Below are 72,089 nucleotides of genomic sequence, written 5' to 3' on the forward strand. Positions count from 1 at the left end.
GTATTTTGGTAATTTTACAAACTAGGGGTATTTTGGTAATTTTACAAACCAAGGGTATTTTAGTAATTTTGTAAATCGAGGGTAAAACAGTAATTCTGTAAATCAAGGGTAAAACAGTAATTCTATAAATCGAGGGTAAAAGCAGTAATTTCGTAAATCGAGGGTAAAACGGTAATTCTGTAAGTCGAGGGTAAAACGATAATCATGTAAATCAGGGGTAAAACGATAATTATGTAAATTAGGGGTAAAACGGTAATTCTGTAAATCGGGGGTACTTTGGTAATTTTACAAGTCGAAGGTATTTCGGTAAATTTACAAATCGAGGGTATTTTAGTATTTTTTTATAAACTAAGGGTATTTTGGTAATTTTAGTAAACTAAAGTATTCTAAACAAGGACAACAATACGAATGGGCCTAAAGCCTATTCTCGGCCCAAATGGGCCCACACGCTCGTGTGGCCCTTTTAGCCTAAATCTAGCCACAAATATGAGATTCACCTAGCCTAGCCCAATATTTACTACACAATCAAACAACATATGCAATTGGGCCTGTAGGCCCATTAGGCCCACATGACCCCTTTCGACCCATCGCGGCCCGAAGTAGCCATCCTACAGCTAGAGTAGTAAGAAATACACACGATAGGAGACTGAGTTAATCCACACTCCGAGCACTCTTAGCCGACGCCCAACCCAAACGAGCACGCCATACAAATGAAAGGGATCACCAAGAAAGGTGCCTTTACTCTCCTCATGGTTCCTCTATTTAAAGCCACTTTGTATCCACTCTTATGTTAGCTTCCGATGTGGGATCCTCCAACATCGAGTTTAAATTCAACACCAACTCTTGCCGCCCCTTTTAGCAAAATAAATGCTCTTTGCTTGCCATGGATTTGAACCCATGCCTCCCCTCGAGATGCTCCACACGCTACTTGCCACTAAGCCACAAGGCTTTTAGTGTCATATTTTATCCCCAATTAATTATAAGGTCTAAAGGCCAAAGTCCGTGTTCCTTTAAAAAAAAAACAAAATAAATTGCAAGAGCCAAGGCTTGAACCCGTGCTCCCATACAACCTTAATGCCGCCACAACCACTAGACTACAAGCTTCCTTGTGTCATTTATTTAACACAATAATTTAAAACCCTCATCCAAGAATCCGGTTTTTTTCACTTAATACCAAAATTTTGCTAAAGCCCAAGTTTGAACCCAAGATTTCTCCAACACTTCTCAAAGCCATTAACCACTAAAGCAAACATTTAATTGTGTCATTTCATTGCACAATTAAATACCTATATAAAACCTCCTTACGAACCCACACTCAAGGCCCAATACTTCTAGGCCCAAATTCGGGGTGTTACATAAATTGAATGAGTAAATGAATAAATAAGTTAATTTTGAATTCATATAGATCAAGAAAGAAAGAATTCAGATTTGGATTAGGGAAAAAGTAAAGTTATCGAGTAGTCAATCCGATCAGTCAATTCCGAAAACGATGTAAGTTCGTATAATTGAACTTAAATGTGTATACATTTATTGATTGGATGAAATTGAGATAGTAACTATTCTATTGGATAAATGTTGAGATATTACATGAAATGTACGAGTTGAGTAAGGCAAGTTGCCAAATAAGACCATGGCTGGGCTATGGTAAATTGAATAAAAAGGCCATAACCGAGTTATGGCATGTGAACAAAAGACCAGGGCAAGGCCCTGGAAATGTATGTGTAAGACCATAGTTGGACTATGGCATTGAAATATCGATGAATTTGTATCGTGAGCACTTATAAACCTGAGAGTTTTGATAAGAGTATTGATGAGAAATAGAAAAGTATTTGTATCGGTATGTACGGAAAACTATTCAAGTATCGAGTTAGATGAAGTTGAGAACTCATGAATGATTATATGAATTAAGTTGATGTTAGCTAATAAATTGATGCTTTAAATGTTAATGATATTATCTATTTTGACTTGCTAATGAATGTTGAGATTATTTCATGTTCATGTATGAACTTACTAAGCTTTATAGCTTACTCTATTTAATTTTCAATGTTCTATAGATTTATGAAGCTATCTTGGATCCGGGAATCGTCAGAGACCTCATCACACTATCGATCATCTATTTGGTACTTTTGAAGCTATGTATATATGGTATATAGCATGTATAGGCTTGAGTCATTTTGGTATGTTTTATGAATATGTATTTTGGCCATTTGAGTTGACATAAGATAATGAACTTAATGATACTTATGAATGTGCAATTAGTTCTACTTTTAATGTTGGTAATTGATCTATAATGAATTAATGGGATTGAAGTGGTTATGTATGTTTGGACTGGTTTTGCTAAATGAATTATATGTGTGCATTATGCTTAGTAAAGCAAGTTAAATTGTTTGGGATTTGAATAGGTGAATGGTATGGGTTTGAGTATTGAATTTAGTTGAAATGGATATGGTATGATTATGTATTGGTTGGTGAAATTTGGTTGCATATTTGAGACTTAAAATGATACCAATTGAGCTTGTGTAGGTATGTACAAAAAGGGATGCAATTTGGCTTTACAAATGGCCTATTTTTTTCCACATGGGCAGAGACACGAGTGTGTGTCTTAGCTGTGTGTAACACACGGTTATATGGCCATGTGTCCCCTGGTGTTGAAATTGAAATTGAAGTCAGTATGCTCCACACAGTCTCACACACGAGCGTGTGACTGGCCATGTGGTATAAGTCAGTATACCCCCTAAAGGGTACACAGGCTAGACACACGGGCGTGTGGTTGGCCATGTAACCCAAGTCAATATACTCTTTTGTTTTTACAAGGCCTGGCACACAAGCGTGTCCTCGGCCGTGTGATGCAAGTTAGTATGTATGCCCTGTTTCCACACGACCTAAGGCACGAGCGTGTCTACTAGCCATGTGAGGCACATGGCCTGTTCACACAGGCGTGTAACCTCTGTTTATAAGAAAAATTTCTAAGTTTTTCGAAATTTTTGTATGTTATCATTTAATCTCGAACCACTTCTAAAGCATGATTAAGGCCTCGTAGCCCCTTATAAGGGACAATATGGTTGTATTGAATGATGTATGAGAATGAATGCTCTATGTTGTGTATTGATCGGTAATACCTCGTAACCTTATTCCGGTGATGGATACTGTGACACCCTTAACCCGTATCCGTCACCAGAATAGAGTTACGAGGCATTACTAGATAACACACCTCCTTCACATACATTTATACATTCATACTCAAAATCCACTCAAAACATTCGCAATGTCTCTTCTAAGACTCCACGAGACCGTAAAATAGGCTTAAAAGTGGTTCGAGACTAAACCGATAACATTTTCAAACTTTGGGAAATTTAGAAAATTTTCAAACATATAAGGGCCACGCCTATCTGACAGGTTGTGTGCCTCACACGGTCACCAGACACGCTCGTGTCATAGGCCATGTGAAAGCAGGGTATACATACTGACTTGTACCACATGGTCAAGGACAAGCTCGTGTGCCATCAACGTGGGAAAACTGGAGGGTTTACTGACTTGTGCCACACGGCCGGCCACACGCCCATGTGCCAGCCCGTGTGTCACACACGGCCAGTAGACACGCCCATATGTCTAGGCCGTGCCAAACCTATAGGGTATACTGACTTTAATTTGATGGGTACCCCAGGGGACATACGGCCGTGCAGCATGACCGTATGTCACACACGGCTATTAAATGCATTTACTCATCAAATTATCATCTATATCATGACACAAATTGCACCATATCATCATCTCATAATCAAACCACAATGTACCAATCTTCTAAGCATTAATACATCAACTACTAATTAACCAAATAAACAACCATTTAGCTATATCAACAACTATGGCAAACATACCAAAACAAACCAACTTATATGGCCATATACACCAACATTTACAAGCCAAATATTATTGCTAAAATCATGACTCATAATATACGAAGATGACACTAGCCTATACATGCCACATACCATACATACAAAGCTTCAAAATTACCAACAAAATGATCGATAGTGTGATGACGCTTCCTAAAAATCCCCGAGTCCAAGTTAGGTTTGATTCTCTATAAAACATAAACAAATAACATACAGTAAGCTTCATAGCTTAGTAAGTTCGTACTAAATATACTCAACAGTTCATAATATATAGATCATCAATTCATGCTAATTAATATTTAAATCATGGTGACTAACAAACTTTCCTCATACTTACTCACGTGTTTATGAACAAGTTCATAAATTCTTCTATTTGGATTTCATGCTTTATATGTACATACCTGTACAATTTCATATCGAACTCATACCTTTACGTAATACTATCGAATACTCAATATCTCGCACACTAAGTGCCAAAGCATAGCTGAAGCTATTATAATCTCGCACACTAAGTGCCTTTCATAGCCGAAGCTATCTCAGTCTCACACTAAGTTCCATATATTTCCGAAGCTACTTCGATTTGTAGACTAAGTGCTTTATATAGTCGAAACTATCTGTATACACACACTAACTGCCAAACATAATCAATTTGTCATCGTACACAACCATCATCTCATATATATAACTTATGCAATATTAAAGCATTAAAAACATAATTGTAACAATGTTTATCACATACGAACTTACCTTGGACGTAAAAATGACGAAACTAGTCGATTAGTCAAGTACTTTGTTCTTGCCTCGATCTAAGTTTGAGTTTCTCTTTTCTTGATCTGAAACAAGCTTAATGTTGGTCGAATAACACAAGCCCTAAATGGCTTTCTTCTTCCTCTAATTTTCGACTATAACAAAGATGATAACTCAAAATTATGGCTTTTATTTTATTTATGTTATGTTAATTAACATTTTACTAATTTACCCTTAATGAAACCATTATGAAATCACCTAATACAAGCCCATTTATTACAATTTCCACTTTCAATGGTCAATGGTCTAACAAAAACATAAAGACCTTTCATTTAATAAGCCATAGCAATTAGACATCTTTATCAAATAGAATGCAACTTTTGCATTTTACGAGATTAAGTCCTTTTTCTCAAATTAAGCTATTAAACGATAATATTAGCTCAAGAAATTTTTACACATATATATTCACAAAATACAATAAAATTTACGACCTCGGATTTGTGGTTCCAAAACCACTGTTCCAATTTAGCTAAAACCGAGTTGTTACAACTCTCCCCCTTAGGTATTTTCGTCTCCAAAAATCTTACCGGTGAATAGGTTTGGATATTGCTTTCTCATAGCATCCTTGGGTTCCCATGTAGCTTCTTCAACCCCGTGTCGATGCCATAGTACTTTCACTAACGCTATTCTTTTATTTCTCAACTCTTTAATCTCACGGGCTAGAATTCGGATCGGTTCTTCACGGTACGATAAATTTGACTAAATCTCAACTTTGGTTGGGGAAATAATATTTGAAGGATCAGATCTGTATCTTCTTAGCATTGATACATAGAATACATTGTGAATCCTTATTAGCTCAGATGGCAATGCTAGCCGATAAGCCACTAGTCCAACTCGCTTAATAATCTCATGCGACCCGATGAATCTTGGACTCAATTTACCTTTACGACTAAATCGAAGTATTTTATTCCATGGAGAAACTTTCAAAAACACTCTATCCCCGATTTGAAACTTAATATCTTTCTGTTTCAAATCTGCATATGATTTCTGATGATCTGATGCTCCTTTCAAACTATTACGGATCACTTTCACTTTTTATTCTGTTTTTCTAATCAAATTGACCCCGTGAATCTTATTCTCGCTAAGTTTAGTCCAGTACAATAGTGTTTGACACTTCCGACTATATAAAGCTTCACAAGGTGCCCTTTTAATACTTGATTGAAAACTATATACGCATTCATTGTTGTACACAACCATCGTCTCATATATAAAACTTATGCAATATTAAAGCATTAAAAACATAATTGTAACAATGTTTATCACATATGAACTTACCTCCGACGTAAAAACAACGAAACTAGCCGATTAGTCGAGTAATTTGTTCTTGCCTTGATCTAAGTCCGATTAACATTTTACTAATTTGCCCTTAATGAAACTATTATGAAATCACCTAATACAAGCCCTTTTATGAAAATTTACCCTTTCAATGATCTAATAACAACATAAGGACCTTTCATTTAATAAGCCATAGCAATTAGACACCTTTATCAAATAGAATGCAACTTTTGCATTTTACGCGATTAAGTTCTTTTTCTCAAATTGAGCTATTAAACGATAAAATTAGCTCACGAAATTTTTGCACATATATATTCACATGATGTAAACACCATAAATAATATTAAATAAATTTTTACACATATATATTCATGAAATTTTTACACATATATATATTTACATGCTGTAAATAAATTTTTACACATATATTCACATGCTGTAAATAGCCTGGTTTAGATCCTAGTCAGAATAGTGATTTTGGGACCACAAATCTGAGTCAAAAAATATTTTAATATTATTTTCTATGCTTATAATATGTGAATTGATGTCTGTGAAAATTCTGTATGAAAATTTGATCGTTTGTGTGCTTAATTTGTGAAAAGAACTAAATTGCAGAAAATGTAATAGTGGCTTGCTAATTGTTAAAGTGCTTAATTGCTATGTCTCTTTAAAAGAGAGGTCCTTATGTGGTTAATAGATCATTGAACTTATGAGTGGACATTAATGGCCTTAATTAATATTAATTATATGTTAATTAATAAAGGGCAAATTAGTAAATGATGAATTATTATGTAATAAAATAAAATAAAACATTATAATGGATGATTAATTCATCCTTATTACCGAAAATCAAAAAGAAAAAGGAAGAAAAAGAGATTTTAGGGCTTGGCTAAGAAATTTGGTGATTAATGGATGATTTTTGATCGGTTTTTGATAATTTCTATGTTTTTGCAATCGTTGCTTAGTAATCTTTCAAGACCATGCCTCAATTTCTGAATTTGGTGATGATTTTGTTGATAATGTGAGTTTTATGAAGTTATATGATAGAAAATGAAAGATATGTGTTAGATTACTATGTTTTGTATTGGGATTTTTGATGAATTTGAGTACTTTGGACTAAATTGTGAAAATGACAAATTGAGGGGTTACAATTTGAAATAAATGAAATATATGGACTTGTTGTGCTAGAGGAAAATTCTACTAGGCTTGTGTAAAAGGAAATTATGCATATTTTGTGATTTTATGAAATAGGGACTAAAGTGCTAGAATGTGAAAATGTGAGGGCTAATTTTTAAAATGCCCTAAATATGTGTATATGGTTTGAATGGAATGATTTTTTGAATAAAAGAGTTAAATTTGAATTTATATAGATCAAGAACCAAAGAAAACAGAATTAGACTGAGGAAAGTTGAAAGTCGTCTAGTCAATTCTGTTCGTTCGAATCCGTATGAGATAAGTCAATATACAAATAAATGTGTTTTGATTTGAATTATTATTGCTTATATGCTATTGAAAAATGATGAATGGCTATACCAGTTGAATATGAGAAATCCAAAAAAAGTTTTGATAATGTGACAACGTTCGAAAAGCCCCATATGAACGATAGGAATAGTTAGGATACATATGTCATGACATATGATTTCTGATATTTGATTTTGTGTAAGACTATGTCTGGGACGTTGGCATCGATTTGAGATTATGTGTAAGCCCATGTCCGGGACATTGGCATTGTATTTGATTACGTGTAAGACCTTGTCTAGGAGATCGGCATCGTATTTGATTTCGTGTTAGGCCCTGTCTGGGATAGTGGCATCGATATTTAATTACATGTAAGACCACGTCTGCGACATTGGCACTGTATGCACTTTTCGAGTTATCCGCGTATCCTATTTGATTTCGTACGGTTTAAGGGGCACTCCTAGAAATGGATAAATATATGAATGTATATCTACTTCAGGTACGTATGAACTGTATATGGAATTTGGTAATAAAAGGTGAGTATGAATATGTAACACCCCAAATTTTGGGCCTAGATGAAATGGGTTTTGGGTCTCATAAAATTTTTAAATGAGCAAGAAAATGACAAATGGCATGTTGGCTTTAAGGGTTAAGGAATTTGAAGTGTCGAGGTATGTTGGAGAAGTTTTGGGTTCGAGTTTTGTGGTGGAGGAATTTTAATTTAATTATTAAAGGAATCAGGGTTGGGAGTAGTTGGGCTTTTAAATAAAGATAGGGAAAATGGCATCAAAAAGCATTATGGAGGAGTGGCTAAGTGACGCCACTTAGGGTGTAGAGAGGTGGCGTCACTAAATAGCAAGGGGATCCGGGGTTCGAATCCTAGCTTAGTATTTTTAGGAGTTTAATTTTGGCCTTCTAGAAGGTTGGAAGTGGCGTGAAGATGGACTCCAAGGGGAGTGTTCAAAAGAGAAAATTAGGAAATAGATTAAGGAGTTATCAGGGAGAAAAATGAGAAGATGAGAATGGGGAAGTGATAGAGCCGAATGGGGAATTGAGGGTCAGGCAATTTGGTTATAGGGGCTACAAATAAGTGCCGAATGGGGGGTGTTCAGGCTAATGTCGAATTCCCTTCACCTTGTTGCCAGAAACCCTTTTTCCTAAAAGTCGAAAACCATTTGTTTTACTTTCTTTCTTTGTACCGATTGTCCCTCTTTTCCAATACACAATTTTCTTTGTTCGACTTTTGGGTTAGTCGATTCCTTCTTCTACTCTTCTTCTTTAATTTGTGCCAAATAAACCTTATTCACCATGCTAGTTTGAAAGCTGAAAAGTCGAATCTCCCTTGGGCCGATTACTCTTTTGGTGTAAGTACCTTATCTCTTTTTCGGCTAGTATTGTTAATACTGATTACTTCCCTCCCTCACTCTTTCTAATCAACTTTGGTAGGGAATTAGTATCGGATCTCGGGTTTTAGCTATCTGCCGAATTGCTCCTTAGGTGTTTTACGGTTTGGTAAGTATTTCTCTCTAATTGACTAAGGTTGGCCGAATGATCTTAAGTGAGATAAGGGGGTGAATTATGTTGGATGCTAGTCCCCTAGTATTTGGCTTTAATGAGTAAGATTAATGCAGATCTAAGGAGTACGTAATCAAGGAAAAACTATTAGGGATTGGTGTTCAAGGTAAGGTTAAGGTGAGGTTTCGATTTTTTTAGGTAAAACATGTGTTAAGCATACGATTAATGGAAGGGTGATATCGTTTTTAGGTTGATGACTAAGGGAATCGCAGCACGCTTGCTTACCAGGTGTGTACTTACAGTGCACACACAAGTAGATCGGCAAAAGCCGAAATGCTGAAAAGCCGAAAGTTTGGATACGGTAGTCTTGCGAGTGCGCGAACACTCGTAAGGGAGAGACCGATAGGTTTCCTTAGGCCCATGGGCGATTCCATGGACTTGGGTTGTGAATAGGCCAAATAGGCCGGAAGAGGCTAAATAGGCCCAATAGGCTGTTGGGCCCATATTAGGCAAAATTTGATAAGTGATGCTATGTGATAGAAAATTTGTATGTGAGCATGAATATAATGTGATTTGGGCCGGATGGGCCATATAAATGAGATTGGGTCTAATGGGCCATATGAATGTGAATTGGGCCTGATGGGCCAAATGAACGTGAATTGGCCCGGATGGGCCATATAAATGAGATTGGGCCTAGTGGGCCATATGCATGTATGTAGGGGTTTTGGGCTTAGTATATGATGACTACATAAAACTTAATTAAATTGTTGAGACCATGGACAAGTCATGAGGGTAAGGTGTGGCAACGGGTATATGCATGTCAAGGATTGGATCTAGGGAGAGCTTGGTACTTAAGCGGTCTTAATGACCCACCTCCTCTTCTCTGGAATCCTACCTGGTGCATAGTATTCATTGATCTTAGCTCATAGGATTTGTTAACGGGCCAAGGTAAGAAACCGTAATTAAGGGAAAATTATCGAAATACCCCTAAGGGCAAAAATGACCAAAATACCCCTATGTGTTGAATGTAAGTTTAATGGATGTGACATGCATATCTGTTGCATCCAAATGATATTCTGCTTAGGTTGCATATGGGTTGAGAATTATGAAACGGAGGAAGTATATAAGGATCTCATGGTTGCCTGGAAATCGTGGATCCACCGACGGCTTTTAAGCCCAATATGTAAATAAAGGTAGTTCTACAACCGGGCTACCCTGGATGTGTATCTATTGGGTGGGTCGATATTTATATCCCCACATGATGTGTATCGGAGGACGAAGTTGGTGTGTAGCGGATGGATTATTGGGATGGGATTGCACTGCATTGCATTACACGTATGATGTATGGTGGTTGATGTATGCATAATGTTTGTTCGAGGTATGTACACAATGAGTTTACGAAAACTCACCCTCTCTTTTATTTTTCTTAGGTGATGCTAAATAGGAGGTTAGATGTCTGGAGGGACTCTGTGTGGCCAGCTAGCGAGATAGCTTGGACTTGTTCGTTCTACTAAAAAACAGAGCATTTAGTTTCTGATTTATTAAGTGATTTTAGACTGGATTGTAATAAGGCCTCCCCTTTTTGTTATTATTTGGATTTTTATTTTTATGCGATATAATTATGAGAGGTTGAACATGGTTTCTTGAATTATAGCATGTTTACTATGTTTTTGTAACCAAATTCTTAAATGATAAGTTCTCTTAAATCAAATGTTTTAAACAAATCTTTCGCAACTAAAAAGAGTGTTTTCATAAGTTAACTAAGGTTTCATATCTTAAGGAAGGGTTTTCAATGAAAACAAGGTTTTCGCTAAAACACTTCAATGTGATACGCTAGATCCAGCCATAGCGTTTCGGTCGGGTTTGGGGTGTTACATTTAGTGGTATTAGAGCCCAGGTTGCAAAACACGAGCTATGAAGTGGGCCTTATTATTTGGTTTCTTTTTGTTTTTTTTAAATATATATAATTTTTATAATGTCTTGGAAAATAGAAAGTCTTGCTGAGCAGCACACCGAGTCTCCGACATCGAACCAAGAAAGTTCTTTGGATCTTAAGCCTGTTTAATTTGTTATACAGTAGATAGTTAGAGGGCTACTTTAGATGATTATGTTAGAATGGAACTGAAGCCCGTAGGATCCCGAAACTGTAGAGGATTTTCGAAAACAATCTTATCCTAATTTACTTCCATAAAACATCGGGTTAATTATTGAACTAACTAAAACTTCATAAAAGTTTTAATCCAGAAAATATGTGAATCGAAAATGAGTGTTAGAAGAGGTGCGAGAGGCCGTGGCCAAGGATGCGAAAGTATTAGGGCTGAATCGTCGGCATCGGGCCATGTGCCCAATGTTGGAGTAGAAGAGGCTCCGGCCTCACCCGTGGCTGAGAATGGATAGTACAATCGAGCCACGGGGGATGATGTATTGTCGCAAGCAATGCTAAGGATTTTGGAGAGGGTCGTTGGGCCCAATAATGGCACAGGAAATTTAGGGTCCATTCCGGAGAGACTTCGATCAAATGGAGCTGAGATTTTTAAGGACATGGCTGGTGTGGCTCCTAACATGGCTGAATATTGGTTGGATGCCACAGAAAGGATAATAGCGGATCTGGGCTCTTCACCTGAACAAAAGCTGAAAGGGGTAGTGTTACTGCTAAGGGAAGAAGCTTACCAGTGGTGGCTGACAGTGAAAGAGGGCACTCAACCTGAGCAGGTCACTTGGGAGTTCTTCAAAGCTGCATTCCAAGGGAAGTATGTGGGTGTAAGCTTTGTGGATGCTAGAAGGAAGGAGTTCCTGAACTTGACCTAGGGAAACAGATCAGTGGCGGAGTATGAGGCGGAATTCCTGCGTTTTAGTAGGTATGCAAGAGTTATGGTGGCTACAGACTATGAGCGTTGTTTTAGGTTTGAGGATGTACTAAGAGATAACCTCAGGGTATTGATAGCTCCACAAAGGGAACGAGTTTTCTTGAAGTTAGTGGAGAAAGGAAAGATAGCAGAGGAGGTAAAACACACAGAGTGCCTGAATCGAGAAAAGGAAAGAGGTAAGAATAAAAGAGAGGCTGAGACTCCTAGGGTTGGACAGAGGCTTAAGGCTAGAGTTAATGGGCCAGTTAGAGCAGGGCCCTTGCTATTAATCCAGGGGTGCCACCTTGTGCTGATTGTGGGAGAAGCCATAGAGGCGAGTGTTGGAAGAGGACGAGAGCTTGTTTAGCTTGTGGGTCTATGGAGCATAGGATCAGGAATTGCCCTAAAACGCTAGGGCGAGTGCCAGTCGTAGGCCAAGGTGGTGCTCAGCCACTAAAGGCTGGTCAGCTGCCGCCAAGGGGTTGTGGGTAAGCCAGAGGCGGTAACGGCAATGGACGTGGACGTGGAGCACTAGGCGGAAATGCAGGCCATGCTGAGGCAAGACAGCCAGCTTTGGTTTATGCTGCTCGTCACCAAGAAGACGGGGATGCCTCAAATGTGATAACGGGTATGTTCTTTATATATAAGTTACCTTACATAGCATTAATTGATATTAGATCGCCGCGTTCATATGTTGCATGCAATATGACTAAACATTTGGGTGATATGTTTAAGATTACTATGAATGGGATGACTGTGATAAGTCTGTTAGGTCAGTCAGTGGGAGTGAATAAGTTGTTTAGGGAGGTGCCCTTAGTAGTCCAAGGGGTTACCTTTTTAGCGAATTTGATGGAGTTGTCGTTTAGTGAGTTTGACTTAATCTTAGGTATGGATTGGTTGGTGAAGCACCGAGCCACCTTGGATTGCGCTGCAAAGTGAATGGTGTTAATAACGGAAGAGGATAAGGAAGTACTGGTGATTGGTAAACGCCAGAATTATCTAACTAATGTAATTTTGGCATTAAGGGCGGAGAGGTTGGTTCGAAAGGGATGCGAAGCCTATTTGGCTTACATTAGCAATATAGAGGTTAAGAGCCCTACTGTTAAGGAGTTGAGAACAGTTAAGGAATTTCTTGATGTCTTTCCCGAGGAGCTGTCTGGGTTGCCACCCAGTAGGGAAGTAGAATTTGGAATCGAATTATTACCTGGTACGACTCCGGTGTCCATCGCTCCTTATCGGATTGCACCAAAGGAGTTGGTGGAACTTAAGGCATAGATTCAGGAATTGTTGGATCGAGGATTCATTTGGCCAAGTGTGTCTCCATGGGGAGCCCCGGTATTATTTGTTAAGAAGAAAGATGGGATGTTGTGAATGTGCATCGACTACTGGAAATTGAACAAGTTAACTGTTAAAAACAAGTACCCTCTACCGGCAATTAAACAAGATTGACTTGTATTCGGGGTATCACCAATTGAGGGTTAAGGAGGCGGATGTTCATAAGACAACTTTCAGAACTCGTTATGGGCACTACGAGTTCTCGGTGATGCTATTCGGGTCGACGAACTCACCGGCCGCTTTCATGGATCTCATGAATCGAGTTTTCCAACCCTACTTGGATCAGTTTGTGGCAGTCTTTATAGATGACATTTTAGTGTACTCAAGAGATGAGGATGAGCATGATGCCCACTTAAGGACTGTGTTGCAGACTTTGAGGGAGAAACAGCTGTATGCCAAATTCAGTAAGTGCGAATTTTTGCTAAGGGAGGTTACTTTTCTAGGACATGTGGTGTCAGCTGAGGGGATTAAGGTGGATCCCTAAAAAATCGAGGCAGTGTTAGAATGGAAAACACCCAAGTCAATGTGGAAAATATGAAGTTTTCTGGGCTTGGCAGGATACTATAGGCGATTTGTTAAGGGCTTTTTAGTAATTGCTGCACCGTTAACTAAGTTGTTAAGGAAGGGGGTGTCGTTTGTTTGGACGGATAGGCAGCAAGAGGGTTTTGAAAAATTTAATAAAGTTTTAACTGAGGCCCTTGTGTTGATTCAGTTAGTGCTTGGGAAGGAGTTTACAGTTTATAGTGACGCATCGTATGTGGGCTTAAGATGTGTATTGATGCAAGAAGGAAAGGTGGTTGCGTATGCATCATGGTAACTTAAGACTCACGAGGTGAATTACCCAACCCATGATTTGGAGCTAGCTGCGGTGGTTTTTACACTAAAGATATGGAGGCATTACTTATACAGGGAGAAGTGTATAATTTATTTGGACCATAAGAGCTTGAAGTACCTCCTTACCCAAAAGAAGCTCAACCTTAGGCAGCTTAGGTGGATGGAATTATTGAAGGATTATGATTGCACGATTGAATACCACCCTGGCAAAGCAAATGTGGTAGCCGACGCGTTGAGTCGTAGGGTTAAGTCAGACTTAAGAGCTATGCTGGATGACAGTAGCTTGTTAGCTGAGCTTCAAGTAAAATCGGTGTGGTTCGAGCAGATAAGGAGTAAGCAGTTAGTGGACGAGACTTTGGGTGCTCGTTTTAAACAAGTAAAGAGTGTGGAGACATCGGACTTTGGGATAAATAGTGAAGGAGTATTGTGTTTCCGTGGGAGAATATGTATACCAAAGGACGATGATCTAAGGCAGTCCATTCTACGGGAAGCACATAGCTATCTCTACACAATGCATCCTGGTGGAAACAAGATGTATCGAAATTTGCGTGAGCTTTATTGGTGGCCTGGACTTAAGCACGAGGTTATGGAGTTCGTAAGCAAATGTTTAGTTTGTCAAAAAGTGAAAGCGGAACATCAGTTGCCTTCAGGGTTACTTCAGCCAATAAAGATTCCACTCTGGAACTGGGAAAGGATCACTATGGACTTTGTTAGTGGGCTACCCTTGATGCCTACTAGGAAAGACTCGATATTGGTTAGAGTGGATCGGTTAACCAAGTCTGCCCATTTTGTGCCGGTTCGCACTGATTACTCATTGCAAAAGCTAGCGAGGTTGTATGTGGTGGAGATTGTAAGATTGCATGGAGTGCTAGTCTCCATAATATCTAATAGGGACCTACGTTTCACTCCACAATTTTGGAAGAAGCTACACGAGGCATTGGGTACTAGATTGAACTTTAGTACGGCGTTCCACCTTCAAACTGATGGACAGTCGAAAAGGGTGATCCAAGTATTGGAGGATATGTTGAGGTGATGTGTAGTTGAGTTCCGAGGTAGCTGGGAGGACTATTTGCCGTTGGCAGTATTTGCATACAATAATAGCTATCAAGCAAGTATTGGGATGGCTCCATAAGAGGCACTGTATGGAGGAAGGTGTCGAACTCCAACATGTTGGGCGGAGTTAGGCGAACGAAGAGTTTTGGGCCCTAAGTTGGTAGCAGGTACTGAAGATAAGGTGAAGTTTATTCGGGATCGGTTGAAGGAGGCCTCGGATAGACAGAAATCATATGCTGACTTTAAGCATCATGAGATAGAGTATGCAGTAGGGGACTTAGTTTTCCTTAAGGTCTCTCCGTGGAAAAAAATGTTAAGGTTTGGACGAAAGGGTAAGCTAAGCCCAAGGTTCATTGGGCCATATCGAGTTGTAAGACAAATTGGGCCAGTCACCTACCAGCTGGAGTTACCTCCTGACCTGAGCTAGATCCATGCTAAGGCGGTATCGCTCGGATCCATCACATATTGTGGCGGTGGAAGAAATTGAGGTTAGGCCAGACCTAACTTTCGAGGAAGAGCCCATACAAATAATTGATCGTGATGTTAAGATACTAAGAAGGAAGTCCATTCCATTAGTCAAAGTACTTTAGCGGAATCACAAAGCTAAGGAGGCTACTTGGGAATTTGAGGAAGCGATACGGCATCAATATCCTCAACTGTTTGAATCAGGTAAAATTTCGAAGACGAAATTTCTTTTAGGGGGTAGAGTTGTAATGCCCCGAATTTTGGGCCTAGATGAAATGGGCTTTGGGTCTCATAAAATTTTTAAGTTAGCAAGAAAATGACAAATGACATGTTGGCCTTAAGGGTTTAAGGAATTTGAAGTGTCGAGGTATGTTGGAGAAGTTCTGGGTTCGAGTTTTGTGGTGGAGGAATTTTAATTTAATTATTAAAGGAATCAGGGTTGGGAGTAGTTAGGATTTTAAATAAAGATAGGGGAAAGATAGGGGGAATGGCATCAAAAAGCCTTGTGGAGGAGTGGCTAAACGATGCCACTTAGGGTGTAGGGAGGTGGCGTTAGTAGATAGCAAGATCTGAGGTTCGAATCCTAGCTTAGTATTTTTAGGAGTTTAATTTTGGCCTTCTAGAAGGTTGGAAGTGGCGTGAAGATGGACTCCAAGGGGAGTGTTCAGAAGAGAAAATTAAGAAATAGATTGGGGAGTTATCAGGGAGAAAAATGAGGAGATGAGAATGGGGAAGTGATGGAGCCGAGTGGGGAATTGAGGGTTAGGCAATTCGGCTATAGGGGCTACAAATAAGTGTCAAATGGGGGGTGGCCAGGCTAATGTCGAATTCTCTTCACCTTGTTGCCAGAAACCCTTTTTCCTAAAAGTCAAAAACCCTTTGTTTTACTTTCTTTCTTTGTACCGATCGTCCCTCTTTTCCAATACACAATTTTCTTTGTTTGACTTTTGGGTTAGCCGATTCCTTCTTCTACTCTTTTTCTTTAATTTGTGCCAAATAAACCTTATTCAACGTACTAGTTTGAAATCCGAAAAACCGAATCTCCCTTGGGCCGATTACTCTTTTGGTGTAAGTACCTTATCTCTTTTTTGGCTAGTATTGTTAATACCGAATCAACTTTGGTAGGGAATTAGTATCGGATATCGGGTTTTAGCTCAATGCCGAATTGCTCCTTATGTGTTTTACGATTTGGTAAGTATTTCTCTCTTATTTACTAAGGTTGAATTATGTTGGATGCTAGTCCCCTAGTATTTGTTTTTAATGAGTAAGATTAATACAGATCTAAGGAGTACATGATCAAGGAAAAACTATTAGGGATTGGTGCTCAAGGTAAGGTTAAGGTGAGGTTTCGATTTTTTGGGGTAAAATATGTGTTAAGCATACGATTAATGGAAGGGTGATATCGTTTGTAGGTTGGTGACTAAGGGAATCGCAGCACGCTTGCTTACCAGGTGTGTACTTACAGTGCACATACAAGTAGATCGGCAAAACCTAAAATGCCGAAAAGCTGAAAGTTTGGCTACGGTAGTCTTACGAGTGCGTGAACACTCGTAACGAGGAGACCGATAGGTTGTCTGAGGACCATGGGTGATTCCATGGACTTGGGTTGTGAATAGGCCAAATGGGTCAGAATGGGCTAAATGGGCCTGAGGGGCTGTTGGGCCCATATTAGGCAAAATTTGATAAGTGATGCTACATGATAGAAAATTTGTATGTGAGCATGAATATGATGTGATTTGGGCTGGGTGGGCCATATAAATGAGATTGGACCTAATAGGCCATATGAATGTGAATTGGGCCTGATGGGCCATAGAAACGTGAATTGGCCTGAATGGGCCATATAAATGAGATTGGGCCTAGTGGGCCATATGTAGGTATGTAGGGGTTTTGGGCTTAGTATATGATGACTACATAAAACTTAATTAAATTGTTGAGACCGTGGACAAGTCATAGGAGTAAAGTGTGGCAATGGGTATATGCATGTCTAGGATTGGATCTAAGGAGAGGTTGGTACTTAAGCGGTCTTAATGACCCACCTCCTCTTCTCTGGAATCCTACCTGGTGCATAGTATTCATTCATCATAGCTCACGGGACTTGTTAAAGGGCCAAGGTAAGTGAAAACCGTAATTAAGGAAAAATTACCGAAATGCCCTTAAGGGCAAAAATGACCAAAATACCCCTATGTGTTGAATGTAAGTTTAATGGATGTGACATGCATATCTGCTGCATACAAATGATATTCTGCTTAGGTTGCATATGGGTTGGGAATTATGGAACGGATGAAGTTTATGAGGATCGCATGGTTGCCTGACAATCGTGGATCCCTCGACGACTTTTAAGCCCAATATGTAAATGAAGGTAGTTCTGCAACCGGCCTACCCTGGATGTGTATCGGTTGGGTGGGTCGATATTTATATCCCCACATGATGTGTATCGAGGGACGGAGTTGGTGTGTAGCGGATGGATTATTGGGATGGGATTGCACTGTATTGCATTACACGTATGATGTATGGTGGTTGATGAATGCTTAATGTTTGTTCGAGGGATGTACACACTGAGTTTGCAAAAACTCACCCCCTCTTTTATTTTTCTCAGGTGATGCTCAATAGGAGGTTCAATGTCTGGAGGGACTCTAGGTGGCCAGCTAGCGAGACAGCTTAGACTTGTTCGTTCTACTAAAGAAAAAAAAGAGCATTTAGTTTCTAATTTGTTAATTGATTTTAGACTGGATTGTAATAAGGCCTCCCCTTTTTGTTATTATTTGGATTATTATTTTTATGTGATATAATTATGAGATGTTGAACATGGTTTCTTGAATTATAGCATGTTTACTACATTTCCGTAACTAAATTCTTAAATGATAAGTTTTCTTAAATCAAATGTTTTAAACAAAGCTTTCGCAACTGAAAAGAGTGTTTTCATAAGTTAACTAAGGTTTCATATCTTAAGGAAGGGTTTTCAATGAAAACAAGGTTTTCGCTAAAACACTTCAACGTGATGTGCCAGATTCGACCATAGCGTCTAAGCCGGGTTTGAGGTGTTACAGAATATGATCCATTGATATGTAAACTACATGGAAATGTAAATATTTACTAGCAAAGGGTTATGAAAATTAGAGCTAAATGAGAAAATATGAACTTGCTATTGAGTTATGTCATGATTCATATAAATGAAATAGTTTATTTTTGTTATATATGATAAATTTATTTGTATATGGCTAACTAAGCTTTTGAAAGCTTACTTTGTGTGTGTTTTCAACTGTTTTATAGATTATCGAAGCTACCGGGAGCTTGCGGATCATCGAGGATCATCACCACACTATTGAACTTAATTTTAGTACCTTTTGAAAATGTATATATCAAAGTATGGCAGGTATAGCTAGAGAACTTTGAATGTGTTTTGAGATGTGTATATCTAGCCATGTTATATGGCTTGGTTATGGATGAAATTATGAATGAATTTTGGTATATGTTTTGTGTTAAAAAATGATATGTTTTGATGCACTCTTGATTGTCCAAATGAAATGGTTAATTTTGGTAAGTTTCATGATTGATTTGGGAAGTTAATATCATGTGAGATGCTATGAATTGAAATAGATTAATATGATCTATGAATCATGTGCTTTTGATATAAAATTTGTACTTTGAATTAGTATGTTTGAGTTGGATTTTTATATGGGAATGAATGATGATATCATGGGTCAATTTGTGCAAAATTTAGTATGTTTTTGGCTGCCTTTGGGACATGAAATGTGCTTTGTTTCATGCTTGTAGGGATGGTTTAAAATGGGTGGCAATTTGGCTTTGCAAATAGCCTATTTTTGTCCACACGGGCAGAGACACAGGCGTGTGTCTCAATTGTGTGCGACACACGACTATGTTATACGGCCGTGTGTCCCTTGGGTACCCTACGATTTAAAGTAGTATACCCTACAATTTTGACACGGCCTAGACACATGAGCGTGTCTATCGGTCGTGTGTGGCACACGGGTTGGCACATGGGCGTGTGGTCGGCCATGTGACCCAAGTCAGTAGCCTCCATAATTTTCACACGGCGTGTCTTGTGGCCTTGTGGATAAGTCAGTATGTATGCTCTGTTTTGCCACGGCCTAGACACACATCCGTGTCTAATGCCATGTAAGGCACATGGCTTGTTAACACGGTCGTGTGACCTTTGTTACTTAGAAAAATTGTTTAGTTTTTAAAAATTTTGTATGTGTTCGGTTTAGTCCCGACCTCTTTCTAATGCATGTTTAGGGTCTCATTGACCTATGTAAGGGACGCTGTGATGTTGATTGACTATGATGCTTTGATGTTTGTGAAATAAATCGTATATTGTTTTGATATGTCTGGTAATGCCTTATAATCTTAGTCCAGTGATGGATATGGGTTAGGGGTGTTACAGTTAGCCAATCCATACCCAGAATTATATCAAATTCATTAAATGGTAACAACATCAGATCAACCGCAAAAAAATTATCTCGAATCATCAATGGACAGTTCTTGCACAGTTGATCAACCAACACACACTTGCCTAAGGGGTTCGATACTCTAATTACAAATTCAGTAGACTCTACAGGCGAAGTCTTACTGGATGCTAAATTCACATGTATATACGATTGAGTTGATTCTGGATCTATCAATGTAATAACTTTAGTATCATAGAAAGTAAAAGTACTAGTGATAACATCTGGAGATGACGCTTCTTTGCGAGCGCGAATAGCGTAGACTTGTGCAGGTGCTCTGGCCTTAGATCTCGTTATAGAATCTCTCATTGTACCACAGTTGCTGCTTACATTTCCCATATTTCTTGACGGCCTCCCTCGAGTAGCTATGTTGTTCGATTTTACATTCTGAGATTTATCTTTTTCAATTAACTTAGAACAATCTCTAATTAAATGATCTCGTGAACCAGAACTGTAAAAAGTTTTATAATTATTTTTCACCCAGTAATCTCCAAAATGTTGTCTTCTAAAATGGCGTGTCTAAGGCCGTGTAAGGCACACGTCTTGTTCACACGGGCGTGTACCTTTGTAACTTAGAAAAAATTGTTTAGCTTCGAAAAATTTTGTATATGTTCAGTTTAGTCTCGACCTCTTTCTAATGCATGTTTAGGGTCTCGTTGACCTAAGTAAGGGACTCTGTGATGTTGATTGACTATGATGCTTCTATGTTTGTGATATAAATCATAAAATGTTCCGATATGTTTGGTAATGCCTCATAGCCTTAGTCCAGTGATGGATACGAGTTAGGGATGTTACATTTGGTTGGTATTAGAGCTACGGTTTAGTCAATTTTAGGACTAACGTAGTGTATGTGAGTCTAGCTATACATGCCATATATATGAACTGCGTTAGTGTGATGATTCCTGATAATGAAAATGTCTTTTTATATAGTAATGTGTAACACCCCTTACCCGTATTCCGAGCCAGGAACAGGGTACGAGGCATTACCAGACTCAATTCGATAAATCATGTAAAAACCAGCCATAAATTTTCATCTAAATTAAAAACTTTCATACATATGCTTAACGTCCCTTATATGGGCCTACGGGGTCCCAAAACATACATTCGTAGTGGTTCGGGACCAAACCGTAAACATATGAAACTTTTGCAACACTTAGAAAATTTTCACACTTTGAAGAGTCACACGTACGTGTGAGTTGGCCGTGTGGGTTCACACGTCCGTGTGGCATGGACATGCCCATGTCTTCAGCCCGTGTAACTCTTTGTTTATAACTTCATCACCAAAGCAAGGGCACATGGCCTATGCACACGCCCATGTCTCCAGGCCATGTCCTTCACACGACTGAGACACGTAGCCGTGTGTCAACTCGTATGATCAATTCAAAGCTAAAATACATGACGCAGGGGACACACGGCTGAATTACACGCCCATGTGGGCAGACAGTGTGTCACACACGGTCTAGACACACACCCGTGTGTCTACCCGTGCAAACAATTTTGAGGCTATTTTCCAAGCGATTGGTCACCCCCAATTTCATACACACATGCTTACTTTCATTGGCCATTAACGTGGCACATTAGAGAACTTAATCAAACACAATTAAGACATGATCAAGGCAACTTCATATCCACTCATGCAACTCAACACTATGCTTTAACAAGATTAAGCATCTAAGACATCTTTATAATTCGTCCACATCAACAACATGATCACATCCCATGAAACATTTAACCATGCATACACATGCTTAGGCTTACAAGCCAATAACCAATATAAGCCACATCTCTTGGCCAAATACAAATAATTTAATAAGGGCCAATACATTTGGCTAATCATATTAACACATATCATAAAATCCTAGCCCCTATACATGCCACTGACTTGAACACGCATAACATATATTCATATTCCAAAGGCAATGGTTTGATAGTGTGATGCTGCCTCTGATGATCTCCAACCCCGAGCTAACCTGAAAAGCTAAGAGAAATGGAAAGGAGGGAGTAAGCTTCATGCTTAGTAAGTCCATATGAAAATAATAAGAAATTTATCAATAAGCTTTCACCAATTCTTACAACATGATCTAAAGGAAATATTATCATTATTGCCTTTTTACCTCTGTTTAGTCAAGCTATTTTCTCGAGTGACAGTCACTAAATTATTTATATCTAGAGTTACGAACTCCAAAGATCTGCTAATTTTTCCTGAAACTAGACTCACATATCTTCTTGCCATAATATTTTCAAAATTTTTGGTTTATCAAGTTAGTACAGTTTATTCTGTAAAGTCACCCCTGATTCGCTGCCCAATAGCTTCGGCTAGTCTTTACTAAAAATTAATTATCTCCTCATATGAAACTCGAATTATGTTCCCATTTATTTTTCTTAAAATTATACTAATCAAAGAATCTAGAAATATAAATTATAACCCATAATTATCTTTTTACAATTTTTGATGATTTTCCTAAATCAGAACAGGGGATTTCGAAATTGTTCTTACTATGTCTCACACAATTTCAAATATCTCATAATATGAAATTCTTTTGCTTGCACCGTTTCTTCTATGTGCAACTAGACTCAATAAGATTAAATTTCATATTTTGTTCAATCTCTAACCCACTTTCTGCTATTTTTGGCGTATTTTCAAAGTCGGACTACTGCTGCTGTCTGAAACTATTTTATTACTATATTTCACTCTTTCATGATCATTTTTAAATGGGCATTTATGCCAATCCATTTCTCCTTTCATTTTCATTAGGCCACCAAGTAAAGGACTATCCATTTCCTGTCTCAATTTAATGTGGCCTCAAAGTCTCACATATAGTCATCAATCACATTTCAACCATCATCGTAAGAATACATATATGTACATCATAAACATAAAACCACAATCACAAGGTCACCACAATTTCATTTTCATAGGCATAACTTATTTGTATCCTTACCAAAGGTGCATTGTTTCATGCTCGCAATATCATTTAAGCTTTGAATACATACTTGATGCTCATATATTTACCTTCTCGCTTTCATCGCAAGTTTTGAACTATCCATTGAACCACTTGGAATATCGAAGGATAATCAGGAAATCTTACACATATCGATGCCGATGCCATATCCCAGATATGGTCTTACACTGGCTCTCACATATTCATACCGATGCATGTCCTAGACATGTCTTACACTAGCACATCTCGTAGCTGATGCATTTCCCAGACATGTCTTACACTGGCTTACATCTTGAGGCCGATGCATGTCCCAGACATGTCTTACACTAGCATTTCATAATGTGGCCAATGCATGTCCCAGACATGTCTTACACTGGCTCACGTAGCAGCAATGTCTCGATGCCTGTATCCTAGGTATTTCCAAAGGTCCAACTGGGATTTCTCAAAGGTCACATCGTAGCCAAGCTCATTCATTGATCATACAATTAACAAGGTTCGTCACCATAAGAACTTTCAGTTCATTTCATCATTCTATAATTTTCTCATATCAACAAGATATCATATTTCATCAATTTCTAATATTTCATAAATACACAAAGTAAAATTGACATATTAAGCTTTCGATTATTTCATAGGGTATAATATTTTCTCATACACCCTAGCACTAACACATAATCCAATACAATAATAACAAGGAGTTTTCAAGTATAACAATAATAACATTAATAACGTGCTTATTAAATCACACGGACTTACCTTGAATGCAATTTCGGCTAATTACGTCATTTTAGTCCATAACCTTGTACTTTCCAATTTAAGCCCAAATCTCGATTTTCTTGATCTATCATGATGAAATTCACTCATTTAATCATTACATTAATTACAACATTCTATAATTCACAATTTGGCAAAATGATCATTTTGCCCTTAGACTTTACAAAAACTATGATTTTGCCCTTAGGCTCGTAAATCATTTTTTATCAAATTTCCTCCTTTACCAAGCCTAGCCAAATTCTCATACTTATAGCTACTCAAAATTTCAATTACTACACACATTTACACCCTATTTTACAAACTTTACAAAATGGTCTACTTTAGGTGTTTTTCATGAACACTCCTTCACAAAATTTGTTTATTTAACAACCAAGATTCATTTTTTTCCATAAAAATTCAGCAAAAAACATAAATATTCACATGAAAAAACCCTAGACTTTCAACCATTTTGCAAAATAATCCCCCCATTAGGTAGCTCATGTTACAAGGATTTCAAAGATACAAAAATTATCAAGAATGACTAAGAAAATTACTTACTTACAAAGGATTTAAGTTGCTGAAAATTTGAGCATCAAAACCCCATTTTTGCTTGTGTTTTTCGGTGGGGAAAAGATGGAGAAAAAAGATGATATACTTTCTCTTTATTTTATTCTATTTTTGGTCAAATAAGTCACCAAACTCACCTAACAATTTTGACTTTTTAATTTCCTTGTCTCATGGCCGGCCATCACTTATTTAATGGCCTATTTGCACTTTAAAAACCCCTAATTTTAATTCTCTAAATATTTAACACATTTGGGTATTAAAACAAAACTTTTACCCTTTATGCAATTTCGTCTTTTTTCGCAATTAAGCATACAATCGCTAAAATTATTTCACCAAAATTTTCATGCACTCATATAATCATGCCATAAAATTGTAACACCCCAAACCCGAGACCATCGCCGGTGTCGGACCCGAGGGGTTAACAAGCCAAGTTCACATGTTTTTGCCCACCAATTTGACATTTCCGGTCAAGTGGAAAACTGCGTCCTTGTCGCCTTTAAAATCATATCTCGAGTTCCAAAACTCGGAAACTGGTTTCGTAAATTTTCCCTGAATTTAGACTCATATATACATCCATGGTTTTATTTCTAGGATTTTTGGTCGGGCCAATTGGTACAGTTTATTAGTTAAAGTTACCCATGTTACGAGGATCGATTGCTTTCGACCTTCGCGGTATAACTTGAATATCTCTCTGTACAGGGCTTTAATGCTGGTGTCGTTTGTTTCTAATGAAACTAGACTCAAAATGGAATCTGTACATATAAGGTATGTCTCCTATGACCATTTCGTTTCTTCCATATGAAAATAGACTCATCAAGGTTCATTTACATAGCTTATTCACTATTTAATTCCATTCCTATGAATTTTGGTGATTTTTCACATTCACGCCATCGCACTGGCAAGATCTGCTTTTAAGGTAGGACTTACCTATTTGGTAGTCTCCATGATTCAACTAGTCTTGCCATACATAGGTTCCTATATGATCATTTTAACCATGCCAATGGCTGATCATATGACCAACATTCCCATTTCCAAGCCATAGCCACATCATGACACCAAATATATACATACAACCCACAATTAGTCTAAGTTCATGCTTCCTTTTCGAGCCATTTTCGCATGGCCGTACATACTTACATTACAACATATTTAACAAACAAGGGTAGTCCTATACATGCCATCTCAAGTTCAACCAAAAATTTATACCAAAATGGAGGCTTGATAGTGTGGATGACTTGACTTCAACGATCCCAAATCCGATTGCCTCGAGCGAAATCTAGAAAACCGAGAGCCAAAGAAACGGGTAAGCATTTTTATGCTTAGTAAGTCTCAAGGAATATAATCAACTCTAATTACAGCAATACATTCACATAGCCAAATGCATCATTTCATTTGTACACATTCCTACTTCACACTTCATCATTATATAATTTCACAAAGTATCAATCAATTCAATAACTGAAATTCATTAGTCGATTGAGCTAATGTTGCTCAAACATGTCGACTTTCCAATGCACATATAACGTACCTTATCCTTTGGGCTTTTCGAGTGTGCTAATTGAATTCATTACAGCAACCAACACTCACCTCCAGCCTAAGATTCTTCGAATATAACCGGATATAATCACGTGCACAAATGCCTTTGGTCTTAGCCCGGATAAAATGTCTCGCACGAATGCCTTGGTCTTAGCCGGATGTAGCCACTAGCGCAATTGCCTTCGGGTCTTAACCGGATATAATTTCCAGCATAATTGTCTTGGATTTAGCTCGGATATCATTCAATTTCCCATGAACACATACATCAATTATCATTGGACATACATAATTCATTTTCGTTACTAAGGCTCAAACGCAATTATAGTCACAAGCATATTCGTCTTGGGACTTAGCCGGGTAGAATTCAAATACTCATGCATACACAATCAATAATCAATACACATCCATACTTTATTTCACACAATTCAAGTACGGTCACTTCTTGAGGACTTACCTCGGATGTTGTCGAACGGCTTTTTTGGCTATTCGATCACCTTTTCCTTCCCCTTGTCCAATTGTGGTCTTCTAAGCTCTTGAGCTAATTCAAACAAATTCAATTTATTAAAACCTCATTGTGCTAGTTTTTGGCCGAATATGACAAGGAGTTTAAATGGTCATATGGCCACCCTTTAGCTTGAATACACAATGGTCATGCACATTTTATACTACATCAAGCAATTCAATACAATTTATTCGAGCATCAAGGAAATGCTAAGGCCTTCAATAGGCTACCCAAGGCCGAATATTCATGTACATGTTGAGGTCAATTTTGCACTTAATACCTCACAAAAACAGCATGCAATTTAGTAATTAATGCTTTGCACATTGTGGCCCAAAACTTATAATATAGCATCAAGCACCTACATGTGTGCTAGGCCGAATTGTGCTTGCAATTTCACAAGCATTCTTCCACATCTTCTTCTTTAAACCAATATATTCATCACTTAGTTCATAACCAAAACATAATGTGCAATCATATATATGCATATATGAGCATGGCCGAATTTCAAGGTGTCCATAGCCATCCAAAACACAAATTTTAACTAACATGCAAGAAGCATGAATCATGCTCAAGAATGCATCATGGCCGAATATGACAATCATGCTTCTTTTCAACTTCAATCATGATAAAACAAAAGAAAGCTCAAAATCTTACTCATGAGTAGACAATCCATCATTGCATGCATCATCATCAAGTTTCACACTTAGCATGCAATGGCTTTATCACCATAACAACTTTGGCCAAATGCCATTTCCATGGCATAACAAAGATTTGAGCCATGGCTAACATGCACATCAAATTAGCAACCAAAACATGCATGAAACTCCCAACACAACCTCATACATACCTTACTCTTGATGCAAATTTAGCCAAATCACCTTCTAGATCTCTTCTAAACAAAGGAAATGAAGCAAAATCCCTCTTCCTCTTAGTATTTTGGCCAAAAGGAGAGAACAAGGATGAACAATTTTTTGTTTTCTCTTCTTGGTTGCACTGCAATGGGGGGAATGCTACTCTCTCACACACTTTTTTTTTCATTCTTTTCTTACCCATGCTTATTTGTTTATTATTTCTCCCTAATGCCCAACAAAACATGTTTCATGACATGTTTAGCCCATATCTCTTTGTCATGGCCGGCCATCACTTGTAAAAGGGAATTTGACATGCAAGTCCATTATTTTGCATGCATGCTCTAATTAGTCATCACACATTTCCTATCGTACTTTCAAAGTTCACTACTAAGTCCTTTCTAGTGGAATTCACCTTTATAACACTAAATCAATCATCATAAAATGTCATACATGAGCACACACATATTATAGGCATCAAAATAAATTTTAATTATTTTATGCCTCGGTTTTGTGGTCCCGAAACCACATTCCGACTAGGGTCAATTTTGGGCGTCACAACTCTCCCCACTTAAGAAATTTTCGTCCCCGAAAATCTTACCGGTAAATAGGTTTGGATATCGCTCTTTCATAGAGTTCTCGGTCTCCCAAGTAGCTTCTTCTATCCCGTGCTTGAGCCATAACACTTTCACTAGTGGAACCCGCTTGTTTCGCAACTCTTTCACTTCCCGTGATAGGATACGAATCGGTTCTTCCTCATAACTCATATTGGCTTGAATTTCAATTTCTGATGGACTAATCACGTGCGATGGATCGGATCTATAGCGTCGAAGCATCGAAACATGAAAGACATCGTGAACCTTTTTGAGTTCAGGGGGCAAAATCAAGCGATATGCCTTTGGACCGACTCGCCTCGATATCTCATATGGTCCAATGAACCTCGGGCTCAACTTGCCCTTACGGCCGAACCTGAGTATCTTTTTCCAAGGCGATACCTTGAGAAACACTTTATCACCCACCTGATACTCGACATCCTTACGCTTCAGATCCACGTACGACTTCTGACGATCGGAGGCTATCTTCGACTTTCACGGATTACTTTCACTTTCGCTCAAAGCATCCCTAATCAAATCCACCCGTAAATCTTGCTTTCACCGAGCTCGGTCCAAAACAATGGCGTCACGGCATTTACGACCGTACAAGGCCTCGTAGGTGCCATCTTAATACTTGATTGAAAGTTGTTGTTGTAAGCGAATTCAATTAACGGCAAATACCGCTCCCATGAACCACTAAACTCGAGGACGCAACATCTTAACATATCCTCAAGTATCCGAATTACCCGCCGGATTGACCATCGGTTTGGGGGTGAAAGGCGGTCTTGAAATGCAACTTGGTACCCAAAGCTTCTTGCAACTTTTTCCAAAATCGCGAGGTAAATCTCGGATCTCTATCCGACACGATAGAAATAGGCACCCGTGTAATTTCACAATCGAGAAACGTACAATTCCGCTAATTTGTCCATTGAAAAATCCGTGACGACGGGGACAAAGTGGGCCGACTTAGTCAATCGATCTACCACGACCCAAACCGCATCCTTCTTACTCACGACAATGGCGGTCCGGATACAAAGTCCATTGTGACTCGATCCCATTTCCACTCGGGTATCGTGATTGGTGAAGTAATCCTGAAGGCACCGATGTTCCGCTTTCACTTGTTGACATATTAAACATCTCAAACAAAGTCGGAGATGTCTAGCTTCATACCATGCCACCAAAACCGACGTTTCAAATCATTGTACATCTTCGTACTCCCGGTGGATTGCCATTCGGCTACAATGGGCTTCATTGAATTATCGAAATGAGTTCAATTCTTTGGGACACAGACGACTTTTGAACCTCAAACAATCGTCATCGTCGATTTGAAACTCCGAGTCCTTGTTCGAACACACGCAGCCGTTTTGCAACCAACTCGTCATCGACTTTCCGAGCTTCTCGAATTTGGTGTGTCAATAATGGTTTGGCTTTCAATTCAGCCACTAACACACCGTCGGATCGGATAGACAAGTGCACATTCATCGTCGTAATGTGAATAACGATTTACGACTCAAGGCATCCGCAACCACATTCGCCTTTCCGGGTGATAGTCAATGATCAGCTCATAATCCTTTAACACTCGAGCCAACGTCTTTGTCGCAGATTTAAGTCTCTTTGGGTCATCAAATACTTGAGACTTTTGTGATCCGAGTATACATGGCACCTTTCACCAAATAAGTAATGTCGCCAAATCTTTAAGGCGAATACGATGGCGCCAATTCGAGATCATGAGTCGGATAATTTTTCTCATGTGGCTTTAATTGCCTCGACGACAGGCCACAACTCGACCTTCTTGCATTAATACGCAACCTAACCCAAGTAGAGAGGCGTCGCTATAGATGACAAACTCTTTGCGGACTCGGGTTGCACTAGAATTGGGGCTTCATCAAATAAGTTTTCGATTGATCGAAACTTTTTGGCATTTCTCGTCCATTCGAACTTAACGTCCTTTTGGAGTAGCCGTCATCGGCGTGGCTATCGTTGAGAAGCCTTTACAAATCGTCGGTAATAACCGCAAGCCCCAAAAAGCTTGAACCTCGGTAATATTTCTGAGGCTTCCAATTTAGTATGGCTGAAATTTTATTCGGTCGACTCGAATACCCGATGCAGATACCACATGACCCAAGAAGCTAACCTCTCTTAACCAAAACTCACACTTCTTGAACTTAGCATATAATTGCTTGTCCGTAAAATTTGCAAAGACTAACCGCAGTGTTCAAGATGTTCGGTCTCATTTCTTGAATAGACCAAGATGTCATCAATGAACACGACTACGAATCGATCCAAATATGGTCTAAAGATCCGATTCATTAAATCCATAAATACCGCAGGGCATTAGTGAGCCCAAACGGCATCACTAGGAACTCATAGTGACCATATCTCGCTCAAGGCGTCTTGGGCACGCCCGAATCTCGGATTCGCAATTGATAGTAGCCCGATCTCAAATCTATTTTCGAGAACACCGAGGCTCCTTGATTGATCGAACAAGTCATCAATACGTGGCAACGGATATTTGTTCTTTATCGTCGCTTTATTAAGTCGACGATAGTCGATGCTACGATCGCATGGTTCCATCCTTCTTCTTCACGAACAACACCGTTGCACCCCAAGGCGAAAAACTCGGCGAGCAAAACCTCTATCCACCAATTCTTGCAACCGAGCTTTCAACTCCTTTAATTCCGTTGGTGCCATACGATACGGAGCTATCGAAATTGGAGTGGTACCAGGTACCAATTCGATGCCAAATTCTATTTCCCGAACAGGTGGTAAACCCGGCAATTCTTGGGAAAACATCCGGTATTCACAAACCACGGGCACAGATTCGGGTTTCTTCTCGATTCCTTGTCATCGAGTACGACGCAAGAGTACGCCGCACCCTTTTCTTACATATTTACGGGCCAACATCGCCGATATTACGGTGGCAACCCTTTAAGTCCGTGGACTCAACCCGAATTATTTCATTATTCGCGCACCTCAAATCGATAGTCTTGCTCTTGCAATTTACAATCGCATCGTGCATGGTCAACCAATCCAAACCAAGAATAACATCGAACTCATCGAACGGCAAAAGCATTAAGTCCGCCGGAAAACAAGAACCTCGGAACACTAGGGGACTTTTCTTGCACACTTTGTTAACAAGCACGTAATGACCCAAGGGTTTGACACCGAATTACAAACTCGATGAGACTCAATAGGCAAAGTCTTACTGGATGCTAAGGTTTCACATATATATGAATGAGTAGAACCAGGGTCAATCAAAGCAATCACATTTGTATTGAAAAGAGTGAAAGTACCGGTAATAACATCTGGAGAGGCAGCATCCTCGCGTGCGCGTATGGCATAAGTCCTAGCAAGAGCACGAGCCTCAGATCTGATGGTAGCATCTCTAGATCCTCTCTGAACGCCAATCGACATTGCCCATATTTCTAGGTGGCCTACCTCGGCGATGGTAGCACCCGGGTTTGCACTCGACTTACATTCTACATTCATGCATCCTCGGGCAATCCTTCATAAAGTGGTCGGCCGATCCACACTTATAGCAGAGCGATCACGAAACCAACAGCTCCCCGAATGCCATTTGCCACAATGTGGACACTCGCCCTCTCTCGCGATCATTTCCACCATCAGCGATCGAAGTGACTCGTGTGGTCACAGGGTCGATCGCGTCCTCGTCTAGAAAAGCCCAAACGCCTCTAGACCGGCTCGCATCATCTCGAAATCTCTTCGATGCTTGTTGAAGAGACTTTCCGAGGACCTCTTCGAATTCTCCAATCCCCACATCAGCTTTTTGTTTCTCCTTTCTAAGCTCTTGACTTTACAAGCTCGCTCAACAAGTACTACGAACTCTCGTATCTCGAGAATGCCAACAAACATCCTTATATCATCATTCAGCCCATCCTCGAAGCGTTTACACATAATAGCTTCGGACGAAATGCATTCTCGCGTCGGCTAAGCCTCACAAACTTTCGTTCGTGAGTCGGTAACGGACATAGAACCTTGCTTAAGATCAAGAAATTCCCTCCGCTTTTGGTCGATGAATCTCGATCGATATACTTTTTGAACTCGGTTTGAAAGAATTCCCAAGTCACTTGCTCTCTAGGCACCACGAAGTCGAGTACTCCACCAATAGTAGGCGGACTCGCGTAGCAAGGAGATGGTACACTTTAAGCACTCATCGGGTGTACAGGATAGCTCATCAAGCACCGGATAGTGTTATCTAACCAAAATTCAGCGCTTCGGCATCATCATCATCCGTAGCCTTAAATTCGGTGGCCCCATGTTTTGAATCCTATCGATCGGGGCTTACTTGACCTTATTTGGTCGATCCTTTGGAGGTATTGTAGGTGCGGGGTTGCATTTGTCGGGAATGGAGGTTGTGGAACAGTAGTGTTGGTTCGAATGTATTGATTAAACTATTCGTTCATCACACTATAAATGGCTTGCCTAGCCTCGTCATTAGGATTCTTGGCCATAGGTTGAGAGTCCGTTGTTGTCCCTTCTTGCGAGGGCAGCGCCACACTCTCCACATCATCACTATCGCTTTCGGTTGGGATCGGGATCCATTGCTACAACAAACACAAAGTCAAATTGTCGAATCATCACACTATCGATTCATCATTTAATGGCATGTATAGCTAGACCCCAAGCACATCACGGTAGTCCTAAAATCGACTAAAACTGGCTCGATACCAATAAAATTGTAACACCCCAAACCCGAGACCATCGCGGTGTCGGACCCGAGGGGTTAACAAGCCAAGTTCACATGTTTTTGCCCACCAATTTGACATTTCGGTCAGTTGGAAAACTGCGTCACTTGTCGCCTTAAAATCATATCTCGAGTTCCAAAACTCGGAAACTGGTTTCGTAAATTTTCCTGAATTTAGACTCATATATACATCCATGGTTTTATTTCTAGGATTTTTGGTCGGGCCAATTGGTACAGTTTATTAGTTAAAGTTACCCATGTTACGAGGATCGATCGCTCGACCTTGCGCGGTATAACTTGAATATCTCTGTACAAGGCTTTAATGTTGGTGTCGTTTGTTTCTAATGAAACTAGACTCAAAATGGAATCTGTACATATAAGGTATGTCTCCTATGACCATTTCGTTTCTTCCATATGAAAATAGACTCATCAAGGTTCATTTACATAGCTTATTCACTATTTAATTCCATTCCTATGAATTTTGGTGATTTTTCACATTCACGCCTTTGCAATTGGCAAAGATCTGCTTTTAAGGTAGGACTTACCTATTTGGTAGTCTCCATGATTCAACTAGTCTTGCCATACATAGGTTCATATATGATCATTTTAACCATGCCAATGGCTGATCATATGACCAACATTCCATTTCAAGCCATAGCCACATCATGACACCAAATATATACATACAACCCACAATTAGTCTAAGTTCATGCTTCCCTTTTGAGCCATTTTCGCATGGTCGTACATACTTACATTACAACATATTTAACAAACAAGGGTAGTCCTATACATGCCATCTCAAGTTCAACCAAAATTTATACCAAAATGGAGGCTTGATAGTGTGGATGACTTGACTTCAACGATCCCAAATCCGATTGCCTCGGCGAAATCTAGAAAACCGAGAGCCAAAGCAGCGGGGTAAGCATTTTTATGCTTAGTAAGTCTCAAGGAATATAATCAACTCTAATTACAGCAATACATTCACATAGCCAAATGCATCATTTCATTTGTACACATTCCTACTTCACACTTCATCATTATATAATTTCACAAAGTATCAATCAATTCAATAACGAAATTCATTAGTCGATTGAGCGAATGTTGCTCAAACATGTCGACTTTCAATGCACATATAACGTACCTTATCCTTTGGGCTTTTCGAGTGTGCTAATTGAATTCATTACAGCAACCAACACTCACCTCCAGCCCAAGATTCTTGAATATAACCGGATATAATCACGTGCACAAATGCCTTGGTCTTAGCCGGATAAATTGTCTCGCACGAATGCCTTGGTCTTAGCCGGATGTAGCCGCTAAGCAATTGCCTTGGTCTTAACCGGATATAATTTCTAGCATAATTGTCTTTGGGATTTAGCCGGATATCATTCAATTTCCCATGAACACATACATCAATTATCATTGGACATACATAATTCATTTTCGTTACTAAGGCTCAAACGCAATTATAGTCACAAGCATATTCGTCTTGGGACTTAGCCCGGGTAGAATTCAAATACTCATGCATACACAATCAATAATCAATACACATCCATACTTTATTTCACACAATTCAAGTACGGTCACTTCTTGAGGACTTACCTCGGATGTTGTCGAGCGGCTTTTTCGGCTATTCGATCACCTTTTCCTTCCCTTGTCCAATTGTGGTCTTCTAAGCTCTTGAGCTAATTCAAACAAATTCAATTTATTAAAACCTCATTGTGCTAGTTTTGGCGAATATGACAAGGAGTTTAAATGGTCATATGGCCACCCTTTAGCTTGAATACACAATGGTCATGCACATTTTATACTACATCAAGCAATTCAATACAATTTATTCGAGCATCAAGGAAATGCTAAGGCCTTCAATAGGCTACCCAAGGCCGAATATTCATGTACATGTTGAGGTCAATTTTGCACTTAATACCTCACAAAACAGCATGCAATTTAGTAATTAATGCTTTGCACATTGTGGCCCAAAACTTATAATATAGCATCAAGCACCTACATGTGTGCTAGGTCAATTGTGCTTGCAATTTCACAAGCATTCTTCCACATCTTCTTCTTTAAACCAATATATTCATCACTTAGTTCATAACCAAAACATAATGTGCAATCATATATATGCATATATGAGCATGGCCAATTTCAAGGTGTCCATAGCCATCCAAAACACAAATTTTAACTAACATGCAAGAAGCATGAATCATGCTCAAGAATGCATCATGGCGAATATGACAATCATGCTTCTTTTCAACTTCAATCATGATAAAACAAAAGAAAGCTCAAAATCTTACTCATGAGTAGACAATCCATCATTGCATGCATCATCATCAAGTTTCACACTTAGCATGCAATGGCTTTATCACCATAACAACTTTGGCCAAATGCCATTTCCATGGCATAACAAAGATTTGAGCCATGGCTAACATGCACATCAAATTAGCAACCAAAACATGCATGAAACTCCCAACACAACCTCATACATACCTTACTCTTGATGCAAATTTAGCCAAATCACCTTCTAGATCTCTTCTAAACAAAGGAAATGAAGCAAAATCCCTCTTCCTCTTAGTATTTTGGCCAAAAGGAGAGAACAAGGATGAACAATTTTTTTGTTTTCTCTTCTTGGTTGCACTAAGCAATGGGGGAATGCTACTCTCACACACTTTTTTTTTTTCATTCTTTTCTTACCCATGCTTATTTGTTTATTATTTCTCCCTAATGCCCAACAAAACATGTTTCATGACATGTTTAGCCCATATCTCTTTGTCATGGCCGGCCATCACTTGTAAAAGGGAATTTGACATGCAAGTCCATTATTTTGCATGCATGCTCTAATTAGTCATCACACATTTCCTATCGTACTTTCAAAGTTCACTACTAAGTCCTTTCTAGTGGAATTCACCTTTATAACACTAAATCAATCATCATAAAATGTCATACATGAGCACACACATATTATAGGCATCAAAATAAATTTTAATTATTTTTATGCCTCGGTTTTGTGGTCCCGAAACCACATTCCGACTAGGGTCAATTTTGGGCGTCACAACTCTCCCCACTTAAGAAATTTTCGTCCCGAAAATCTTACCGTAAATAGGTTTGGATATCGCTCTTTCATAGAGTTCTCGGTCTCCCAAGTAGCTTCTTCTATCCGTGCTTGAGCCATAACACTTTCACTAGTGGAACCCGCTTGTTTCGCAACTCTTTCACTTCCCGTGATAGGATACGAATCGGTTCTTCCTCATAACTCATATTGGCTTGAATTTCAATTTCGATGGACTAATCACGTGCGATGGATCGGATCTATAGCGTCAAGCATCGAAACATGAAAGACATCGTGAACCTTTTTGAGTTCGGGGGCAAAATCAAGCGATATGCCACTGGACCGACTCGCCTCGATATCTCATATGGTCCAATGAACCTCGGGCTCAACTTGCCTTTACGGCCGAACCTGAGTATCTTTTTCCAAGGTGATACCTTGAGAAACACTTTATCACCCACGATACTCGACATCCTTACGCTTCAGATCCGCGTCACGACTTTCGACGATCGGAGGCTATCTTGAGACTTTCACGGATTACTTTCACTTTCATTCAGCATCCCTAATCAAATCCACCCGTAAATCTTGCTTTCACCGAGCTCGGTCCAAAACAATGGCGCACGGCATTTACGACCGTACAAGGCCTCGTAGGGTGCCATCTTAATACTTGATTGAAAGTCGTTGTTGTAAGCAAATTCAATTAACGGCAAATACCGCTCCCATGAACCACTAAACTCGAGGACGCAACATCTTAACATATCCTCAAGTATCCGAATTACCGCTCGGATTGACCATCGGTTTGGGGGTGAAAGGCGGTCTTGAAATGCAACTTGGTACCCAAAGCTTCTTGCAACTTTTTCCAAAATCGCGAGGTAAATCTCGGATCTCTATCCGACCACGATAGAAATAGGCACCCGTGTAATTTCACAATCGAAAGCGTACAATTCCGCTAATTTGTCCATTGAAAAATCCGTGACGACGGGGACAAAGTGGGCCGACTTAGTCAATCGATCTACCACGACCCAAACCGCATCCTTCTTACTCGCTGATAATGGCAGTCCGGATACAAAGTCCATTGTGACTCGATCCCATTTCCACTCGGGTATCGTGATTGGCTGAAGTAATCCTGAAGGCACCTGATGTTCCGCTTTCACTTGTTGACATATTAAACATCTCGAAACAAAGTCGGAGATGTCTAGCTTCATACCATGCCACCAAAACCGACATTTCAAATCATTGTACATCTTCGTACTCCCCGGGTGGATTGCCATTCGGCTACAATGGGCTTCATTCAGAATTATCGAAATGAGTTCCGAATTCATTGGGACACACAGACGACTTTTGAACCTCAAACAATCGTCATCGTCGATTTGAAACTCCGAGTCCTTGTTCGGAACACACGCAGCCCGTTTTGCAACCAACTCGTCATCGACTTTCTGAGCTTCTCGAATTTGGTGTGTCAATAATGGTTTGGCTTTCAATTCAGCCACTAACACACTGTCGGATCGGATAGACAAGTGCACATTCATCGCTCGTAATGTGAATAACGATTTACGACTCGGGGCATCCGCAACCACATTCGCCTTTCCCGGGTGATAGTCAATGATCAGCTCATAATCCTTTAACAGCTCGAGCCAACGTCTTTGTCGCAGATTTAAGTCTCTTTGGGTCATCAAATACTTGAGACTTTTGTGATCCGAGTATACATGGCACCTTTCACCAAATAAGTAATGTCGCCAAATCTTTAAAGGCGAATACGATGGCGCCAATTCGAGATCATGAGTCGGATAATTTTTCTCATGTGGCTTTAATTGCCTCGACGACAGGCCACAACTCGACCTTCTTGCATTAATACGCAACCTAACCCAAGTAGAGAGGCGTCGCTATAGACGACAAACTCTTTGCCGGACTCGGGTTGCACTAGAATTGGGGCTTCGATCAAATAAGTTTTCGATTGATCGAAACTTTTTGGCATTTCTCATCCATTCGAACTTAACGTCCTTTTGGAGTAAGCCGTCATCGGCGTGGCTATCGTTGAGAAGCCTTTTACAAATCGTCGGTAATAACCGGCAAGCCCCAAAAAGCTTCGAACCTCAGTAATATTTCTCGGAGGCTTCCAATTTAGTATGGCTGAAATTTTATTCGGGTCGACTCGAATACCCGATGCAGATACCACATGACCCAAGAAGCTAACCTCTCTTAACCAGAACTCACACTTGCTGAACTTAGCATATAATTGCTTGTCCGTAAAATTTGCAAAGACTAACCGCAGTGTTCGGCAGATGTTCGGTCTCATTTCTTGAATAGACCAAGATGTCATCAATGAACACGACTACGAATCGATCCAAATATGGTCTAAAGATCCGATTCATTAAATCCATAAATACCGCAGGGGCATTAGTGAGCCCAAACGGCATCACTAGGAACTCATAGTGACCATATCTCGTTCTGAAGGCAGTCTTGGGCACGTCTGAATCTCGGATTCGCAATTGATAGTAGCCCGATCTCAAATCTATTTTCGAGAACACCGAGGCTCCCTTCAGTTGATCGAACAAGTCATCAATACGTGGCAACGGATATTTGTTCTTTATCGTCGCTTTATTAAGCTGACGATAGTCGATGCACAGTCGCATGGTTCCATCCTTCTTCTTCACGAACAACACCGGCGCACCCCAAGGCGAAAAACTCGGGCGAGCAAAACCTCTATCCACCAATTCTTGCAACTGAGCTTTCAACTCCTTTAATTCCGTTGGTGCCATACGATACGGAGCTATCGAAATTGGAGTGGTACGGTACCAATTCGATGCCAAATTCTATTTCCGAGCAGTGGTAAACCGGTAATTCTTGGGAAAACATCCGGTATTCACAAACCACGGCACAGATTCGGGTTTCTTCTACGATTCCTTGTCATCGAGTACGTCACGCAAAGGTACGCCGTGCCCTTTTCTTACATATTTACGGGCCAACATCGGCGATATTACGGTGGCAACCCTTTAAGTCCGTGGACTCAACCCGAATTATTTCATTATTCGCGCACCTCAAATCGATAGTCTTGCTCTTGCAATTTACAATCGCATCGTGCATGGTCAACCAATCCAAACCAAGAATAACATCGAACTCATCGAACGGCAAAAGCATTAAGTCCGCCGGAAAACAAGAACCTCGGAACACTAGGGACTTTTCTTGCACACTTTGTTAACAAGCACGTAATGACCCAAGGGTTTGACACCGAATTACAAACTCGAAGAGACTCAATAGGCAAAGTCTTCTTTGGATGCTAAGGTTTCACATATATATGAATGAGTAGAACCGAGGTCAATCAAAGCAATCACATTTGTATTGAAAAGAGTGAAAGTACCGGTAATAACATCCGGAGAGGGCATCCTCGGCGTGCGCGTATGGCATAAGTCCTAGCAGAGCACGAGCCTCGGATCGATGGTAGCATCTCTAGATCCTCTCGACCGCCACGACATTGCCCATATTTCTAGGTGGCCTACCTCGGCGATGGTAGCACCGGGTTTGCACTCGACTTACATTACATTCATGCATCCTCGGGCAATCCTTCATAAAGTGGTCGGCCGATCCACACTTATAGCAGAGGCGATCACGAAACCAACAGCTCCCGAATGCCATTTGCCACAATGTGGACACTCCGCCTCTCTCGCGATCATTTCCACCATGGCGATCGAAGTGACTCGTGTGGTCACAGGAGGTCGATCGCGTCCTCGTCTAGAAAAGCCGAAATGCCTCTAGACCGGCTCGCATCATCTCGAAATCTCTTCGATGCTTGTTGAAGAGACTTTCCGAGGACCTCTTCGAATTCTCCAATCCCACATCAGCTTTTTGTTTCTCCTTTCTAAGCTCTTGACTTTACAAGCTCGCTCAACAAGTACTACGAACTCTCGTATCTCGAGAATGCCAACAAACATCCTTATATCATCATTCAGCCCATCCTCGTTGCGTTTACATAATAGCTTCGGACGAAATGCATTTCTCGCGTCTGGCTAAGCCTCACAAACTTTCGTTCGTGAGTCGAGTAACGGACATAGAACCTTGCTTAAGATCAAGAAATTCCTCCGCTTTTGGTCGATGAATCTCGATCGATATACTTTTTTGAACTCGATTTGAAAGAATTCCCAAGTCACTTGCTCTCTAGGCACCACGAAGTCGAGTACTCCACCAATAGTAGGCGGACTCGCGTAGCAAGGAGATGGTACACTTTAAGCACTCATCGGTGTACAGGATAGCTCATCAAGCACCGGATAGTGTTATCTAACCAAAATTCAGCGCTTTCGGCATCATCATCATCCGTAGCCTTAAATTCAGTGGCCCCATGTTTTGAATCCTATCGATTGGGGGCTTACTTGACCTTATTTGGTCGATCCTTTGGAGGTATTGTAGGTGCGGGGTTGCATTTGTCGGGAATAGAGGTTGTGGAACAGTAGTGTTGGTTCGAATGTATTGATTAAACCATTCGTTCATCACACTATAAAAGGCTTGCCTAGCCTCGTCATTAGGATTGTTGGCCATAGGTTGAGAGTCCGCCGGTGTTGTCCCTTCTTTGCTGGGCAGCGCCACACTCTCCACATCATCGCTATCGCTTTCGGTTGGGATCGGGATCCATTGCTACAACAAACACAAAGTCGAATTGTTAGAATCATCACACTATCGATTCATCATTTAATGGCATGTATAGCTAGACCCCAAACACATCACGGTAGTCCTAAAATCGACTAAACCTGGCTCGATACCAATAAAATTGTAACACCCCAAACCCGAGACCATCGCGGTGTCGGACCGAGGGGTTAACAAGCCAAGTTCACATGTTTTTGCCCACCAATTTGACATTTCGGTCAATTTGGAAAAGCTGCGTCCTTGTCGCCTTTAAAATCATATCTCGAGTTCCAAAACTCGAAACTGGTTTCGTAAATTTTCCTGAATTTAGACTCATATATACATCCATGGTTTTATTTCTAGGATTTTGGTCGGGCCAATTGGTACAGTTTATTAGTTAAAGTTACCCATGTTACAGGATCGATCGCTCGACCTTCGCAGCAGTATAACTTGAATATCTCTCTGACAGGGCTTTAATTTGGTGTCGTTTGTTTCTAATGAAACTAGACTCAAAATGGAATCTGTACATATAAGGTATGTCTCCTATGACCATTTCGTTTCTTCCATATGAAAATAGACTCATCAAGGTTCATTTACATAGCTTATTCACTATTTAATTCCATTCCTATGAATTTTGGTGATTTTTCACATTCACGCCATCGCAATTGGCAGCATCTGCTTTTAAGGTAGGACTTACCTATTTGGTAGTCTCCATGATTCAACTAGTCTTGCCATACATAGGTTCATATATGATCATTTTAACCATGCCAATGGCTGATCATATGACCGACATTCCCTTTTCCAAGCCATAGCCACATCATGACACCAAATATATACATACAACCCACAATTAGTCTAAGTTCATGCTTCCTTTTCGAGCCATTTTCACATGGCCGTACATACTACATTACAACATATTTAACAAACAAGGGTAGTCCTATACATGCCATCTCAAGTTCAACCAAAATTTATACCAAAATGGAGGCTTGATAGTGTGGATGACTTGACTTCAACGATCCCAAATCCGATTGCCTCGAGCGAAATCTAGAAAAGCGAGAGCCAAAGCAACGGGTAAGCATTTTTATGCTTAGTAAGTCTCAAGGAATATAATCAACTCTAATTACAGCAATACATTCACATAGCCAAATGCATCATTTCATTTGTACACATTCCTACTTCACACTTCATCATTATATAATTTCACAAAGTATCAATCAATTCAATAACTGAAATTCATTAGTCGATTGAGCGAATGTTGCTCAAACATGTCGACTTTCCAATGCACATATAACGTACCTTATCCTTTGGGCTTTTCGAGTGTGCTAATTGAATTCATTACAGCAACCAACACTCACCTCCAGCCCAAGATTCTTGAATATAACCGGATATAATCACGTGCACAAATGCCTTGGTCTTAGCCGGATAAAATGTCTCGCACGAATGCCTTGGTCTTAGCCGGATGTAGCCACTAAAGCAATTGCCTTGGTCTTAACCGGATATAATTTCTAGCATAATTGTCTTGATTTAGCCGGATATCATTCAATTTCCATGAACACATACATCAATTATCATTGGACATACATAATTCATTTTCGTTACTAAGGCTCAAACGCAATTATAGTCACAAGCATATTCGTCTTCGGGACTTAGCCCGGGTAGAATTCAAATACTCATGCATACACAATCAATAATCAATACACATCCATACTTTATTTCACACAATTCAAGTACGGTCACTTCTTGAGGACTTACCTCGGATGTTGTCGAACGGCTTTTTCGGCTATTCGATCACCTTTTCCTTCCCCTTGTCCAATTGTGGTCTTCTAAGCTCTTGAGCTAATTCAAACAAATTCAATTTATTAAAACCTCATTGTGCTAGTTTTTGGCCGAATATGACAAGGAGTTTAAATGGTCATATGGCCACCCTTTAGCTTGAATACACAATGGTCATGCACATTTTATACTACATCAAGCAATTCAATACAATTTATTCGAGCATCAAGGAAATGCTAAGGCCTTCAATAGGCTACCCAAGGGCGAATATTCATGTACATGTTGAGGTCAATTTTGCACTTAATACCTCACAAAAACAGCATGCAATTTAGTAATTAATGCTTTGCACATTGTGGCCCAAAACTTATAATATAGCATCAAGCACCTACATGTGTGCTAGGTCAATTGTGCTTGCAATTTCACAAGCATTCTTCCACATCTTCTTCTTTAAACCAATATATTCATCACTTAGTTCATAACCAAAACATAATGTGCAATCATATATATGCATATATGAGCATGGCAATTTCAAGGTGTCCATAGCCATCCAAAACACAAATTTTAACTAACATGCAAGAAGCATGAATCATGCTCAAGAATGCATCATGGCGAATATGACAATCATGCTTCTTTTCAACTTCAATCATGATAAAACAAAAGAAAGCTCAAAATCTTACTCATGAGTAGACAATCCATCATTGCATGCATCATCATCAAGTTTCACACTTAGCATGCAATGGCTTTATCACCATAACAACTTTGGCCAAATGCCATTTCCATGGCATAACAAAGATTTGAGCCATGGCTAACATGCACATCAAATTAGCAACCAAAACATGCATGAAACTCCCAACACAACCTCATACATACCTTACTCTTGATGCAAATTTAGCCAAATCACCTTCTAGATCTCTTCTAAACAAAGGAAATGAAGCAAAATCCCTCTTCCTCTTAGTATTTTGGCCAAAAGGAGAGAACAAGGATGAACAATTTTTTGTTTTCTCTTCTTGGTTGCACGGCAATGGGGGAATGCTACTCTCTCACACATTTTTTTTTCATTCTTTTCTTACCCATGCTTATTTGTTTATTATTTCTCCCTAATGCCCAACAAAACATGTTTCATGACATGTTTAGCCCATATCTCTTTGTCATGGCGGCCATCACTTGTAAAGGGAATTTGACATGCAAGTCCATTATTTTGCATGCATGCTCTAATTAGTCATCACACATTTCCCTATCGTACTTTCAAAGTTCACTACTAAGTCCTTTCTAGTGGAATTCACCTTTATAACACTAAATCAATCATCATAAAATGTCATACATGAGCACACACATATTATAGGCATCAAAATAAATTTTTAATTATTTTTATGCCTCGGTTTTGTGGTCCCGAAACCACATTTCGACTAGGGTCAATTTTGGGCTGTCACAACAACACATAAAATAATAATAAAATAATTCTCCGACTCCAGATTTGTGGTCCTGAAACCACTGTTCTATCTAGGCCAAAATTAGGATGTTACATAATGGATCCCGAACGAGCCGTAGATGACGATGTTGAAAGCAATGCACCTGCTCCGGCTCAAGGGACAGCGCTGTCTGATTCTAGACTTAGTACTAGTAGCCACTAGGGAGAGGCTAAGCAAGCCTTTTACCAAATGATGAATGATTGGTTCACTCAGTATATTAGAACCAATTCAACTGTTCCACAACCTTCACCCCCGCTAAATCCTCCACAAGTTCCAGTTGTGCCACAAGCTATAGATCCAATTAGTCTAAATAAGCCTCCAGTTGACAAGATTAGAAAATATGGGGCTGAAGAGTTTCGAGCTACTACCAATTATGATGCTGAGAGGTTGAGTTTTGGCTCAGAAATATAATACGGGTGTTTGATGAAATATCATGTACTCCCGAGGAATGTCTAAAATGTGCCATTTCACTTCTAAGAGATATGGCGTATCACTGGTGGAAGACATTGATAACAGTGGTTTCGAGAGAACGAATCACCTGGGATTTCTTTCAAGCTGAATTCCGAAAGAAATACATCAGTCAGAGATTCATCAACCAGAAATGCAAAGAGTTTCTTGAGCTAAAACAAGGCCGTATGTTTGTTACAGAATACGAGTGAGAATTTGTGAGATTGAGCCAGTATGCAAGACTATATGTCTCGGCTGAAGTAATTATGTGCAAAAGATTTGAGGATGGATTGAATGAAGACATCAAATTATTAGTCAGGATTCTGGAAAGAAAAGAATTTGTTATGCTTGTTGAACTTGCGAGTAAAGCTGAAGAACTCGGTAAAGAGAAAAGAAAAGCTGACTCAGAAGCTAGAGAGGTGTGAAAAAGATCATCGAGCAAGTTATTTCATTCGGCATCAAAGAAATTCTGAGATGATTTTAGCCATTCAAAGGCTAATGTGGAACATTCAGGGAGAGATCGTCCTAGATCGCATTCGAGTTTCAGAACTCCAGCTACTCCTGTTGCAAGTGTTGGAAATATTTGATCCTATCGACCCGAGTGTAGACATTGTGGTAAAATACATCCGAGAAGTTGTAGATTGAATGACCGAGCTTGCTTTAGATGTGGATGTGACAGCCTTAAAATGACCCTAGTCGGAATGTGGTTTCGGGACCACAAAACCGAGGCATAAAAATAATTTAATATTTATTTTATTGCCTATAATATGTGTTAACTCATGTGTGACATTTTTGATGTTTTGATTTAGAGTTATAAATGTGAATTTCACTAGAAAGGACCTAGTAGAAAACTTTGGAAGTATGATGGGGGAATGTGTAATGACTAATTAAAGCATGCATGCAAAACAATGGCCTTGCATGTCAAATATCCTCTTTTATAAGAGGTGGCGCCATGACAATGAGGGATGGGCAAAACATGTCATAGACATGTTTTGTTGGTGCATTAGGGAGAAAAGAAATAAACAAATGAGCATGGGTAATAAAGAATGAAAAAAATGTGTGAGTGAACCCCTAATTGCCGTGTATTGAAGAAAAGAAAAGAAAAAATTGATCATCCTTTCATTCTCTCTTGACCGAAAATCCTAAGGAAGAAGAGGAATTTTTGCTTCATGTTTGGTTTGGAAGAGGATTAGGAAGGGTTTGGCTATACTTGTATCAAGATTAAGGTATGTTTGAGGTTGTGCCATGAGATTCATGCATGTTTTTAGTTACTAGCTTGATGTTCTTATTAGCCCATGGTTCAAATCTTTGTTATATCATGGGATGGTATTTGGCCAAGGTGGATTTTGTGTTAATGCCATTGCATGTTAAATATGAAGCTTGTTAATGGTATATGTGATGGGGATTGATGGCTCTTGGACTTTCTTTTTAGTATTTTTGAGTAAGACATTAAGTTCTTTGCTTAATCATGACCAAAATTATGGTGTTGTGATGTATTCGGTCATGGTATATCCATAAGTATGATTCATGCATGTTGCATGGTAGGTAAGATTTGAGCTTTGGATATGTGTTTATATTTGGATATAAACAACTTGAGATTGACCCTTGCACCTACATGAATATGTGTTTGCACATGATGAATTGGTATGACATATATACTATTTCAAGGTGTATATTTGCTTGTGATGATGTTTGGTTATGTAGTAAATGAGAGATGTGTATTGAGCTACAATATGTAATCGTTAGTTAGTAAAATGTATGCTGTTTTTTTTGTGTGGTATTAAGTGTAAAATTGGCCTCAACATAGACATGCATATTCGCCAAATGAAGTAGATTGGTGTGCATGTATTCGGTTAGAGGCAACCGTATTGAAGCCTTATCTTGGCTTAGATAATTGACTAAATGGGTAATAAGTGAGGATGGTTGCGAATATACAAACATACATATGCATGTGTAATTGAATTATGAATGTTTAGCAAGATGGTTAAACTAGTTGATTTATTGATTAAGCTCAAGGAGTTAAAGAAGGAGAATCAAGCAAGGGAAAGACGAAGGTCATCGAGTAGCCGACTTGGACTGTTTTACCCAACACAAGGTAAGTCACTAAGCATATATTTTGTATTGATTTGAATAGACATAATGTCTATGTAATTATGCCGAAAGGAATGATGAATTTATATACATGTGTGTATGTGGTGATGGAAGTATTGAATGGAAGGAAAAGAGGTGAGATGTATTGAGTTGTTGATTTGGCACTAAGTGTGCGGGTATAAACATTTGTGATCATGAGAATGGCACTAAGTGTGCGGGTTTAAAACTTGTACAGCACTAAGTGTGCGAGTTTGATCATGTAGCACTAAGTGTGCGAGTTGATTATATAGCACTAAGTGTGCGGACACACTATATGCTTTTGAATCACTATTGACACCGAGTGTGCGACACTATTGAGTTGATCACGGACAGCGGATCGGGTAAGTACCTTGAGTTCATGGCTAATAGGCGCTATGTTTATATTTGGGGTCGAGCTTGGTAAGTTTGAACCTATGTGACAATGTAAATTGAAGTCACGTACATAAGAATTATCGCGGAATGAGTGAAAGGTCATGTAGATGTATGATTGAATCGAAAGGTCTAAGGAACTATGGTATAGTTCGGTTTGAATGGAGTAATTAGCCTCGTTCCATTTTGTTTCCTCTTGCGATAATGTTATTAATGGTTGTTGGTGCATTGCTTATGACTTATTGAGTTATATACTCATTCGGTGTTTGCTTGTCACCTATTTTAGGTTTCTTGGACTCGACTTTTTGCGTATTCGGGACCGTCATCGAAATCATCATACCGGCTAACAACTTTTGGTATTTTCTTCGTAGTTGGTCTTGGAGTACATTTCGGCATGTATAGGCTATTATGTTTTGTTTGAACTTGGTATGTAAAATTTTGAATAGCCATGCGAAAATGGCTTATAAATGTTTTGAGCATAATGTTATAATCATTTGGTATGTATATGCTCATTAAGAAGCACGGAAATGTTTGGCAATGACCAGCCATTAGAATGGGTCATCATGATTATATTTTGGACTATATATGTAAAAGGGGTGGTTGAATCATAGAAACTATGTGTTAGAGAAGGTCTACCCTAGAAATAGATGCTGGCAGCAACAGTGACGTGGATGTGAAAAATCACTAAAAATATTAGGAATGGAATTAAATAGTGAATAAATTATGTAAATGAACCTTAATGAATCCATTTTCATATGGAAGAAATGAAACGGTCATATGAGTTGTATGTTAAAAGATATTTTGGTTTTCATGAAACAGGGCCAGAACGGTTTCTGGATTCCCTATTCTGACTTTGAAAATTCATTATAAATTAACCAGAGATAATTAGGAGTCAGACCATATATGTATAAATTCATCTTTGTGTCTAGTTTCTATAAAAACAAACGTCATCAGTATTGAATCCCTGCACAGGGAGTTATTCAAGTTGTAACGCACGAAGGTCAGTGTAGTCGACCTCTGTAACATGGGAGACTTTAACTAATAAACTGTACTAATTGGCTTGACCAAAAATTATAGAAAAAAATCTGTAGATGGACATATGAGTCTAGTTTCAGGGAAAAATTACGAAACTGATTTTCGAGTTGTAAAACTCAAGTTATGATTTTTGAAGCGACTAGTACACAGATTGGCAGCTTGTCTGGGAAATTCTCAATAAGTGGTTTGAAGTCTATTAACACCTCGTGTTCGACTCCGGCGACGGTCTCGGGTTCGGGTGTTACAATTTTATTGGTATCGAGCTATGGTTTAGTCGGTTCTAGGACTACCATAGCACGTATGAGTCTAGCTATACATGCCTTAATGTTAATGTTTAAATGTGTGATGACTTCTGACGGTTAAAATTATTGTTTTGATTAGTAAATGGATCCCGGTGTAGAGAGAACCTTGGCGGATGACGTTGAAAGTGTAGCGGCTGCTCTGCACAAGGGACGCCGCCTGTTGAACCTCGGTCATCTGCGAATAATCGGGGTGAGGGGCTAGACAATCCTTCTTTACCATGATGAATGAGTGGGTCGCATAATATGCCCGAACCAATCCTACTGTCCAACAATTCCCAAATTTGAATAATCCACCCCAAGAGCCCGTAATGCCATCGATTCATCGACCGTGAGGCTGAGTAAGCCACCTGTAGACTTGATTAGGAGCGCGGGGCTAAAGAGTTCAGGCCATAGTTTCGATGATGCCGAAAGGGCCGAGTTTCGGCTTGATAACACCATTCGGTGTTTGATGAACTGTCATGCACACCGATGAATGTCTAAAGTGTGCTATATCCTTGTTGCGAGACTCAGCCTACTATTGGTGGAGGACCTTGATTTCCATAGTTCCAAATGAACGAGTTACTTGGGATTTCTTTCAAACGGAGTTTCGAAAGAAATATATTATTCAACGGTTCATCGATCAAAAGCGTAAGGAATTCTTGGAACTCAAGTCTCAGTCGGTATGCCCGGGAGTGTGTGGCTGATGAGGTTGCTATGTGCAAGAGTTTTGAAGAAGGATTGAATGAAGATCTAAAGCTACTAGTGGGTATTTTGGAGATAAAAGAATTCGTAACACTAGTTGAACGAGCCTGCAAGGCGGAGGAACTTGGAAAGGAAAAGAAGAAGGCTGAATTTGAAGCTAGAGACTATCGCAAAAGATCGACAGGTAAAGCTCCGTTCTCGGCTGTAAAGAAGTTCAGGGAGGACACCAATAAATCGAGGACGACTGCGGGAATTTCCATTAGAGCACGACCATTAACGGACTCCCGAGCTACTTCGGTAGCTAGTGTGGGCAATAACCGTCAAGAGAAACCTGAATGCCCCCAATGTGGGAGAAGACACATAGGTGAATGTTGGGGTAAGTCTACCAATAGGGCTTGTTATGGATGCGGTTGGAAGGACCACTTCATTAGAGATTGCACGGAGCTTGATGAGAAGAATAGGATGCAAGGTGCAAGACCTAGTGGAATGACAGCTAGAGGTAGACCACCAAGAATTTCAGGAGGTAGGGGTGATAGTCGAGAGGGGCCCTTGATCAAATTGTTCGATCTGAGACCAGTACTCTGCTAGGGCATATGCCATCCGTGCACAAGAGGAAGCATCCTCCCCTGATGTTATCACTGGTACTTTCACTCTCTTTGATACTAATGTGATTGCTTTGATTGACCCCGGTTCTACTCATTCTTATATATGCGAAACCTTAGCATCCAAGAAGACTTTACCTATTGAGTCTCATCGAGTTCGTAATTCGGTGTCAAATCCCTTGGGTCGTTACGTGCTTGTCGACAAAGTGTGCAAGAAATGTCCCTAGTAATCCGAGGGTCCCGCTTTCCGCGGACCGATGCTTTTGCCGTTTGATGAATTTGATGTTATTCTTGGTTTGGATTGGTTGACCGTGCATGATGAGGTTGTGAATTACAAAAGCAAGACTATTGATTTGAGGTGCGCAAATAACAAGATAATCCGAGTTGAGTCTACGGACTTAAAGGGGTTGCCAGCTGTAATATCAACAATGTTGACCCAGAAACATGTAAGAAAGGGGTGCGAAGCATACCTTGCGTATGTACTTGATGATAACGAATTGGAAAAGAAACCGAATCGGTGCGGTGGTTTGTGAATACCGGATGTTTTCTGAAGAATTACTGGGTTTACCACTGTTCGGGAAGTAGAGTTTGGTATTGAGCTTGTACAGGACTACGCCAATTTCGATAGCTCCGTGATCGTATGGCACCAACCGAGTTGAAGGAGTTGAAAGCTTCGGTTGCAAGAGTTGACGGATAGAGGTTTCGCTCGACCAAGTTTTTCACCTTGGGTGCACCGGTGTTGTTTGTGAAAAGAAGGATGGAACCATGAGGTTGTGCATCGACTATCGTCGACTTAATAAAGTGACAATAAAGAACAAATATCCGTTACAGCAGATCGATGATTTGTTCGATCAAGCTGAAGGAGCCTCGGTGTTCTCAAAATAGATTTGAGATCGGGCTATTATCGATTCTGAATTCGGGATTCGGACATACCCAAAACTGCCTTTAGAACGAGATATGGTCACTACGAGTTCTTAGCGATGCCGTTTGGGCTCACTAATGCCCCTGCGGTATTTATGGATTTGATGAATCGGATCTTCAGACCGTATTTGGACCGGTTCGTAGTTGTGTTCATTGACGACATCTTGGTCTATTCAAGAGATGAGACCGAACATGTGGAGCACCTGAGATTAGTGTTGCAAATTTTACGGGATAAGCAGTTATATGCTAAGTTCAGCAAGTGTGAGTTCTGGTTAAGAGAGGTTAGCTTCTTGGGTCATGTGGTATCTGCATCGGGTATTCGAGTCGACTGAGCAAAATTTCAGCCATACTTAGCTCGAAGCCTCCAAGAAATATTACCGAGGTTCGGACTTTTTGGGACTTGCGGTTACTACCGACGGTTTGTAAAAGGATTCTCGATGATAGCCACACCCATGACTAAACCGCTTCGTAAAGATGTCAAGTTTGAATGGACGGAAAAGTGTCGAAAAGTTCGACCAATTGAAAACTCATTTGACGGAAGCTCGATACTAATCTGACCCGAATCGGCAAGGAGTTTGTCATCTATAGTGATGCCTCCCTACTTGGGTTAGGTTGCGTATTGATGCAAGAAGGTCGAGTTGTGGCCTATGCATCGAGACAATTAAAGCCACATAAGAAAAATTATCCGACCCATGATCTCGATTTAGCTGCCATCGTATTCGCCTTGAAAATATGGCGACATTACTTATTTGGTGAGAAGTGCCATGTATTTTCGGATCACAAAAGTCTCAAATATTTGATGACTCAAAGAGACTTAAATCTGAGACAAAGACATTGGCTTGAGTTGTTGAAAGATTATAAGCTGGTCATTGATTATCACCCGGGAAAGGCTAATGTGGTTGCGGACGCCTTAAGCCGAAATCACCGCTTGCTTTACGAGCAATGAATGTACACTTGTCTATCCTACCCGACAATGTGTTAATAGCGAATTAAAGGCCAAACCATTATTGACTCATCAAATTCGCGAAGCTCGTAAAGTTGACGATGAGTTGGTTGCAAAACGGCTAAGTATGTTCGAACAAGGAATCGGAGTTTCAAATTGATGATGACGATTGTTTGAGGTTCGAAATCGTTTGTGTGTTCCAAAAATTCAGAACTCATTTCGATGATTACGAACGAAGCTCATTGTAGCCGAATGTCAATTCACCGGTGAGTACGAAGATGTACAACGATTTGAAATGTTGGTTTTGGTGGCATGGTATGAAACGAGACATCTCCGACTTTGTTTGAGATGTTTAATATGTCAACAAGTGAAAGCGGAACATCAAGTGCCTTCGTGGTTACTTCAACCGATCATGATACCCGAGTGGAAATGGGATCGAGTCACAATGGACTTTGTGTCCGGATGCCATTGTCGACTAGTAAGAAGGATGCGATTTGGGTTGTTGTTGATAGACCGACTAAGTCGGCTCACTTTATCCCCGTATGCACGGATTTTCATTGGATAAACTAGCTGAATTGTACGTTTCTCAGTTGTGAGATTACACGGGTACCGATTTACATTGTGTCGGATAGAGATCTGAGGTTCACCTCGCGATTTTGGAAGAAATTGCAAGAAGCTTTGGGTACCAAGTTGCATTTCAGCACCACCTTTCACCCCCAAACCGATGGTCAATCCGAGCGAATAATTCAGATACTTGAGGATATGTTGAGATGTTGCATCCTTGAGTTCAGTGGTTCATGGGAACGATATTTACCTTTGATTGAATTCGCTTACAACAATAGTTTTCAATCAGGTATTAAGATGGCGCCTTACGAGGCCTTGTACGGGCGTAAATTCCGTACACCATTGTTTTGGACCGAGCTCGGTGAGAGAAAAATTTTTGGAGTGGATTTGATTAAAGATGCTAAACAGAAAGTAAGAGTAATCCGTAAAAATCTAAAGATAGCCTCCGATCGTCAGAAGTCGTACGCGGATCTGAAACGAAAAGACATTGAGTATCAGGTGGGAGATAAAGTGTTTCTTAAAGTTTTGCCTTGGAAAAAGATGCTCAGATTTGGGCGCAAGGGCAAATTGAGTCCGAGGTTCATCGGGCCATATGAGATATCCGAACGAGTCGGTCCGATTTATGATCGTCGATTTTTCCCCGAACTTGAAAAGATTCACGACGTCTTTCATGTTTCGATGCTTCGATGCTATAGATCGATCCGTCGCACGTAATTAGTCCATCGAGGTTGAAATTCAAGCCGATATGAGTTATGAAGAAGAACCGATTCGTATCCTAGCTCGTGAAGTGAAGGAGTTCTGAAACAAAAGGGTTCCATTGGTGAAGGTGTTATGGCTCAAACACGGGATAGAAGAAGCTACTTGGGAACCCGAGAACTCTATGAAAGAGCGATACCCAAATCTATTTACAGGTAAGATTTTCGGGATGAAAATTTCTTAAGTGGGGAGAGTTGTGATGACCTTAAAACGACCCTAGTCGGAATGTGGTTTCGGGACCACAAAACCGAGGCATAAAAATAATTTAATATTTATTTTATTGCCTATAATATGTGTTAACTCATGTGTGACATTTTTTATGTTTTGATTTAGAGTTATAAATGTGAATTTCACTACAAAAGGACCTAGTAGAAAACTTTGGAAGTATGATGGGGGAATGTGTAATGACTAATTAAAGCATGCATGCAAAACAATGGCCTTGCATGTCAAATATCCCTCTTTTATAAGAGGTGGCGGCCATGACAATGAGGATGGGCAAAACATGTCATAGACATGTTTTGTTGGTGCATTAAGGAGAAAAGAAATAAACAAATAAGCATGGATAATAAAGAATGAAAAAAAATATGTGTGAGTGAACCCCCCCTATTGCCGTGTATTGAAAAAAAGAAAAGAAAAAAAATTTGATCATCCTTTCATTCTCTCTTGACCGAAAATCCTAAGGAAGAAGAGGGAATTTTTGCTTCATGTTTGGTTTGGAAGAGGATTAGGAAGGGGTTTGGCTATACTTGCATCAAGATTAAGGTATGTTTGAGGTTGTGCCATGAGATTCATGCATGTTTTTAGTTACTAGCTTGATGTTCTTATTAGCCCATGGTTCAAATCTTTGTTATATCATGGGGATGGTATTTGGCCAAGGTGGATTTTGTGTTAATGCCATTGCATGTTAAATATGAAGCTTGTTAATGGTATATGTGATGGGGGATTGATGGCTCTTGGACTTTCTTTTTAGTATTTTTGAGTAAGACATTAAGTTCTTTGCTTAATCATGACCAAAATTATGGTGTTGTGATGTATTCGGTCATGGTATATCCATAAGTATGATTCATGCATGTTGCATGGTAGGTAAGATTTGAGCTTTGGATATGTGTTTATATTTGGATATAAACAACTTGAGATTGCCCTTGCACCTACATGAATATGTGTTTGCACATGATGAATTGGTATGACATATATACTATTTCAAGGTGTATATTTGCTTATGATGATGTTTCGGTTATGTAGTAAATGAGAGATGTGTATTGAGCTACAATATGTAATCGTTAGTTAGTAAAATGTATGCTTTTTTTTTTTGTGTGGTATTAAGTGTAAAATTGGCCTCAACATAGACATGCATATTCGCCAAATGAAGTAGATTGGTGTGCATGTATTCGGTTAGAGGCAACCGTATTGAAGCCTTATCTTGGCTTAGATAATTGACTAAATGGGTAATAAGTGAGGATGATTGCGAATATACAAACATACATATGCATGTGTAATTGAATTATGAATGTTTAGCAAGATGGTTAAACTAGTTGATTTATTGATTAAGCTCAAGGAGTTAAAGAAGGAGAATCAAGCAAGGGAAAGACGAAGGTCATCAAGTAGCCGACTTGGACTGTTTTACCCAACACAAGGTAAGTCACTAAGCATATATTTTGTATTGATTTGAATAGACATAATGTCTATGTAATTATGCCGAAAGGAATGATGAATTTATATACATGTGTGTATGTGGTGATGGAAGTATTGAATGGAAGGAAAAGAGGTGAGATGTATTGAGTTGTTGATTTCGGCACTAAGTGTGCGGGTATAAACATTTGTGATCATGAGAATGGCACTAAGTGTGCGGGTTTAAAACTTGTACAGCACTAAGTGTGCGAGTTTGATCATGTAGCACTAAGTGTGCGAGTTGATTATATAGCACTAAGTGTGCGGACACACTATATGCTTTTGAATCACTATTGACACTAAGTGTGCGACACTATTGAGTTGATCACGGACAGCGGATCGGGTAAGTACCTTGAGTTCATGGCTAATAGGCGCTATGTTTATATTTGGGGTCGAGCTTGGTAAGTTTGAACCTATGTGACAATGTAAATTGAAGTCACGTACATAAGAATTATTGCGGAATGAGTGAATGGTCATGTAGATGTATGATTGAATCGAAAGGTCTAAGGAACTATGGTATAGTTCGGTTTGAATGGAGTAATTAGCCTCGTTCCATTTTGTTTCCTCTTGCGATAATGTTATTAATGGTTGTTGGTGCATTGCTTATGACTTACTGAGTTATATACTCATTCGGTGTTTGCTTGTCACCTATTTTAGGTTTCTTGGATTCGACTTTTTGCGTATTCGGGACCGTCATCGAAGTCATCACACCGGCTAACAACTTTTGGTATTTTCTTCGTAGTTGGTCTTGGAGTACATTTCGGCATCTATAGGCTATTATGTTTTGTTTGAACTTGGTATGTAAAATTTTGAATAGCCATGCGAAAATGGCTTATAAATGTTTTGAGCATAATGTTATAATCATTTGGTATGTATATGCTCATTAAGAAGCACGGAAATGTTTGGCAATGACCAGCCATTAGAATGGGTCATCATGATTATATTTTGGACTATATATGTAAAAGGGTGGTTGAATCATAGAAACTATGTGTTAGAGAAAGTCTACCCTAGAAATAGATGCTGGCAGCAACAGTGACGTGGATGTGAAAAATCACTAAAAATAGTAGGAATGGAATTAAATAGTGAATAAATTATGTAAATGAACCTTAATGAATCCATTTTCATATGGAAGAAACGAAACGGTCATATGAGTTGTATGTTAAAAGATATTTGGGTTTTCGTGAAACAGGGCCAGAACGGTTTCTGGATTCCCTGTTCTGACTTTGAAAATTCATTATAAATTAACCGGTGAAAATTAGGAGTCATACCATATATGTATAAATTCCTATTTGAGTCTACTTTCTATAGAAACAAACGGCATCAGTATTGAAGCCCTGCACAGGGAGTTATTCGAGTTGTAACGCACGAAGGTCAGTGTAGTCGACCTCTGTAACATGGGAGACTTTAACTAATAAACTGTACTAATTGGCTGACCAAAAATTCTAGAAAAAATATGTAGATGGACATATGAGTCTAGTTTCAGGGAAAAATTACGAAACTGATTTTCGAGTTTCAAAACTCAAGTTATGATTTTTGAAGCGACTAGTACACAGATTGGCAGCTTGTCTGGGAAATTCTCAATAAGTGGTTTGAAGTCTGTTAACACCTCGTGTTCGACTCCGGCTGTGACAGCCCAAAATTGACCCTAGTCGGAATGTGGTTTCGGGACCACAAAACCGAGGCATAAAAATAATTAAAAATTTATTTTGATGCCTATAATATGTGTGTGCTCATGTATGACATTTTATGATGATTGATTTAGTGTTATAAAGGTGAATTCCACTAGAAAGGACTTAGTAGTGAACTTTGAAAGTATGATAGGGATATGTGTGATGACTAATTAGAGCATGCATGCAAAATAATGGACTTGCATGTCAAATTCCCCTTTTTACAAGTGATGGCCGGCCATGACAAAGAGATATGGGCTAAACATGTCATGAAACATGTTTTGTTGGGCATTAGGGAGAAATAATAAACAAATAAGCATGGGTAAGAAAAGAATGAAAAAAAATGTGTGTGAGAGTAGCATTCCCCCCATTGCCGTGCAACCAAGAAGAGAAAACAAAAAAATTGTTCATCCTTGTTCTCTCCTTTTGGCCAAAAATACTAAGAGGAAGAGGGATTTTGCTTCATTTCCTTTGTTTAGAAGAGATCTAGAAGGTGATTTGGCTAAATTTGCATCAAGAGTAAGGTATGTATGAGGTTGTGTTGGGAGTTTCATGCATGTTTTGGTTGCTAATTTGATGTGCATGTTAGCCATGGCTCAAATCTTTGTTATGCCATGGAAATGGCATTTGGCCAAAGTTGTTATGGTGATAAAGCCATTGCATGCTAAGTGTGAAACTTGATGATGATGCATGCAATGATGGATTGTCTACTCATGAGTAAGATTTTGAGCTTTCTTTTGTTTTATCATGATTGAAGTTGAAAAGAAGCATGATTGTCATATTCGCCATGATGCATTCTTGAGCATGATTCATGCTTCTTGCATGTTAGTTAAAATTTGTGTTTTGGATGGCTATGGACACCTTGAAATTGGCCATGCTCATATATGCATATATATGATTGCACATTATGTTTTGGTTATGAACTAAGTGATGAATATATTGGTTTAAAGAAGAAGATGTGGAAGAATGCTTGTGAAATTGCAAGCACAATTCGCCTAGCACACATGTAGGTGCTTGATGCTATATTATAAGTTTTGGGCCACAATGTGCAAAGCATTAATTAGTAAATTGCATGCTGTTTTTGTGAGGTATTAAGTGCAAAATTGACCTCAACATGTACATGAATATTCGCCTTGGGTAGCCTATTGAAGGCCTTAGCATTTCCTTGATGCTCGAATAAATTGTATTGAATTGCTTGATGTAGTATAAAATGTGCATGACCATTGTGTATTCAAGCTAAAGGGTGGCCATATGACCATTTAAACTCCTTGTCATATTCGGCCAAAAACTAGCACAATGAGGTTTTAATAAATTGAATTTGTTTGAATTAGCTCAAGAGCTTAGAAGACCACAATTGGACAAGGGGAAGGAAAAGGTGATCGAATAGCGAAAAGCCGTTCGACAACATCCGAGGTAAGTCCTCAAGAAGTGACCGTACTTGAATTGTGTGAAATAAAGTATGGATGTGTATTGATTATTGATTGTGTATGCATGAGTATTTGAATTCTACCCGGGCTAAGTCCCGAAGACGAATATGCTTGTGACTATAATTGCGTTTGAGCCTTAGTAACGAAAATGAATTATGTATGTCCAATGATAATTGATGTATGTGTTCATGGGAAATTGAATGATATCCGGCTAAATCAAGACAATTATGCTGGAAATTATATCCGGTTAAGACCAAGGCAATTGCGCTTAGTGGCTACATCCGGCTAAGACCAAGGCATTCGTGCGAGACATTTTATCCGGGCTAAGACCAAGGCATTTGTGCACGTGATTATATCCGGTTATATTCAAGAATCTTGGGCTGGAGGTGAGTGTTGGTTGCTGTAATGAATTCAATTAGCACACTCGAAAAGCCCAAAGGATAAGGTACGTTATATGTGCATTGAAAGTCGACATGTTTGAGCAACATTCGCTCAATCGACTAATGAATTTCAGTTATTGAATTGATTGATACTTTGTGAAATTATATAATGATGAAGTGTGAAGTAGGAATGTGTACAAATGAAATGATGCATTTGGCTATGTGAATGTATTGCTGTAATTAGAGTTGATTATATTCCTTGAGACTTACTAAGCATAAAAATGCTTACCCGTTGCTTTGGCTCTCGTTTTCTAGATTTCGCCGAGGCAATCGGATTTGGGATCGTTGAAGTCGAAGTCATCCACACTATCAAGCCTCCATTTTGGTATAAATTTTGGTTGAACTTGAGATGGCATGTATAGGACTACCCTTGTTTGTTAAATATGTTGTAATGTAAGTATGTACGGCCATGCGAAAATGGCTCGAAAAGGAAGCATGAACTTAGACTAATTGTGGGTTGTATGTATATATTTGGTGTCATGATGTGGCTATGGCTTGGAAATGGGAATGTTGGTCATATGATCAGCCATTGGCATGGTTAAAATGATCATATATGAACCTATGTATGGCAAGACTAGTTGAATCATGGAGACTACCAAATAGGTAAGTCCTACCTTAAAAACAGATGCTGCCAGCTGCAGTGGCGTGAATGTGAAAAATCACCAAAATTCATAGGAATGGAATTAAATAGTGAATAAGCTATGTAAATGAACCTTGATGAGTCTATTTTCATATGGAAGAAACGAAATGGTCATAAGAGTTACAGGTTAAGATATATTAAAGCTATTGTGAGACAGGGCCAGAATGGTTTCTGGGTTCCCTGTCGCAACTTTAAAAATTCACTATAAATTCTCGAAAAATAATTAGGAGACATACCTTATATGTAAAGATTCCATTTTGAGTCTAGTTTCATTAGAAACAAACGACACCAGCATTAAAGCCCTGTACAGAGAGATATTCAAGTTATACCGCGCGAAGGTCAGAGCAGTCGATCCCTGTAACATGGGTAACTTTAACTAATAAACTGTACCAATTGGCCCGACCAAAAATCCTAGAAATAAAACCATGGATGTATATATGAGTCTAAATTCAGGGAAAATTTACGAAACCAGTTTCCGAGTTTTGGAACTCGAGATATGATTTTTAAGGCGACATTGACGCAGTTTTCCAGCCTGACTGGAAATGTCAAATTGGTGGGCAAAAACATGTGAACTTGGCTTGTTAAACCCTCGGGTCCGACACCGGCGATGGTCTCGGGTTTGGGGTGTTACATCGGCGACGGTCTCGGGTTTGGGGTGTTATAGTGGACCCTTAGATCACTTTATCCCTTAATGTCCTGAGCCAGTAGAGCAAGAGATTGTACAAAATTCAAGGTCAAGTGGAAATACAACTCGAGGTAGACTACCCCAAAATATAGGTAATGTGAGTGGCAGTTAGAGGGGAACTAAAGATAAGACTGTTAGATCTGAGGCTCGCGCACCTACCAGAGCCTACGCCATCTGAGCTCGTGAAGAAGCTTTATCCTTAGATGTGATTATAGGTACATTTACTCTTTACGATACTTCTATGATTGCATTGATAGATCCCGGATCAACACATTCTTATATATGCATGGACCTAGTGAGCAGTAAGACTTTACCTGTAGAGTCTGCTGAATTTGTAATTAAATATTGAACCCCTTAGGCCGATATGTTTTGGTTGACAAAGTGTGTAAGAATTGTCCGTTGATGATTCGAGATTCATGTTTTCCAGCTGTTTTGAAGTTCTTACCATTCGACGAATTTGATATAATTCTGGGTATGGATTGGTTAACTTTGCACTGTAAAACCTCTAACCCGTAACTGTTGCCGGATTAGGGTTACAAGGCATTACCGATCATATCACAGTTCATACTAATATGTAATACACTTTATAATTCAAAATCTACTTTTAAGCTTTTGTTCAACAAATCATGTATTAACATCATGTATGAATATTATAAGTTTTAATCTCAATGAATCTCTATTATCAATGCACATGATTATCAATCCAGATAATTATATTTTTAAAAATAAAAATAAAAACACTTACCAAATCCAAATTGCTACTTTACATATTAATATATTTCATAAACAACTATAGAGCAATAATTTATTTGCTAAATACCGAACCTTAATTGTTCATGCCATATATATATCCATTTGTTTTACTAATACAAAATTTACTATTCATATGGTCTTTTATTTCATTGCATCACCTGAATGTATGACCATTCCATGCTCCAAATTCCATTTTTCTTCATTTTTACCTTGTTAATTCATATGCATACATTTAATTAAATAAATGAAATAACATACACATATATCACCCTTAATGTAATCGTATATATATATATTTGACTAACAAGCTTGACCGAATATATAAGCATGTAATTTTTATTATCAACCCAACTTTCAGTTTATAAATTTAAATTCCAACATGTCAAACTTACCACGTTCGAAATAATCGTATACCCTTTATTGCCAATTCACAAAATACTCCCAAATCAAACATGACAACCAAATTTACATATACAATCATATTATATAGTTCAATAAACAAACATATATGTTTTCAATACATTATGCCATAGCGAACCTGGTAATGATGCACACATATAATATATGCAACTTACCTAAAATGATGATTACATTTAACATAAAATACATACCAAACAATCGGCCAAATTTATCCATGAAGCATATGCAATATTTATCAACTATTAGGCTAAATGAACATTTAAAAGCATATAAAATCAAATTTAGGCATAACAAGCAAATCATTTTCGAAATACATAGTACCTAACACAACATCACACAAACAAGGTACATAACTACATAACCAAGGTGAACACAAACCAACTTAACATAACCAAATTTAACATCAAGCCATTTTCGCATGGCTATTATACAAACCAGAATCCAACATTTCCAAAACACATTCCAGCCTATACATGCCATAATTCGTGTTTGATTATTTAAATACCGAAGATGGTTGATAGTGTGATAGACTTTGCTGACGATCCCTGAGCTTGTAACTTTAATCCGAAATATATAAAACAGAGTAAACATAACACACAAAGTAAGCTATCACAGCTTAGTAAGTTATAAGCAAATAAACATTCCAATGATATCATCAACTTAATTAAACCAAGCTAAATTATAGTATCATAATACATTAGATCCAAACGTATGAAGTTCATATTATATATATACTTTTATATACATTCATTCTCAAATAATCACCTTGGCCAAATGCTCATGTACCCAAATTATCATTTTTATCATTTAACTTCCACAGCCAAATAGCCATTGTAACCTAGCTCACATACTTATAAACATATAAGCTCATGTGTTACAGCATAGTTTCATATTCATATATTAGATATGAAACCGAATACATATAATCATGCATGCATATAATTAAGTTTCATTTCAATAATAATCTGAAGGCTGAATACACTTACCTTATTTTAAGTAAACATCAAGCCAATTTGTACCTGTCATTTAGCTTATCATACACATTCAGACACAACTTATCTCTGCCCGATGAACCATTTGGAATTGGATAGGACACTCAGATAATCACACAAGTCGTACAATGCCAATGTCCCAAACTTGGTCTTACATGTAGTCATATATCGATGCCACTGTCCTAGACAGGGTCTTACTTGTATACACATATCAGAATCACATATCAATGCCATGGTCTTACTCGCACACATATATCAGAATCCTATGTCATGACATATGTATCTAGCTATTCCTAAGGTTCATACGGGGCTTTCGGATGTCGTAACTCAGTCAAAATGAATGCTTGAACATTGTAACACCCCGAATTTGGGCCTAGAAGTATTGGGCCTTGAGTGTGGGTCCGTAAAGAGGTTTTATATAGGTATTTAATTGTGCAATGAAATAACACAATTAAATGTTTGCTATTAGTGGTTAATGGCTTTGAGAAGTGTTGGAGAAATCTTGGGTTCAAACTTGGGCTTTAGCAAAAATTTTGGTATTAAGTGAAAAAAAAAACTTGGATGCTTGGATGAGGGTTTTTAAATTATTGTGTTAAATAAATGACACAAGGAAGCTTGTAGTGTAGTGGTTGTGGTGTCATTAAGGTTGTATGGGAGCACTGGGTTCAAGCCTTGGCTCTTGCAATTTATTTTGTTTTTTTAAAGGAACACGGACTTTGGCCTTTAGACCTTATAATTAATTGGGGATAAAATATGACACAAAAAAAGCCTTGTGGCTTAGTGGCAAGTAGCGTGTGGAGCATTTAAGGGAGGCATAGGTTGAATCCCATGGCAAGCAAAGAGCATTTATTTTGCTAACAGTGGCAAGAGTTGGTGTTGAATTTAAACTCTAATGTTGGAGGATCCCACATCGAAGCTAATATAAGAGTGGTTGTGAAGCTGGCTTTAAATAGAGGGAACCATGAAGAGAGTAAATGTACCTTTCTTGGCTGATCCCTTTCGCTGTATGGCATGCTCGTTTGGGTTGGGCGTCGGCTAAGAGTGCTCGGAGCGTGGATTAACTCCAGTCTCCTATCAGGTGTGTATTTATCACTACTCTTGTTGTTGGATGGCTACTTCGGGCCGCGATGGGCCGAAAGGGGCCATGTGGGCCCAATGGGCCTACGGGCCCAATTGGATAAGTTGTTTGATTGTGTCGTAAATATTGGACTAGGCTAGGTGAATCGCATATCTGTGGCTAGGTTTGGGCTAAAAGGGCCACACGAGCGTGTGGGCCCATTTGGGCCGAGAATAGGCTTTAGGCCCATTCGTATTGTTATCCATGTTTAGAATACTTTAGTTTACCAATTACTGAAATGCCCTCGACTTGTAAAATTACCAAAGTACTCGATTTGTAATTACCGTTTTACCCTCGGTTTATAGAATTCTTGTTTTACCTCGATTTGTAAAATTACCGTTTTACCCTCGATTTATAAATTCTTGTTTTACCCTCGGTTCTGTAATTACTATTTTACCATCGATTCTGTAATTCTTGTTTTACCCTCGGTTTATAGAATTATTGTTTTACCCTTGATTTACAAAATTACTATTTTACCTCGATTTATAGAATTACCGTTTTACCTCGATTTATAAAATTACCGTTTTACCCTCGATTTACGTAATTACCGTTTTACCCTCGGTTTATGTAATTACTATTTTACCTCGATTTATAGAATTACCGTTTTACCCTTAATTTACATAATTACCATTTTACCCCGATTTACATAATTATCGTTTTACCTCTATTTCTGTAATTCTTGTTTTACCCTTGATTTACGTAATTCTTGTTTTACCTCGATTTACAAAATTACTAAAATACCCTTGGTTTGTGAAATTACCATAATACCCTCAATTTGTAAAACTACCAAAATACCTCGTATGGTAAAATGACGAATATGCCCTTATGTTCCGTATGGTGATGTGCTTAGGATTTACATATATTGATATTGGATTAGTTAAGTTTGAGTGACGGTGGTGGTTATCGAGGCGATTGATTTTGGAAACGTTTCAACTTCAACCCATAACGGTGTGTACTAACCCTCTAAATAGCTTAGATTAATATTTCTTTGAAAAGCCAAAAGCTTCATATTTTAGTGATTCGGAATTAATATTTAGATCTATTTTCACGCACGTTTAAGTTGGATTCACAAAGGATATGGGGTAGGAAGGTATTTGGAATGTTCTTCAATGAGTAGATCTCTTGGTAAGTATTGAACCTTCTTTCCATTTGTATCTTGTGGTTTAAGAAAAGTGAAAACCCTCGTCGACTAAGGCTAAAAGGGTTTTTGGTGTTATTTGGTTTGTTGGTACTAGTGAGGATTAAAGGCTACCGATCGAGGAGTGTGTGAAAAGCTTGGATCATCGGAGTGACTAAATCTAGTCATCAACTTCGGCAAAGGTATGAACCCAAGGGCCATTGTGGATGGTGGCCGAATGTGTAAGTGATGATAATAGGTAGTTTTCGATTTGGTTTAATATTAACATGGTCTAATCTATAAGTGGTTGATTATAGGAGAAATCGCATAGGAGATCTCGTCAAGGAATATCGCAAATCAGGTGTGTAACGAACCCTTTTTCATAGCTTAAAGTGATAAATGCCGAAAAGCCGAAATGCCGAAATTCTGGCATTTCGAGGACTTGTGAGCAAGCGAACGCTCACTAGTTAGTTAGAATCGATGAGATGATGATCAAGAACGATGGAAACGGTAAGAATGTGATTTTTGGCGTTCTTGGTAAGTTGGGCCTCGAGGGGCCGAAGTGGGGCCCATTAGGCTTTCGGGCCCATTGGGCTTTCGGGCCCATTTGGGTAAAAATTGGTAGAAAACGGAAATCTGTTATATGGCATGATAAGACTGTTAAAACCGTTATGGAATATAGGCTAAATGGGCCTAGATGACGAAATTGGCTAAGTAGGGCCCATTAGGGGTTTTAGGCCCAATAACTCGATTTCGCTAAAAATGGGCCAGAATCACTGTTTGCCCCCATGGATTGTTAGTAATCGTTAATGAACATAGAAACCCTAATTTTTGGTAAAATTATGAGATTACCCTTATACCATGAAAATGACCGTTTTGCCCCTAGGTAAAAATGACCATTATACCCCTAGGGTTTATGTATGATTTTAATACATGGGATTTTGATAAATATGGTATGTATGATATGCACATGATATGTATGATATGCACATGAGGTAATCATAAATGCATTGGGTTGGGTTTTTATATGGATGGAGGAAGATCAAAAGGGCTTATGCCCTAGTTATCAAAAGGGCTTATGCCCCAGTTATAAAAGGGCTTATGCCCCAGTTATTGAAAGGGCTTTTGCCCCAGTTATTAAAAGATGCTAGGCCTCGGTTATATGATAAAGCACTATATTTGCCAAATGGAGAGTATGGCGGGGTGGGTCGAGTTAATCCCACATGGTGTGTTGGTTGGTACGGTGGAGAGTAGCGGATGGTGGGTTGAGTAGTCTCCCAAATGGGTTGTATTCTTTCATTGAAATTATATGTGATATTGAAATGGGCCTAAGGGCCATACCGTTTCTGAAAGAAAGGCTTCGCCCAAGAATATGAAATTTTGAAAAGGCTTCGCCCGGTGTTATGAGATATGAAATATGAAAAGGGCTATGGCCCAAGACATGTTTTGAGATTGGATTTGGGCTTAGACCCAACAGTCGCTATTGTTTTGGGCTCGAAAGGGCTTGTTGCACATCGAGTTTCCAAACTCACCCCTTTCCTTAACCTTGCAGTGAGCCTTGATGTGGGGACTTGGGTAGGAGGGATTCAGAGTGGCTACGGTGATTGTCTTTGGACTTTTAAATAAGCGTCGGTTTTCTTTAAATTTTCTTTAACTATTATTTATTTTTGGGTTGTAATAAGGCCAATTTTAACTTTTCTTTTATTTCTTTTCGGGATTACTTTAATTTTAATAACTTTAAACCTGGTTGATAATTATTCAAATGGGCTAGACTTAGGATGTGTTTTCAAAATGATACTTGTTTTCAAAATATCTCAACACCACGATTAATCGATTTATCAAAGACGCCCACTTAAACAAATTTAAACTCGATATGACAAAGTGTGGCTATGGTTGTGGGCATGTCTAGGATTGGATCCAATTAAAGAGCTTGGTACTTAAGCGACCTTCATGGCTCACCTCCTCTATCTCGGATACCTCACGGTGCCCGACTTCCATACACTTTGTTAACTCAACAAAATATATGGTTTTAAAACACTAAAACTAACGTGGGTTTTCAACTCCAATGTGGCACGTCAAATTCGGCCATAACGTCTGGGCCGGGTTTGGGGTGTTACAATTAGTGGTATCAGAGCCTAGGTTGCAACAACTCTGCTGTGGATCGGGTCCAAAAATGTTTTCGGAAATTTAGGCCTAAGAAGGGTATTTTTGGAAAAACCTGACTTTTGAAAACAAATTTTTGTTTAAAGGAGATAATCTCCGAACTTGTTTTTTTTTATGATTGAAAAATAGATTTCAAAAAGTTTAAATCTTTTGAGTTCATCTTAAAACTGAGGAGGTGGCATACTGAATCCCCGGCACCAAGTCTGTAAGTACTTTTTTTTCCTATACTGTAATGCACTGAAATAATCGTAGTTAGAATCGAGCCTTTTGATATGAAAGCGTAGATAGGGTAGAACTAAAACCCTAAAAGATTGAAACCGTGGTTAGGATATGATTCTATAAGAACAAAAACTTGAAAATACTCTCTCTGCATAAGACATATGAATAAATAGTAAAACTTTTGAGATCTTTGTAGTTATTTGATATGTGTCTTGGTAATGTAGAGTATTGATATGGATTCGAGGGTAAGCAAAGTCCGCCAACTTGGTAGCGGTAACTCTGAGCTTGGTACTCGAGGCAATGGCCGAGATAGTAAGGAAAGTGGTAGAGAAAGTATTGGATACCAAAATTAAGGAAATTAGGGAAACGCTTCAAGTAGGGTGCTTGGAGTGTAAGAAAAGGAAGGATTCTAGTTCTCGAAAATGTGAAACATGTTACGCACGACCAAACTATCCAATCTGCAGAAGATCGCAACGGACGTCATCCGGTGAATGCCATAGGAAGACAGGAGCATGTCTTAGATGTGGGTCCAAGGAGCATCGAGCTCGGGATCGCCAAGTTTATTTTATTTAAATATGTGTTATGAATTGTATGCGTGTTTGATAAATGTTTCTTTACTTTGGTAATTAGATGTTCGGGTTGTACTAAGAATTATTTTAATTAGAGTGCGTAAGCGGAAGCATAGAGGTTTGACTTGAGTAATACGGTTAGTTGATAGTTGGAAATTTCGAGGACGAAATTTCTTTAAGGAATAGAATTGTAACACCTAATTTGGGCCTAGAAGTATTGGGCCTTGAGTGTGGGTCTCAGAAGAGGTTTTATATAGGTATTTAATTGTGCGGTGAAATAACACAATTAAATGTTTGCTATTAGTGGTTAATGGCTTTGAGAAGTGTTGGAGAAATCTTGAGTTCAAACTTGGGCTTTAGCAAAAATTTTGGTATTAAGTGAAAAAAAAAACTTGGATGCTTGGATGAGGGTTTTTAAATTATTGTGTTAAATAAATGACACAAGGAAGCTTGTAGTCTAGTGGTTGTGGTGTCATTAAGGTTGTATGGGAGCACTGGGTTCAAGCCTTGGCTCTTGTAATTTATTTTGTTTTTTTAAAGGAACACGGACTTTGGCCTTTAGACCTTATAATTAATTGGGGATAAAATATGACACAAAAAAAGCCTTGTGGCTTAGTGGCAAGTAGCGTGTGGAGCATTTAAGGGAGGCATAGGTTCGAATCCCATGGCAAGCAAAGAGCATTTATTTTGCTAACGGGGTGCAAGAGTTGGTGTTGAATTTAAACTCTAATGTTGGAGGGATCCCACATCGAAGCTAATATAAGAGTGGTTGTGAAGTGGCTTTAAATAGAGGAACCATGAAGAGAGTAAATGTACCTTTCTTGGTGATCCCTTTCATTTGTATGGCGTGCTCGTTTGGGTTGGGCGTCATTAAGAGTGCTCGGAGCGTGGATTAACTCCAGTCTCCTATCGTGTGTATTTATCACTACTTTTGTTGTTGGATGGCTACTTGGACGCGATGGTGAAAGGGGCTATGTGGGCCCAATGGGCCCACGGCCCAATTGGATAAGTTGTTTGATTGTGTCGTAAATATTGGACTAGGCTAGGTGAATCGCATATCTATGGCTAGGTTTGGGCTAAAAGGGCCACACGAGTGTGGGCCCATTTAATGAGAATAGGCTTTAGGCCCATTCGTATTGTTATCCATGTTTAGAATACTTTAGTTTACCAATTACTGAAATGCCCTCGACTTGTAAAATTACCAAAGTACTCCCGATTTACAGAATTACCGTTTTACCCTCAGTTTATAGAATTACTATTTTACCCTCGATTTGTAAAATTACCGTTTTACCCTCGATTCTGTAATTACTGTTTTACCCTCGGTTTATGTAATTACTATTTTACCATCGATTTGTAATTCTTGCTTTTACCCTCAGTTTATAGAATTATTGTTTTACCCTTGATTTACAAAATTACTATTTTACCCTCGATTTATAGAATTACCGTTTTACCCTCGATTTATAAAATTACCGTTTTACCCTCGATTTACAGAATTACCGTTTTACCCTCGCTTTCTGTAATTACTATTTTACCCTCGATTTATAGAATTACCGTTTTACCCTAATTTACATAATTACCATTTTACCCCGATTTACATAATTATCATTTTACCTCGATTTCTGTAATTCTTGTTTTACCCTTGATTTACTGAATTCACTGCTTTTACCCTCGATTTACAAAATTACTAAAATACCCTTGGTTTGTGAAATTACCGCAATACCCTCAATTTGTAAAACTACCAAAATACCCTGTATGGTAAAATGACGAATATGCCCTTATGTTCCAGTATGGTGATGTGCTTAGGATTTACATATATTGATATTGGATTAGTTAAGTTTGAGTGATGGTGGTGGTTATCGAGGCGATTGATTTTGGAAACGTTTCAACTTCAACCCATAACAGTGTGTACTAACCTCTAAATAGCTTAGATTAATATTTTTTGAAAAGCCAAAAGCTTCATATTTTAGTGATTAGGAATTAATATTTAGATCTATTTTCACGACGTTTAAGTTGGATTCACAAAGGATATGGGGTAGGAAGGTATTTGGAATGTTCTTCAATGAGTAGATCTCTTGGTAAGTATTGAACCTTCTTTCCATTTGTATCTTGTGGTTTAAGAAAAGTGAAAACCCTCCGTCGACTAAGGCTAAAAGGGTTTTGGTGTTATTTGGTTTGTTGGTACTAGTGAGGATTAAAGGCTACCGATCGAGGAGTGTGTGAAAAGCTTGGATCATCGGAGTGACTAAATCTAGTCATCAACTTCGGCAAAGGTATGAACCCAAGGGCCATTGTGGATGGTGGCCGAATGTGTAAGTGATGATAATAGGTAGTTTTCGATTTGGTTTAATATTAACATGGTCTAATCTATAAGTGGTTGATTATAGGAGAAATCGCATAGGAGATCTCGTCAAGGAATATCGCAAATCAGGTGTGTAACGAACCCTTTTTCATAGCTTAAAGTGATAAATGCCGAAAAGTAAATGCCAAATTACGGCATTTCGAGGACTTGTGAGCAAGCTTAACGCTCACTAGTTAGTTAGAATCGATGAGATGATGATCAAGAACGATGGAAACGGTAAGAATGTGATTTTTGGCGTTCTTGGTAAGTTAGGCCTCGAGGGGTCAAGTGGGGCCCATTGGGCTTTGGGCCCATTGGGCTTTCGGGCCCATTTGGGTAAAATTGGTAGAAAACGGAAATCGTTATATGGCATGATAAGACCGTTAAAACCGTTATGGAATATAGGCTAAATGGGCCTAGATGACGAAATTGGCTAAGTAGGGCCCATTAGGGTTTTAGGCCCAATAACTCGATTTCGCTAAAATGGGCCGTAATCACTGTTTGCCCCCATGGATTGTTAGTAATCGTTAATGAACATAGAAACCCTAATTTTGGTAAAATTATGAGATTACCCTTATACCATGAAAATGACCGTTTTGCCCCTAGGTAAAATGACCATTATACCCCTAGGGTTTATGTATGATTTTAATACATGGGATTTTGATAAATATGGTATGTATGATATGCACATGAAATGTATGATATGCACATGATATGTATGATATGCACATGAGGTAATCATAAATGCATTGGGTTGGGTTTTATATGGATGGAGGAAGATCAAAAGGGCTTATGCCCTGCTTATCAAAAGGGCTTATGCCCCGCTTATCAAAAGGGCTTATGCCCGCTTATAAAAGGGCTTATGCCCCGCTTATTGAAAGGGCTTTTGCCCCGATTATTAAAAGAGGCTAGGCCTCCGGTTATATGATAAAGTAGCTATCTTGCCAATGGAGAGTATGGCGGGGTGGGTCGAGTTAATCCCACATGGTGTGTTGGTTGGTACGTGTGGAGAGTAGCGGATGGTGGGTTGAGTAGTCTCCCAAATGGGTTGCATTCTTTCATTGAAATTATATGTGATATTGAAATGGGCCTAAGGGCCATACTGTTTCTGAGAAAGGCTTTGGCCCAAGAATATGAAATTTTGAAAAGGCTTCGCCCGGTGTTATGAGATATGAAATATGAAAAGGGCTATGGCCCAAGACATGTTTTGAGATTGGATTTGGGCTTAAACCCAACAGTCGCTATTGTTTTGGGCTCGAAAGGGCTTGTTGCACATGAGTTTCCAAACTCACCCCTTTCCTTAACCTTGGTGAGCCTTGATGTGGGAACTTGGGCGGAGGGATTCAGAGTGGCTACGGTGATTGTCTTTGGACTTTTAAATAAGCGTCGGTTTTCTTTAAATTTTCTTTAACTATTATTTATTTTGGGTTGTAATAAGGCCAATTTTAACTTTTCTTTTATTTCTTTTCGGATTACTTTAATTTTAATAACTTTAAACCTGGTTGATAATTATTCAAATGGGCTAGACTTAGGACGTGTTTTCAAAATGATACTTGTTTTCAAAATATCTCAACACCACGATTAATCGATTTATCAAAGATGTCCACTTAAACAAATTTAAACTCGATATGACAAAGTGTGGCTATGGTTGTGGGCATGTCTAGGATTGGATCCAATTAAAGAGCTTGGTACTTAAACAGCCTTCATGGCTCACCTCCTCTATCTCGGATACCTACCTGGTGCCCAGTTTCCATACACTTTGTTAACTCAACAAAATATATGGTTTTAAAACACTAAAAACGGAACGTGGGTTTTCAACTCCAATGTGGCACGTCAAATTCGGCCATAACGTCTGGACCGGGTTTGGGGTGTTACAAACATGGTTACCAAGCTTATACACATTCGGCAACAGCATATATAAATTCATATTTTGCATACTAGCATTTATATTTAGCATTTAACTACAATTAGATACATCTATTTGCTTATAAACTTACCTCAGACATTATGAAACGGAACAAGGTAGCTAGTCAATAACTTTCATTTTCCCTCGATCCAAATCCGATTTCTTTGGTTCTTGATCTAAACATATTCAAATTAAGCTCATTCAAACATATTTTCATTCAATTTAGTCCAAAAACACTAAATGGGAAAATTATCATTTTACCCCTGACATTTACATTTTTTACAATTTAGTCCCTATTGAACAAAACACAAAATATACAAAATTTCAAGATACCCATGTTTGGCCGAATATTCCTAGTGTTTATACAAGTCCATATATGTCATCTATTTCACATTTTAGTCCCTTAAATTATTATTTTTGCAATTTAGTCCTAGTTACTCAAAATCATCAAAAACTCCAATACAAAATATGTTAATCTAAAACATATCTTTCATATTTCATCATCAAACAAAAAAAATCACAAGCTCTCAACAATGGCATAACTCAAAATATTCACCAAAATAAAAAATTCAAGCATGGGTTTTGTAGTACTCGAAGCAACAATCTCAAAAACGTAGAAATTATCAAAAACTGAGCTAAAACTCACCTTGAATCAAGTTGGAGAATAGCCGAACCCTAAAACCCTTTTATTTTCTTTTTCTTTTCTTTTGTATTCAGCAAGAACAATATGAACACCTAATGGCTTTATTATTTTATGTTTTATGTTATATTATAACATATATTAACTTAATGTTTAATTTAGTTCTATACCATTAATGATATAATATAAAAACCATATAATATATGTGTTATACCATCCCATCAATGTATTAATGGGATATTTACAACATAAATGCCCAACTTAGAAAGCCACTAACAATTTGGCCCTTATGCTTTAAACTATCAAGTTTTCAATTTATGCGATTAATTCCTTTTATTTAATCGGACACTAAAACGATAAAATTAAATCACGAAAATTTCACAGATATAAATTCACACAAAATAAACACAGAAAATAATTTTTAAATATTCTTCTGACTTAGATTCGTGGTCCCGAAACCACTATTTCGATTCTATTACATGCACGATGCTATTGTAAACTGCAAAAAGAAGACTATTGATTTGCAATTTCAGAATGATGAGATTATTCAGATTGAGTCAAATGATCTGAATGGTTTATCGACAGTGATTTCTTCGATGTTAGCTCAAAAATATTGAGAAACGGTTGTGAAGCCTACTTTGCCTATGTGATTGATTTGAAAGTGATAGAAAAGAAAATTGAATTGGCCGTGTGAAAACCCTTGTAGGTTCGAAATGGAAAATAAATCCAATAATTCAACACGGGTGAGGGGCATGGGCGTGTCCCCAAGCACACGGGTGTGTGCTTTGTCTTCACACGGGCGTGTGAGGCTTAACCCTAAGAATTTTACTAAAATTTTCTATAGTCCCCGGTTTAGTCCGGGACTGCTAATAACATGTGATTTGGGTCCCGTAGGTCCATAATAGGGATAATATGATTTTATTTAATTGATTTTAAATTGGAAACAAAATTTTATAACCCGTTTTTTCAGAATGATCTTGTTTGCGAGCGGTAACACCTTGTACCTAATCCCGGTCTCGGGTACAGGTAAGGGGTGTTACATGAACATTGTATATCATGGTATTGCATTAACATGTTTTAGCTATGATATGTGAACGTTTTGACTGTCTAAGTATGCTATGGTTTGTGCCATTGAAATTGGAAAAGTGTAGGTGTAAATGAGGGTGGCAAATGGCTTGATAAACAACCTTTATTTTGTCCACACGGGTAGACACATGATAATGTCCATACCGACTCCTTAAAGGAGTTTTTAGCATATCAGACTCCTTCACCTTCAACTAGTA

This window comes from Gossypium arboreum, chromosome 1 (genome assembly GCF_025698485.1).
Source record: "Gossypium arboreum isolate Shixiya-1 chromosome 1, ASM2569848v2, whole genome shotgun sequence".
Lineage (NCBI taxonomy): Eukaryota > Viridiplantae > Streptophyta > Magnoliopsida > Malvales > Malvaceae > Gossypium > Gossypium arboreum.